The sequence below is a fragment of the Ornithorhynchus anatinus genome, chromosome 1 (genome assembly GCF_004115215.2).
Source record: "Ornithorhynchus anatinus isolate Pmale09 chromosome 1, mOrnAna1.pri.v4, whole genome shotgun sequence".
NCBI lineage: Eukaryota > Metazoa > Chordata > Mammalia > Monotremata > Ornithorhynchidae > Ornithorhynchus > Ornithorhynchus anatinus.
The window spans coordinates 164184219-164254419 of NC_041728.1; the positions used below are offsets into that span (position 1 = coordinate 164184219).

The 70201-nt window shown below is 57.3% G+C and overlaps 2 protein-coding genes across 6 annotated transcripts in view; both read right to left on the reverse strand.

Moving 5' to 3' along the window:
* Positions 1-2576: 2576 nt before the first annotated feature.
* PCYT1A (phosphate cytidylyltransferase 1A, choline) lies at positions 2577-57632 on the reverse strand. 5 transcript variants are annotated; one of them, XM_029061838.2, is made up of 10 exons: positions 57574-57632; positions 56993-57010; positions 31426-31552; positions 22264-22363; positions 11163-11279; positions 8949-9100; positions 7003-7081; positions 6271-6413; positions 3876-4064; positions 2577-2880 (listed from the first exon to the last, which is right to left on the reverse strand). In XM_029061838.2, exons 3-10 carry the CDS (start codon positions 31540-31542, stop codon positions 2674-2676), a joined length of 1104 nt encoding a protein of 367 aa, XP_028917671.1. In that variant the 5' UTR covers positions 31543-31552; positions 56993-57010; positions 57574-57632; the 3' UTR covers positions 2577-2673. The 5 variants fall into 5 exon arrangements, with proteins under 5 accessions (XP_028917671.1, XP_028917670.1, XP_028917672.1 ...); XM_029061837.2 differs by having other exon boundaries at positions 56962-57010; XM_029061839.2 differs by having other exon boundaries at positions 56939-57010.
* A 5664-nt stretch (positions 57633-63296) lies between these two features.
* Positions 63297-70201, reverse strand: part of DYNLT2B (dynein light chain Tctex-type 2B) — a 30807-nt gene continuing 23902 nt past the window's right edge. The window contains exon 5 of the mRNA XM_029055988.2: positions 63297-63456. Coding sequence (XP_028911821.1) covers positions 63409-63456 — 48 coding nt within the window. The 3' untranslated portion in view covers positions 63297-63408. The remainder of the gene's footprint in view (positions 63457-70201) is intronic.

A 70201-nucleotide genomic window follows, 5' to 3' on the forward strand; every position in this document is an offset into this window, starting at 1 on the left:
CCCGAGACCAGCCTCGCAGTCACCCATCCGGCTCCCTCCAACCTCATTCCCCTGGGGGCCAATGGCTACGGTCCCCCAACGCCCCCCAGACACCATCCTTCTCGGGGTGCCCCGTTAGAACGCCCAGCCCTGAAGCACGGACTCCAGGGCAACGCCCAGGATCACGCCCCTCTGTCAGAGGTCCCAACTCCAACCCCACCGGGAAACAGACCAGTGGCGGGAGAGAGGAAAACGTGAGAGGGGTGAGGGAGGAGGTGCTGGGAAGGAAGCCGAGGCCGGCTGGAGGGAGACGCAGATTTGTCCCCCAAGCCCCGGGGGTGTCATCGAGGCTCTCTTCCCCGGGAGATGGCACGCTCCAAGGACCGGACAGATCTTGGGTGGGCCGCCCGGCCGTACGCTGTCCCACGGGGCCGGGACTAGGTGGAGAGGGGGCGGTTGGGTCGGCTCCCACGTCCCCTCCCACCTCTGGAAGCGATGCCTCTAGAGAAACGAAAGTCTGTACTCCTGGGGGAGACCGTCACCCAGGCACAACAGAGGAGGCCCGGGCCTGGGCCGCCCGCTCGGGCTGAAAGGGGAGCGAAGGCCCCGAGCCAACGGAGGAGCCGACACGGGAAAGCGAGGCGGGCCGGGCCAGGCGGAGCGGGCCTACTTAGCTCCAGGCCGCCGTCGGCTCAGCGCGCGGCTCCTCGGCCTCTCCGTCTCCGTCACCCGGGTCGGCCACCTCGGCGCGCTCCCTGGGCAGCCCGGGGACCCGGAACGGCCCTGCCACGTGGGGACGTTTTCCCTCTCGTGACATCGATTGGCAGCCTGGGGGAGGTTTGGGACAGATGTGCTTAGGGAAGAAACCCTACGGCTGGAGGGTGGAGGGCGTGGATCCATCCTCACTGGGGAGATGGAATGCAACTTTGGGGTTTCATAGCTGAAAACACTGCAACTGTTTTTCACCGGCGAGGTATTTTGAGGCAGACGCCGAGTTGGGAAAGGGCCCTTCAACAGGCCCATTCAAGGCTCGACGCTTCACCGGACGGCACCGCTCAGGAGCCACAGAAGCAGAGCTCAAAGTAGACAGGCACCTAGAGCGTAGCTCCAAGCCGGGGCGTTCCCCGCCCCAGAGATTTTTTTAAGACAGGGGGCTGTCCCTCTGGGGACCTGTCAGAGCAGGGTAGAGGGGCACACAGACAAACCCGCAAGAGGAGAGGGACCTGCAAGGATCGTGGTGAGCAAGTGGCACCTGAACCCTGGCTCCTGTGAGGGGAAACGAGCTACAGAGACACTAAAATTCTGGAGAGTCAGAGACCCCCCAAATGAGCATATTCCCGGGAGAGATGAACTCAAGAAAATACTAGGATTCCAGGAAGATGTTTCCTCTTTTTTCCTCAGCGGTCTCAGCCGTGTTGTGATCGTTCCCCGTAAAACCTGGCAACCCGGAGGCCAGAAGGTGTTCAGGAACTTCCGTCCAGGGTGGGAGAAGGGAAGAGGAGGGAAGGGGGAGATAGGGCGAGGAACCTCTTCAGAGGGGAGTGTTCAAATTAAGCCCCGGGGCTAAACTTTGGTTACTAAAGTTACTAATTTTAGCTAAAACTTAGCTAAATTTAGTTAACCGAGCAGCTACACAAGGATGTTCTCTGCAATCGCGAAGCCGTACTCTTAAAGGCCGGGATCCCCTTCTCCCAGACTACTTGTCCTCAAGCCAGCGGGAGCCCTCAAGGAGGAAAAGCAGGAGACAACATCCCCGCCCGCCTTCCGCCTCACCCCAGGGGCCTGGATGGCTAGGCAATGCAGCTGAATTTTCTGAGGGAACGGGCATCATCCAGAGAGACCGCATCTGGAGCTTTGCGGAGCTTTGGACTTCCCAAGGATGGCCTCTACCTTGACTCTCCCCCACTCGCGCAGTGGGACGAGGCGGAAGGTGGAGAAGAGAGAGAGAGAGAGAGAGAAGAGGAAGGAGGGAGGAGGGAGGGAGCGAGCGAGCCAGATATGAACCCAAGGCCCTTTTCCCAGGACTGCCTGTCACCCTTATAGCCCCGGAGCCCCGAATGGCAAAGAACGTACTGCCGGGGAAAGCACCTGGAGAAATCATCATCAGCAGGCTCTGCTCTCCATTTAAAAGAGGGAGAGAAAGAGATAAACTGATAGCAAAGCTCGCTCTCTCCCTCCCCACCCTACTCACCAAGCCTCACCCCTGCCCAACTCCCAAGGAGAGGGAAGACTTGGAGCCTGAAGGGCACAGTGGAACCACTTCCACGGGGCAAGAAGAGGAGCACTCTGAGGAAACTGCTCCGCCCCCTCCCCGCTTCTCCCCTCCTGGGCATGGGAAGAGAATCCTAGGATCGCTGGGTTTAAAATATATATATATATATATATATATATCTTTTTTCAAATGACTAAAAACATTCCCCCCAAAGACCACCTGAACAGAAACGGTGAAACCAAGTCCTTCTGAGGCAGGGGCTGGGGTTAGAAAATTAACTTTTAAGGCAAAGCCCCCTTCTCTCCCCGGGAGGTGGTTCCCGGAGGACACACCCTCTCCTCGGCTGCCCGCTCCCGGATTCCCCCGGGCCCTCCCGGTCCTCCCTTCCATCCCCCCCCCCCCCGTGGGCGGCGGTGTCACGGGTCGGGACCCCCGGCTCGCGGCTCCGAGAGAGCTCCCCGGGGGCGGGCGGGGCCGGCGGCTTAGTCCTCTTCGTCCTCGCTTATGTCGCAGGCGGCGGCCTTGTGCCGGGAGAGGTTGGCCGGGGAGGAGGGCGGGGAGGCCTTGGCGGAGAAGGGCCAGCGGAAGGACGGAGACGGGGAGCGTTCGTGCGTGGGGCTGCTGCTGGGGCTCTGTTTGGGGCTGATGGCTTGCAGCATCCGGCCTTTCCCCTCTTTCAGCATGTGTTTCTGGAGAGGGACGGGAGGAGACCGGAGGGAAGTCAGACCAGACTGGGGCTCAGTCGAAGGGACTGCGGGGAGCGGGGTACGGAGGTGGGGAGCGGAGGGCCTAGATCCGACTAGCCTGTACCCTGGATCGAAGGCAGGCAGATTCCATGCCAACAGATGGCTTTCGGCACCCAGGAGGACTTTTTTTCTTTTTTTATGGAACTTACTATATGCCAGGCACTGAATTAAGCACTGGAGTAGATACAAGGCAGCCTGGTTGGACAGAGTTCATGTAATAATAATAATAAACTGTGGTATTTGTAAAGCGCTCACTATGTGCCAGATACTGTCTTATGCGCTGGGGTGGATACAGGCAAATCGGGTTGGACGCAGTCCCCGTCCCAGGTCGGGCTCACATTCTTTACCCCCGTCTCACAGAGGAGGTAACTCGGGCCCAGAGAAGTGAAGTGACTTGCCCAAGGTCACACAGCAGATAAGTGGAGGAGCCGGGACTGGAACCCAGGTCCTCCTGTCTCCCAGGCCCGTGCTCTCTATCCATTAGGCTACGCCGCTTCTCAAGAGATGCTTCCACCTTCCCCCTGGCTCCAGCTTCCAGAGACTGGAAGGGAAAGACAGTCCCGCCGCCCTCCGGCCGGGACCGTGCCCCACCTTCCCCAGACGGAGCGCTCTCAAGCCCAGTCTCCGGGTTCTCCGATGAGGGACAACCCCCGCTGCCCTCGGACCACCCAGGTGGGCAGGGAAGCACCTCCCGATGCCTCACACAAATCCCTCGTGCTTTCCCTGCGTCCTGAATAACGAGGTTCCCACGACTTGGGCAAGCTCTAGGGAGAAGTAGCCAAAGGAGAATGCGGGGATATTTTAAGAAATGCGTGGCCTTAAGTTGGGTAATTACGGAGGAGATGGTGTCTCTGGGGCGCTCTAGCTCAAGAATCCTACGTTTCTTCCAACCATTTCCCGACAGCCGGAGGAGAATCTCCCGGAGGGAGAGGACTTACCAGCGCGCCCTCTGGGCCAAACATCTCCAGAAAGTTTCCGATGAATTCTCGAGATTTCTCCTCCCACTTCTGGATGAGGTCGATGCTCTTCTCCTCCACCTTCTGCACAAACTCCTTGGACTTCTCCTCTACGTCCTTTACTTTCCTCTTCACCTTGTCGACCCGCTCCTGCAAATGGTATTTCTTCTCCTGGAGAAGAAAAGGACTTGTGAGAAGGGCTAGGAGGGAGAGGAGGCCATCTCCTCCCTCCGGCTCGCCCTCTTTCCGCATCGTTTATTTAGATAAATGTCTGTCTCTCCCCTCCTAACCCGTAAGCTCGCTGTAGACAGGGAATGCGTCTACCAACTATGGTGTACTGTCCCCTCCCAAGCACTCAATACAGTGTTCCGCTCACGGTAAGCGCTCAATAAAAACCACTGATGGACTGATTAAATTTCTGTCTGTCGCCCCGACTGGATTGCCACTTCCTTGAGAGTCTAATCTGGAGGCGCTCAAGAGACGCTTTAAAAAGAATCACTATCAGTAATAATAATAATGATGCTATTATGTGTTTTTTGTTAAGTGCTTACTATGTGCCAGGTACTGTACTAAGCACCGGGGTGGATACAGTCCCTGTCCCGTGTGGGGCTCGCAGTCTCCATCCCCATTTGACAGATGAGGTCACCGAGGCCCAGAGAAGTGAAGCGATTTGCCCAAGGTCACACAGCAGACAAGTGGCAGAACCGGGATTAGAACCCATGACCTCCTGACTCCTAGGGCCGTGCTCAATCCACTACACCGTGCTGCTTCTCGTGTAAGGTATCTGTAGCATTTGTTAAGTAACAATAATAATAATAATGTTGGTATTTGTTGAGCGCTTACTATGTGCAAAGCACTGTTCTAAGCGCTGAGGGGATACAAGGTGATCGGGTTGTCCCTCGTGGAGCTCACAGTTTTAATCCCCATTTTACAGATGAGGTAACTGAGGCGCAGAGAAGTAAAGTGACTTGCCCAAAGTCACACAGCTGGCAAGCGGCGGAGCCGGGATTAGATCCCCCTGGAAAGCAGCGTGGCTCAGTGGAAAGAGCATGGGCTTTGGAGTCAGAGGTCATGGGTTCAAATCCCGGCTCGGCCACTTGTCAGCTGTGTGACTTTGGGCAAGTCACTTCACTTCTCGGTGCCTCAGTTCCCTCATCTGTAAAATGGGGATAAAGACCGTGAGCCCCACGTAGGACGACCTGATTCCCTTGTGTCTACCCCAGCGCTTAGAACAGTGCTCGGCACATAGTAAGCGCTTAACAAATACCAACATTATTATTATTATTGTTAACCCATGACCTCTGACTCCCAAGCCCGGACTCTTTCCACCGAGCCACGCTGCTTCTCGTACTCTCTACGGGTCAAACACCTTTCTAAGCGCTGGGATGAATACAAGTTGATCGGGTCGGATACGGTCCCACGGGGGTTCCCAGACGAAGCAGGAGGGAGAACCGGCACTGATTAATTGATACCAGACTCTCCCAGTCCTCTGATGGTGGATGTGTTCGTATTTTCCGGCCTCCTTCCCCCTCTTTTTCATCTTCAGTGACCGATAAGGAATCCCCTGAAAGGCTCTGTGTGTTTGCTGGCTGCAGAGAGCCGACTGTCTGCAGACATCTGCCTGCAAAGCTCGTTGTGGGCAGGGAATGTGTCCGTTATATTGTTCTATTGTACTCTCCTAAGTGCTTAGTACAGTGCTCTGCCCAGAGGAAGCGCTCAATAAATATGAGCCTACAGTCTTATTGCCAGGTTCTCGTCAAAACAACGGAGAGGGGTTGGACCGGGAACGTTAAAAATTGCTCACCTCATAGGAAACCACACTAAAGGAATGCCCCGGGAGCTGCCATTTATCCGGTGGGGAGGACGGGGGGGAGAGAGAAGCGGCGTGGCCTAGTGGTAAGAGCACGGGCTTGGGAGTCAGAGGACGTGGGTTCCAATCCCAGCTCGACCACTTGCCTGCTGGGTGACCTTGGGCGAGTCACTTAATTTCTCTGGGCCTCAGTTCCCTCATCTGTAAAATGAGGATGAAGACTGTGAGCCCCACATGGGACAATCTGATTATCTTGTATCTACCCCAGCGCTTAGAACGGTGCTTGGCACATAGTAAGCGCTTAACAAGCACCATCGCTCATCCTTATTATTAGAGAGAGTGTTCCTGGTTTTAGATGGAGAGGTGGGAGCCAGTCACCATTCCACTTGCACGGTGTCAGCTCCCCAAGGGGCTTCCTTTCCACATGACGGCTAGGAAAGTCTCAAGGGGGAAGTCCCAGGAAGACACGGTCCCCCAGCCCCGGTCCATACGGGGAGGGGGAGGAAAAAGGGCCAGAGCTGGGCGGGTGCGAGGGGGGAGGAGGCCGGCCGGGCCCGTGGAACTCACGTTGATGAAGCTGACGTTCAGCTCCTTGGCGGTGTAGCCTCGCTGCAAGTTGCGCCGGGCGTACACGTCGTAGTCCCGCACGATGCGCGTGATGATGTCCGACGTGGAGATGCCCTCCGTCCTCTGGGTCGGGGCGAACATGCCTAACCCGCCGAGGGCGGCGGAGGAGAGGGAGACGGGGGCGTCACGAGCCGGGGAGGCCCCAACGGAGGGAGGGGACGGTCCCGTCCGCCCAGGGAGGGGAAAGGGGGAGCGGCCCCGCCCAAGACAGGCCGGCGAGACCCCTGGGCTCCTCTGGGATGCCGAGTGGCAGGGGGAGATCAAGGCCAGAAGGCGCTGCCCCTGGCCCGGAGAAGGGACCGGGGAATCCGCCGCGGGGAAAGGGGAAAACCGGGAGCCACGTGGGGGAAGCAGCTGGGAGTCCAGAGAACTTGGGATGGGTGAAAGACCAGGCTGAGGGATAAAAACATGGAGAGGGGATTCAGTCCTCCAAATGCAATCTGAAAACAGGAGGAAAACGTGGGGAGGAAGAGGGCCGGAACTACCGAGGCAGAAGACCACGCCGCAGGAGTCGGGACGAGGCCTGATTTCCGTCCCAGCTTCCCCCGCTAACTTACTGGGGGGGTCCCGGGGCAACCCGCCAAACCTCCCTGAGCCTTGGGGAAAAAAAGCCATGACATCGACCACTCTCTCGGCCCCTAGAGCCCCTCGGTCAGCAACTCTCCGACTCACCCGCTTCTTTGATGTGTTTGTACACATCATCGCTTCCGGCAGAAGAATACGGGATGTCGTCGTGGGCCACGAAATCAATCTGGAAACGGGGGACGAATAATTACGAATCCCGGAAAACTACCCTCCGGGAAGATCCGCCGCGGAGGCTGACGCGGCCTTGAGAGGGGACGGCGAGCACGGGCCGGGAGCCAAGCTGACTCACTTCGGGTTTTTCTCCCCCCTTATCTCTCTTCGCCGGCCGCGAATCGATGGCCCACGAGCGACGCCCGGGGTGGGGGAGGGGGGCTGGAGGGGAAGGAGGACAACTAGCTGGACTCGCCCTCAGCCAGGTCGGACCGAGACAGACACAGACGCCGGGCCTCAGGCCCGGCGCCTGGGGTCCGAGCGCCCTTCCAAGCCTTATCGAAGGCCCACCTCCTCCAAGAGGCCTTCCCTGACTAAGTCCTCCTTTCCTCTTCTCTCACTCCCTTCTGTTTCACCCTGACCTGCTCCGTCTCGTCATTCCCCCCAGCCCCACGGCACTTCAATACATATTTATAACTTATTTATATTAATATCTGTCTCCCCCTCTGGACTGCCAGCTCGTTGTGGGCAGGTAATGTGTGGGCTATACTGTTGGACTGTACTCTCCCAAGAAGTCAGTAGAGCGCTCTGCACACAGTAAGCGCTCAGTAAATACGACCGACTGACGGTGCGAGCAGACACCCGATGACGAGGATGCCTTGAGGCTGAGCGGCTCTCCATTCAGGGCCACGTTAAAGGTCCGGTGGGCCGGGGTCAGAGACAGTCTTTCAATCAATCGATCGATCGATCGGACTGTAAGCCCATCAACGGGCGGGGATCGTCCCTATCTGTTGCCAAATTGTGCATTCCAAGTGCTTAGTACAGTGTCCTGCACATAGTAAGCGCTCAATAAATACTATTGAACGAATGCATGAATTTTTGACGGCTTCTATATGCAGAGCACTGGACTAAGTGATCGGGAGAGTACAACACAACTGAATTAGGGGATATATTCCCTGCCCATACTGAGCTAACAGTCTAGAGGGGGCTTAGGGTCTTCTGCGTCTCTGCTTTTTCTTTCTGGCCTCTTGAGTTATGGGGTGAGCGCTTCTCTCTGCGTTCACGTCTCTCTGTTGCTCTCTCCGTGGGTCTGTTACTCCGCAGGTCTCTGTTTTTCCCTCTGCTGTCTCCGTCCCTGGGATTCTCATCTGATTTCGGCCAGACGCAGCTCAGCCCCACTCCCTCCTCTAAGCTTCCGAGGTCCCCGCTTCCCTGAGCCTTGTTTTCCCTTCGACACCTTCCAAGGAAACCCCACGACGGGGAAACAGAAGCGGAAAGAAAGATCTCTCACTCCAGGTGGGTAATAACGAAACAGACCACCAAAAGACCTCTATCCTCCTCTCCATTTCCCTACCGGTTCAAAACATACCCAACGGAGGAGAGTTCAAAGGCACTCGGACGCTACCGTAAGGGCACTCGTCGACTCCCTGGTCACGGAGTAGACTGGAAACCCAATGCGGGCAGGGAATGTGTCGATCGGATCTGTGATGCCGTACTCTCCCGAGCACTTAATTCCGTGCTCCGCACTCAGGAGCCGCTCGATAAGTACGACTGATTGACTGACTGGAGTACAGCAGTGCCATCCTCTCCCCTTGCTAAAGGGAGGCTCTCGCCCTTGGCCGTATCTGTTCTACTGACGCTGCAGCTGAATGCTCCGAGAGGAAACTCCCTGCGTTTGGCTCATCAGGCCCCAGGGACTCCGTCTATCCGGTCACCTCCCGGGCCCTCGGGGGCAAGGGGTCCAAATATCGTCCACGGACCGGCCGTGGGAGTCCTCCGCGGAGGCGGGCCCGGCCACCCCGGCCCCCGCCTGGCCTCCTGAGAGCCGGGAGGGAGGACGGGGAGCGAGGCGGGGGGGGGGGGGGGGCGCCGGCGGCTCTCACCCGGTGTTCGGTCAGGAACTCGGGGGTCAGGGTCCACGGAGCGTTCCGTACCACCTCGTCCACGTAACGGCAGTGCTGAACCGCGTCGTAGCGCTCGCTCTCGTTCATCACCGTGAAGCCCTTTAAGTTGTGCGTCAGCTCGTCACTGCAAACTAAGCCCACGGGGCCCGGGTCGGCTGAGGTGTGCGCGGCCCGGCCCCGGCCGCCTCCGGCCCGTCCTCCCCCTCGCTGCTCCGGGGCCTCTGCCGGATCTAGCTCGGCCCGTCTGCCCCCGTCAGAGATTCCGGGCGTCCCCAACCCGAGGACGCGTTCCCCGGCAGCCGAGTCCCGGGGCTGGGTGAGGAGAGGGCGGCCATACCAGGACACCCAGGGGGCACGAGTTAAGGTGGCATTACGGCAGAGAAGCAGCGTGGCTCGGTGGAAAGAGCCCGGGCTTGGGAGTCAGAGGTCATGGGTTCGAATCCCGGCTCTGCCACTTGTCAGCTGTGTGACTGTGGGCAAGGCACTTCACTTCTCCGTGCCTCAGTTCCCTCATCTAGTAAAATGGGGATTCGGTCTGGGAGCCTCACGTGGGACAACCCGATGACCCTGTATCTACCCCAGCGCTTAGAACAGTGCTCCGCACCTCGTAAGCGCTTAACGGATACCAACATTATTATTATTATTAGAGCACAGGCCTGGGAGTCATTAGGACCCGCTGACCAATCCCGGCTCCGCCACTTGACCGCTGCGTGACCTTGGGAAAGTCACTTCACTGGGCCTCTGTTACCCCATCTGTAAAATGGGGATTAAGACTATGAGCCCTACGTGGGACAGGGGCTGTGAACAACCCGATTATCTTGTATCTACCCCAGCGCTTAGTACAGTGCCTGACACAGAGTAAGCGTCTAGCAAATACCACAATTATCATTATTATTATTAAGTACCGTGGATTGATTGGTCGATGACCACTCCGGTCGGCTTATTATAACACCTCCACAGGACGGCATTTGCCTGGTGGTCCCTTCTGGGACTGATGCTAACTCTGCTGTATTGTACGCTTCCAAGCACTCAGTACGGAGCTCTGCGTACAGTGAGCGCTCAGTAAGTACCACTGACGGACGGACCCTTTCCTCGGTCCCGGGGCTCTTCTCTGCGTCTACGAACCCCGGCTCTGGGGTGGGCGGGACGGATCTGCGGCTCCCGACGCGGAAACTCTTGGCTAAAAAACAACCCGAGGAACGCGGGGTGTTCCCTGGCTCCTGGTAACGGGAAAGGGATTTCCCCTTCCTAAATCTGGGGCTCCGCGGCTCTGCAAGTCCGCTAATTAATCGGCGTTAATTAATCTATCAAGCGCTGGGAAAGATACACGGGGCTCACAGTCTAAGCAGCAGGAGAACAAACACTGAAAAAACACTTTCCCGATGAGGGAACCGGGGCCAGAGAAGTCAAATGTCAAATGTCGGGTGACAAGCGGCACGGTGGAGTGGATAGGACACGCACCTGGGAGTCGGAAGGTACTGGGTTCTAATTCCGGCTCCGCCACTTAATAACAACTGTGGTATCTGTTAAGCGCTTACTACGTACCAGGCACCGTACTATGCGCTGGGGTGGATACAAGCAAGGAGGGTTGGGCACATCTGCTGTGTGGCCTTGGGCAAATCCCTTCGCTCCTCTGGGCCTCAGTTACCTCCTCTGTAAAATGGGGACTGAGAATATGACTCCCACGTGGGACGGGGACTGCGTCCAACCCGATTTGCTTGTACCCAACCCAGCGTTTAGAACAGCACCTGGCACCTGGTAAGTGCTCAGGGAATACCACGATAATTATTTTATTATTACTAAGTACGTGGCAGAGCCGGGATTAGAACCCAGGTCCTCTGACTCCCAGGCCTGTGCTCTTTCCACCAGGCTTCAACTGAGTCTCACTAGATTGAAAACCTCTTGAGGGCAGGGAATACATCTCGGGCTTCTTTCGTACAGCCCCCAACCAGGTCTTATTCCAGGTCCCTGCCTGACAAAGAGTAGTAATAACCGTGGTATTTGTTAAGCGCTTCCTATGTGCCAGACACTGTACTGAGCACAGGACATGAGCCAGAATCCCAACGAAGGCGTATTTGGGAGCCTAGAGGTTCACAGCTTACGCGCTGTAAAGATCAGGGAGGGAAAGAGGGTCCCGTCGCACCCCCCCCGGCCCCCGGCTCGGCACGGGTTTCGGCCCGAGATTTTCCTTACCTCCCACGATGAGGTACGTGTTCGGGAAAAGATTCTTCGCTTGCATCAGAGCCCGGGCATGTCCGGAGTGGAACAGGTCAAATATTCCGTCGGCATAGACCCGCACAGGCCGCTCAACTACACAACGGGAGAGAGAAGCGGGCAGGTTCAGTCCGCCGCAGTTAAGCCCTCCCGGGCTCGCCCGCGCCAAAGCGCCGCGCCGGCTCTGAAATTCACCCAAGTCGGCGTCTGTCAGTGCGTGCCGGTGAGGCGCCTCTCCTCGCGCCTTCCACCTTGATTTTAGGTTTCGAGGCTTCTCCGGGAGAGGAGAGGTGCGTCTGCCTGGTGGCCCGGGAGGGGAGCCCCGGGGTTGGCCCCCCGTGTTAACGGAAGCCTGCTCGGGAACGAGGTGGGGAGGAAAAAAAGGGGCTCGGGCCCTCGGCGAGCCGCCCGCGGCCGCGCAGTCAGCGGACCAAGGCTACGAGTGCGGAGATGCCCAGAACCGGATCTGCTGCCAATACTCCGGAATCGGGCACAGACGACAGGCTCGCACGTTCCCTTAAAAGTCCAGAGGGCCGTGGGTCATGCTCACTGCTCACCCGCTCCTCTTGGGCCTCATCCACGGATGGGCGGGCAGTAAAATTCTTCGAAGCCAATCAAACGGGAGGTAAGGACTTTTGCTTTTAATCTATTTACTTAGTTTTATTTTATGGTATTTATTAAGTGTCTACTACGTGCCAGGCACCGTACTGAGCGCCGGGGTGGATACAAGCAAATCAAGTTGCCCCTCGTGGGTCTCACAGTCTCAATCCCCATTTTACAGATGAGGTAAATGAAGCACAGAGAAGTAAAGTGACTTGCCCAAGGCCACACAGCAGACAAGTGGCGGAGCTGGGATCAGAACCCATGTCTTCACGTCTCCCAGCCCGCACCCTAGCCGCTACGTTATGTGGCTTAGGAAGTTTTTTTTTTGAGTTTGCTTGAACTAATGTTCCCGACACACTGTTTTTCAAAAGCCAAAGGCCTTTTCCGCAGAGTTGGACCCAAGTGGGGAATCCACAAAAAAGAAAAGGGGGGAGCGATCCATTGTTGGATGGTTTTCCCATCCCCCGGAGGCTGGGATTCTGGAAGTAGAGTGGAGGGCTAGCCATCCATAAATGGATTTCTGGCTCGAGGCAAGAGCACGAGGAGCTGATCGGACGACCGTTCTTTGCCAAGGCCGGTGAACAGCATTTAATGGCCCATGACGCAACCTCTAGCCTGGGAGTCAGAAGGATCTGGGTTCCAGTCCCTCTTTCCTCTCCTCCCACTCCCTTTTGCGTCGCCCAGGCTTGCTCCCTGTCATTTGTTAATTTGCACTGATTTTCCTCTCCCCGACCCCAGAGTGAAAACCCGTTGCGGGCAGGGCAGATGTTTGTTTATTATTGTACTGGGCTCTCCCAAGCGCTTAGGACAGCGCTCTGAACAGAGTGAGCGCTCAATGAATACGACTGAATGAATGAATGGCTCCGCCAGCTGTCTGCTCTGTGACCCTGGGCACGTCGCCTAACTTCTCCGTGTCTCAGTCACCTCATCCGTAAAATGGGGATTAAAACTGTGAGCCCCGTGAGGGACACGGAGCGTGTCCAACCTGATTAGGTCATATTAGATTAGAGAAGCAGCGTGGCTCAGTGGAAAGAGGCCGGGCTTGGGAGACAGAGGACGTGGGTTCGAATCCCGGGTCCGCCACTTGTCTGCTGTGTGACCCTGGGCAAGCCACTTCACTTCTCTGGGCCTCAGTTCCCTCATCTGTAAAATGGGGATTAAGACTGTGAGCCTCATGTGGGACAACCTGATGACCCTGTAGCCACCCCAGCGCTTAGAACAGTGCTCTGCACATAGTAAGCGCTTAACAAATATCAACATTAATTAATTAATTCTCTGGGCCTCAGTTCCTTCCTCTGTAAAATGGGGATTAAGACTGTGAGCCTCACGTGGGACGAGCCGGTATCTCCCCCAGCGCTTAGAACGGTGCTCGGCACATAGGGGATTAACAATTACCATAATAATAATGATCTATCCCAGCACTTAGAACGGTGCTCGGCACATAGGAAGCGATCAACAAATACCATAATGATGATAACCTATCCCAGCGCTTAGAACGGTGCTCGGAACATAGTAGGCGATTAACAAATACCATAATGATAATGATCTATCCCAGGGCTTAGTACTGTGCCAGGCGCTTAGTGAGCGCTTAAATATCATAAAAAAAAAAAAGAGGGAAAATTCCAAGCACAGATTCTTCTGACCCCATTCCTGGCCCTTCCTCATTTATCGACACAGGCGGCTGCACGTGAGCCACCTGGCCTCCGACGTGGCCGTTACCGAGTCACTTCTCCGAATCTCTTTCAGGAGACGGAGCTGCCGGGGGCTTATTATGGGGCCCCGGGGCGAGGGGAGGGTGAACCCCACCCCTTGGGCCTAAGTGACCAGCCCGGCCCTGGGCCGAACCTCGCGTCGGGGAAGCTGAGCGAGCCCTAGGAACCGGAATCCCGCGATCGCTTGAGCCCGGGACTCAGAACCGTTCTCTCTCGCTAGTCACCTCCTGGCTTGGGCCGAGACCATCCGTCTTCCACACGGGAGGTCTAAAAACCAAAAGTGGAGGTAGAACTGACTCTCTGAAAAGCTCTTTTAAAGGCCTGGTGCGCAGGCATGCTAAAACCCTGCTCGCTGCGGGCGGCTGCCCGGAGCAATTTTCAAACCGGGATCACTGCCGTGTCAGAGTGAAATCATCTGATAACAAATCATACAAATACCTGTGGTGTTCGTTAAGCCCTCACTACGTGCGACACCGTACTAGGCACTGGGCTGGATACAAGCAAGTTGGGACGGACACGGTCCCTGTCCCACGCGGGGCTCACGGTCTCAATCCCCATTTTACAGAGGAGGTAACCGAGGCCCAGAGAAGTGAAGTGACTTCCCCAAGCTCACACAGCAGACGAGTAGCAGAGCTGGGATTAGAAGCCAGGTCCGTGCGACTCCCGGCCCGGGCTCTCTCCATTACGTCACGCCGCTTCTCCGTCCCCTTGTCTCCGGGCCCGGGCTGCGCCCGGACCTCGAACCGCCAGGCTGGCCGCTGGCCGGGGGTCTGGGCGAGAGAGTGCGGATGGCTCGGTGCCGACCCTCGCGCCTAACGGCAAAACGACCCAAGGGCAAGTCCTGCTGACCGTAGGACACCCCCGACCTTGGAAATAGTCACTTGCCTACGACCTTTTCACCTTTCTGCCCAGGGACAGGAAAAGAATACCCCTTGTAATCATTTTCATCTCCCCTCTGAGCGAAGCAGGTTTGTAAAAACACTGTGAACCGGCTGATAAATGGTCACATTCACCTTGTGAAAATTCTGTTTCCCTTTCATTTCCGCACCCCAAAACAGATTGCCCAGATAGGGTAACCACTGACTGTCTGGTTGGACTAGCCTGCCTCCCTTAACGCCTCCCTCAATCTCCAATGGCTCCTTCCCCTCTGCCTTCTAACACGCCCACGTCTCCCCCATCCTAAAAAAACCCGCTCTCGACCCCACTTCCCCCTCCAGTTATCGCCCTGTCTCCCTACTACCCTTCCTTTCCAAAATCCTAGAACGAGTCGTCTACGATCGATGCTTAGAATTCCTTAACTCCCATTCTCTCCCGGACCCCCTCCGATCCGGCTTCCGTCCCCTCCGCTCCGCCGAGACTGCTCTCTCTGAGGTCACCCGTGACCTCCTTCTGGCCAAATCCGATGGCTCCTACTCCATTCTGATCCTCCTCGACCTCTCTGCAGCCTCTGACACCGTCGACCATCCCCTCCTCCGTACCTTATCTCACCTCGGCTTCACGGACTCCGTCCTCTCCCGGTTCTCCTCTCACCTCTCTGGCCGGTCATTCTCGGTCTCCTTCGCAGGCGCCTCCTCCCCCTCCCATCCTCGAACTGTCGGAGTTCCTCAAGGGTCGGTTCTCGACCCTCTCCTGTTCTCCATCTACACTCACTCCCTCGGTGAACTCATTCACTCTCACGGCTTCGACTACCATCTCTACGCAGATGACACGTGGATCTACATCTCCGCCCCGACCTCTCCCCCTCCCTTCGGGCTCGCGTCTCCTCCCGCCTCCGGGACGTCTCCGCCTGGATGTCTGCCCGCCACCTAAAACTCGACATGAGCGAGACCGAGCTCCTCATCTTCCCTCCCAAACCCGGTCCTCTCCCAGACTTCTCTATCACCGTCGACGGCACGACCGTCCTTCCCGTCTCTCGGGCCCGCGATCTCGGTGTCATCCTTGACTCGTCTCTCTCGTTCACCCCGCGCATCCTATCCGTCACCGAGACCCGCCGGTCTCACCTCTACGATATCGCCAAGATCCGCCCTCTCCTCTCCACCCGGACGGCTACCTTACCGTTACGGGCTCTCGTCATATCCCGGCTAGACTACTGTGTCGGCCTTCTCTCTGACCTCCCTTCCTCCTCTCTCGCCCCGCTCCGGTCTATTCTTCGCTCCGCCGCCCGGCTCATCTTCCCGCAGAAACGATCTGGGCCTGTCACTCCCCTTCTTAGACAACTCCAGTGGTCGCCTATCGACCTCCGCTCCAAACAAAAACTCCTCACTCTGGGCTTCGAGGCTCTCCGTCGCCTCGCCCCTTCCTACCTCTCCTCCCTTCTCTCTTTCTACCGTCCAGCCCGCACGCTCCGCTCCTCCGCCGCCCACCTCCTCGCCGTCCCCCGGTCTCGCCCGTCCCGCCGTCGACCCCCGGGCCGCGTCCCCCCGCGGTCCCGGGACGCCCTCCCTCCTCACCTCCGCCAAACTGATTCTCTTTCCCTCTTCAAAACCCTACTTAAAACTCACCTCCTCCAAGAGGCCTTCCCAGACTGAGCTCCTCTCTCCCTCTACTCCCTCTACCGCCCCCCCTTCACCTCTCCGCAGCTAAACCCTCTTTTCCCCCCGTTTCCCTCCGCTCCTCTCCCTCTCCCTTCCCATCCCCTCGGCACTGTACTCGTCCGCTCGACCGTCTATATTTTCGTTACCCTATTTATTTTGTTAATGAATTGTACATCGCCTCGATTCTATCCAGTCGCCATCGGTTTTTACGAGATGTTCTTCCCCTCGACTCTATTTATCGCCATCGTTCTCGTCCGTCCGTCTCCCCCGATCAGACCGTGAGCCCGTCAAACGGCAGGGACCGTCTCTATCTGTTGCCGACTTGTTCATCCCAAGCGCTTAGTACAGTGCTCTGCACATAGTAAGCGCTCAATAAATACTATTGAATGAATGAATGAATGAATGTAACATTCATCTTTCTCCTCCCGGGCTTAAACGGGTCCGGAGGTAACACGAATACCCTGCCCGCGGACAGGTGCAGGAGCTGGACTCCATTACCAGGGAGTCGGATTGGCAGGGTGACCGATCCCCTTATCGTATTTCCCCGTTGGCCCCGGGAACCCGAGCCCGCTTGCGGCAAGGAGCCTGACTCCTCTTCCAGGAGCAAAGGGAAGGGACGCGGTGTGGCCTCGTGGAAAGAGTCCAGGCCTGGGAGTCACAAGACCCGGATGCTAAATCCGACTCTGCCGCGTACCCGCCTGTGTGGCCTCGGGCAAGTCATGGTAAAAGTAACTGTGATACGTGTTAGGCGCTTACCCCGTGACAAGCCCCGCTCTAAGCGCCGGGGCAGATACGAGAGAAGCAGCGTGGCTCGGTGCTAAGAGCACGGGCTTGGGAGTCAGAGGTTGTGGGTTCTAATCCCGGCTCCACCACTTGTCAGCTGTGTGACCTTGGGCAAGTCACTTAACTTCTCTGGGCCTCGGTGACCTCATCTGTAAAATGGGGATGAAGACTGTGAGCCCCATGTGGGACAACCTGATTACCTTGTATCTACCCCAGCGCTTAGCACATAGTAAGCGCTTAACAAATACCAACGTTATTATTATTATTATTATTATTACAAGGTAAAAAGGGTGGACACGGTCCCTGCCCCATACGGGTCTTAAAGTCTTAATCCCCATTTTACAGACGAGGCAACCGAGGCACGGAGAAGTTCCGTGACTTGCTCAAGGTCACGCCAGCAGAAATGTGGCGGAGCTGGGATTAGAACCCAGGTCCTCTGACTCCCAAGCCCGTGCTCTTTCCACCAGGCCACGCTGTCCCCCACTTCTCCGGGCCTCGGTCCCCTCCCCTGTAAAATGGGGATTAAGACCGTGAGCCTTATGTGGGACGGGGACTGTGTTCCAACCCGATTCCTTGTGTCTACGCCGTAGCTCAGTACGGTGCCTGGCGCGTAGGAAGCGCTTAACAGAGCCCATTAGAAACACTTTTTAAAAGAGGGTTTTCAGTGTCGCCTCACCACCCCTCGGCCTCCACGCCGTCTCCCCCGAGGCTGCACAGGTGGGCATCGCTTGTTCCACCTGTCGCGCGCCGGGTGCCCCAGCGGACCGGCCGCGCTCCGATTCGCTCCCTTCTCTCGCTCCCACATCCGTCAACGACTCACCGACTGATAGCAATGTCCGTTTCCTCCTCTACACTGCAAGCTCGCCGCGGGCAGGGAAGGTGTCCGCCAACTCTGTTACGATGTGCTCTCCCAAGCGCTTAGCGCAGTGCTCCGAAGTAAGCCCTGAATGAATACCCTTGATCGATCGCTTAAGGATTGCTTAAGGGGAAACAACGTGGCTCAGTGGAAAGAGCCTGGGCTTCGGAGTCAGAGGTCACGGGTTCGACCCCCGGCTCCGCCGCCTGTCAGCTGGGTGACTGTGGGCGAGTCACTTCACTTCTCTGCGCCTCAGTTCCCTCATCTGGAAAATGGGGATTAACTGTGAGCCTCACGGGGGGACGACCCGATTACGCTGTATCTCCCCCAGCGCTTAGAACAGTGCTCTGCCCATAGTAAGCGCTTAACAAATACCAACATTATTATTGAGGAGGATGGCCGTGTCGAGAGAAACATTCCTCCGCGTTCATTCAGTCGTAGTTATTGAGCGCTTGCTGTGTGCACGGCACTGTTCTAAGCGCTTGGGAGACTATAATGTAACGACAATCAGACACATTCCCTGCCCACGGTGAGGTCACAAGGCATTCAAGGACAAAAAGGAAAAAAAAAAGCAGGTTTTGTGCGGGAGCGTTCCTTTAAGGGCTCAGATCCTGTGTTCTTTAATCCGGTGGCCGCAGGCTCTGTGACCACGGGCCTGGAAAGGACGTTTGCTGAGCTAAAATTAGACTGGGCAGGCGAGCCTCCTCACCCCGCCGGGGACACCTGAACACACCACCGCCCACATCTGCCTCTATTCAGACAGGCTGCTGTCTAAGGAGAATTTGCTTCCACCTCCCAATGAAGGGAATGGTTTTACAGATCTCCAAACCAGGAGTTGTTTGCGCTATAGCCCTCGAACTACTCGCCCCCCGCTCCCTTCAGAGCTTGATCGAAAGCACATCTCCTCCAAGGGGCCTTCCCTGACTAAGCCCTCCTCTCCTCTTCTCTCCCTCCCTTCTGTTCCGCTCTGGCCCTCGGATCCGTTTCCCTTATTCACCGCTCCCTCGGCCTCACGGCACTTGGGTCCATATCTGTAATTTCCTTATTTATATTAAGTCTGCCTCCCCCCTCGAGACTTTAAGCTTGTGCTGGGCAGGGAACGTGTCTACCAACTCTGTTCATTCATTCATAATAATAATAAAAATGTTGGTATTTGTTAAGCGCTTACTATGCGCAGAGCACTGGTTCCAAGCGCTGGGGTAGATAATGGGTGATCAGGTTGTCCCACGTGAGGCTCACAGTCTTAATCCCCATTTTACAGATGAGGGAACGGAGGCACAGAGAAGTTAGGTGACTCTGCCACAGTCACACAGCTGACAGGTGGCAGAGCCGAATTCGAACCCACGACCCCCGACTCCCAAGCCCGGGCTCTTCCCACTGAGCCACGCTGCTTCATTCGTTCAAACGTGTTTACCGAGCGCTTACTGTGTGCAGAGCACTTTTCTAAGTGCTTGGGAGAGTTCAGTGTAACAATAAAGAGACATATTCCTTGCCCACAGTGAGCTGTCGCCCTCTCCGGAGCGCTTAGTTCAGTGCTCTGCACATAGTAAGCACTCAATAAATAGCAGTATCAATCGAGAAGCGGCGTGGCTCAGCGGAAAGAGCCCGGGTTTGGGAGTCAGCGGTCATGGGTTCGAATCCCGCCTCTGCCACTTGTCAGCTGGGTGACTGTGGGAAAGTCCCTTCACTTCTCTGGGCCTCAGTTCCCTCATCTGTAAAATGGGGATGAAGACTGTGAGCCTCACGTGGGACAACCTGGTGGCCCTGTATCTCCCCCCAGCGCTTCGAACGGTGCTCTGCACATAGTAAGCGCTTAACAAATACCAACATTATTTTTATTATTATTACCACCGATCGACCGACTGCTAACGAGCCCAGGTCCGTCCACTCACGGCAAGCGGGGAGGGGAGCCGGCCTCCACCACAAACGGGGATTACACACGTCCCCCGGCCCCAGCGCTCCCCTTCTCCTTGTTAGCGCCGTTCCCCGGCAGCGGGGACGTCACCAAGGCCACCCCGAAAAATGTCGGCAGGGCCGTGGCCGCGGCGGCTTCCGCAGCACATCATGCACCTCTCCACCAGGCATCTCTGCAGGGGCCGGTCGGTCGGTCAATCGTATTTCATGAGAACCTATTACGTGCAGAGCACTGTTCTAAATGCTTGGGAGAGCTGCCGCTGTCGTCTTATGCCGTCGAGTCACGTCCGACGCCACAGACACATCTCTCCCGGAACGTCCCTCTTAATAAGGTCGATATTTGTTAAGCGCTTACTATGTGCGGAGCACCGTTCGAAGCGCTGGGGTAGACACGGGGGAATCAAGTTGTCCCACGTGGGGCTCACAGTCTTCATCCCCATTTTCCAGATGAGGTCACCGAGGCCCAGAGAAGCGAAGCGGCTTGCCCACCGTCACACGGCCGGCAAGCGGCAGAGCTGGGATTCTATCTGCAATCGTTCTGGTAGTGGATCCGGAGAGTTCTCTTCGTAAATATAAGGACGCGATTTACCACCGTCTCCTACCGCGAAGAAAACCCGGGTCTCCGCCCTCGACTCTCTCCCGTGCCGCCGACGCCCAGCACGGGTGCGTTTCTGACTCGCAGCCGATGGCCGGCCACGCGTTGGCCACTGGCCAAGCTAGGAATGGAACGGACGGGCTTCTGCTTGACTCTCCCTCCCCTAGCCGACCCTGATAGAGGACTGGAAAGACTTCGGGTGCAACCCTGAGAGGGGCTTGGGAGAGTACGCTAGAACAGTATAATGGACGCATTCCCTGCCCACGAGGAGCTTACAGTCGAGAGGGGTCTGTGTGCCTACTGATCTAGGAGAGACGTCCCCACCCACGTCTGCCAAAGCCTACGCCCAGTGTGGTTTCGGTTCCTCTGCCCGTCTCCACACAGAGCCGTGGCCGGGACCGACCGAGCCCCTGGGGAGGAGGGCAAACAACAAGCTCGGGCAGAGCCGAGGAGACCCCCTACCCCCTGCCCCCCCCCAAAGGGCAGAGGTCACATCCCAGCGTGGCTCGGTGGAAAGAGCCTGGGCTTCGGGGTCGGGGGTCACGGGTTCGAATCCCGGCTCTGCCACTCGTCAGCCGTGTGACTGCGGGCGAGTCACTTCACTTCTCTGGGCCTCAGTTCCCTCATCGGGAAAATGGGGATTAACTGCGAGCCTCACGTGGGACGACCCGATGACCCCGTATCTCCCCCGGCGCTTAGAACGTAGTAAGCGCTTAACAAACACCAACATTATTATCCCGCCTCCGCCGCTTGTCTGCTGTGTGGGCTTGGGCAAATCACTTCACTTCTCTAGGCCTCAGTTGCCTCATCTGGAAGATGGGGATTTGAGACCGAGAGCCCCATGTGGGACAGGGACTGTGTCCAACCCGATTTGCTTGTCTCCACCTCAGAGCTTAGTAGAGTGCCTGGCACATAGTAGCACTGAACTTAAACCACAGAGGAGCAGCGTGGCTTAGTGGCAAGAGCCCAGCCTTGGGAGTCAGACGTTGTGGGTTCTAATCCCGGCTCCGCCACATCACCTGGGTGACTTTGGGCAAGGCGCTGCACTTCTCCGGGCCTCAGTTACCTCATCTGGAAAATGGGGATGAAGACGTGGGTCAACCTCTTTACCTTGTACCTGCCCCGGCGCTTAGAACGGTGCTTGGTACATAGATAGCGCTTAATAAATACCGTCGTCATTATTATTGATTACTCCTATTCGGGTGTGAAGCGTCACTGTCGGCAGTGACATCTTCAAATTCCGGAGGCAAGGACTCTCCCCTTCCTTGAAGCCTTATTGGAGACACACCTCCTCCAAGAGGCCTTCCCTGACTAAGCCCTCCTTTCCTCTTCTCCCGCCCCCGTCTGTGCCGCCTTGACTCCTTCCCTTTATTCATCGCCCCCTCCCAGCCCCACGACACTCAGGTGCAGATCTGTCATTTATTAATATTAACGTCTGTCTCCCCCTCTAGAGGGTTAGCTCATCGTGGGCAGTGAATATGTCTGTCATATTGTTACAGTGAAGTCTCCCGAGCGTTTAGCACTGTGCTTGGCACGCGGTGAGTGCTTTCCCTCTGCTCCCTCCCCCTTCACCTCCCCTCAGCTAAGCCCCCTTTCCCTCTGCTCCTCCCCACTCCCTTCCCCTCCCCTCAGCGCTGTGCTCATTTGTATAGATTTTTATTACCCTATTTATTTTATTAATGAGGTGTACATGCCCTCGATTCTATTTATTGCTATTAAGTTGTCTTGCTTTTGTCCGTCCGTCTCCCCCGATTAGACTGCGAGCCCGTCAATGGGCAGGGATTGTCTCTACCTGTTGCCGAATTGTACATTCCCAGCGCTCAGTACAGTGCTCTGCACAGAGTAAGCGCTCAATAAATACTATTGAATGAATACAAATGAACGAATTCATTCAACAGTATTTATTGAGCGCTTACTCTGTGCAGAGCACTGTACTGAGCGCTTGGAATGAATGGACGAGGCGGCTCCAAACAGAGGACGGTACCGGGAGCGGACGGGTGCCCGGTGGAAGCCCCCGGCCGACGAAAAGCCCGCCGAGGCGGAAGGAGAGAGAGCCGCCCGCGGCTCCGACGCGAAGACTTACAGGGGGTTCCCCGGCTGGCCTCTTCCATCGTGACTCTGACGTAAGGCTTGCCGTAGTCGACTTCGATCTCATCCGAAAACGGCGCCGGCTCCCTCAAGCCCTTGAGGGAGGGAAGAGGGAGGGTGATTAGATTTCACGACGGGGAGCGGGCAGACCTCGTGGCCAGCCATCAGAGAGGAAAAAGGCCGCGTGGAAAGAGAACCGGCAATTCTGAGCGGAGCCGCTTTCTGAGCCTAAAAAAGTCAAGGACCGTACCGAGTCCACGGAACCCGTCGAGCCCGGGGACAAGTACGGAGTCACCGGGGCCGTTCCGCGTAGAGGGGAACGTGACCGCGGGCAACTCCCCTCGCTTCTCTGTGCCTCAGTCTCCTCGACTGTAAAACGGGGACTCGCTACCCGTCGTCCCTCCGACTTAGAATGTGAGGCCCGGGAGGGGCGGCGACTGCGTCTGATCTGATTAGCTGGTACCCACCCCGGCGCTTAGAACGGGGTTTGACACATAGTAAGCACTCAATGATTACCATTAAACATAAAAACAAAACAAAAAAAAACAACCCCGATTCCGACCCGTTTCAGAGATAGGCCCACCGAGATTCGGAGAGGTGGAGTAGCTCGCCAGGAGTCGCCAGGCAAATCGGGCTGGCAGAGCCGGGGGCCTCGAAGCCGGCAATCGCGATCCCGGCAGGGATCTGCACGGGCCCGCACCTCTCTGGCCCTCAGAGATGCCCCACTCCTCGACTCGGACCAGATACCTTGTATTTATTTTATTTTTTATTTCATTTTTAATTTATTAGCTTTATTTTATTTATAGGCCTTTATTGAGCATTTCCTTCAGTTACTGAGCGCTTACCCCGTATAGAGCACTAAGCAGAGAGTACAATATAACAAACACGTTCCCTACCCACAGTAAGCATATAGTCTAGGGGGGAGACAGATGTGAATATAAATAAATGACAGATATGTACCTAAGTGCTGTGGGTCTGGGGGAGGTGGGGGGATGAATCAAGGGAGCAAGTAAGGGTGAGGCAGAAGGGAGTGGGAGAAGAGGAAAGGACGGGACGGTCCTGAGCGTTTGGGAGAGCATGAAGGAGTAAGGAGACACCTCCCACACTCCCCTCGAGGAGCGTAGCTTTCGGGACAGGTGTCAATGTAATTATAATACTAATAATAATGTTGGTATTTGTTAAGCGCTTACTATGTGCAGAGCACCGTTCTAAGCGCTGGGGTAGGTACAGGATATTCGGGTTGCCCCACATGAGGCTCACAGTCTTCATCCCCATTTTCCAGATGAGGGAACCGCGGCACCGAGAAGCGAAGTGACTTGCCCACAGTCACCCAGCTGACAGGGGGCGGAGCCGGCATTCGAACCCACGGCCTCTGACTCCTAAACCCGGGCTCTTTCCATTGAGCCACGCTGCTGCTCAATGTACCCAGCCGGGCAGAGCGGGTGGAGCCGAGACCCCTGGAGACCACCTCCGGCCTGAAACCAGAGAACGGCCTCTCGGGGCCGGTCGCAAATCTGCCCGCTCAATAATAATAACGCTGGTATTTGTTAAGCGCTTACTATGTGCAGAGCACCGTTCTAAGCCCCGGGGTAGACACAGGGGAATCAGGTTGTCCCACGTGGGGCTCACAGTCTTCATCCCCATTTTACAGATGAGGGAACCGAGGCCCAGAGAAGTGAAGTGACTTGCCCGCAGTCACACAGCTGACCACAGGTGGCAGAGCTGGGATTCGAACTCATGACCTCTGACTCCACAGCCCGTGCTCTTTCCACTGAGCCACGCTGCTTCACGCCGCTCAAGACTTAATTAACGAGGCGATCGAGGCCGGAGGGACGCCCGGGGCCTCAGGAGGCAGAGGGTCCCACGGCCAGGACGAAAAACGACTCAGAACTAGTCGGTCTGGCCGCCCTTTGGTAGGGGAAAACACGCTTTGGGGAGGGGAGCATTGGAAGAATCTTAACTCTTCTCTGGGCCAAATAAGAATTAGAAGCAGAATTGTGGTAATTGTTAAGCGCTTACTATGTGCCAGCACATACTGGGATCTATTGAGCGCTTACTGTGTGCAGAGCACTGCGCTACTACTACTACTAATAATAATTATGGTCTTTGTTAAGCGCTTACTACGTGCCAGGCACTGTACTGTTCCTCCCCCTCTCCCTTCCCATCCCCTCAGCCCCGTACTCGTCCGCTCAACTGTATATATTTTCATCACCCTATTTATTTTGCTAATGAAATGTACATCGCCTTGATTCTCTTTATTTGCTATTGTTTTAATGAGCTGTTCATCCTCTCGATTCTATTTATCGCCATCGTTCTCGTCCGTCCGTCTCCCCCCGATTAGACCGTGAGCCCGTCAAAGGGCAGGGACCGCCTCTATCTGTTACCCATTTGTACATTCCAAGTGCTTAGTACGGCGCTCTGCACGTAGCAAGCGCTCAATAAATACTATTGAATGAATGAATGAATGAATGTACTAAGCGTAAGCGCTGGGGAGGATACAAACAAATGGGGTTGGACACAGTCCCTGTCGCACATGGGGGCTTATAGTCTTTGTCCCCATTTTAAAGATGAGGTAACTGAGGCACAGAGAGGTGAAGCGACTTGCCCAAGGTCACACGGCAGACAAATGGTGGAGCCGGGATTAGAACCCACGGCGCGATGTAAAGCGAGTCCAGCCTGACGACCTCGTATCTACCCCAGCTCTTAGAACAGGGCCCGGCACAAAGCAAGCGCTAAACAGACACCGTTTCTCACAAACCCAGAAACAGAAAGAACCAGTGTACGTACGTGCCGTGAGGCTCACTTGTGGGAGCGACTCCGGGTCACGTACCCTGTCTTTCCGTGCCCCCTCGCCCCCCGCCCCCTTATCTGCCGCCGGGCCTCGGTTTCACAATCGGGCTACTGTGAGGTGGAAGCTCGGTCCTTCGTAAGCTCCACAATGGCGCTTTGCTTTAGCCAGGCAAATGCCCTCTCCACGGGCCCCGCTGCCCCCCCTCCCCTCCCCGGGGAGTCAGGAAGCCCGGGGCCGTCGCCCCATCTCTGCCCGCCGGGGCCGGACCCTCCGCGGGGTAGGGGGCCTGGCTGAAGCCCAACGGGAGGCTTTTCGGCAGAGTGGCGGTGGTCCCCCTGACCGTCGGTGGGCTTTGGGTGCTCGAAGAGAAAAAAAAACATCCAGTCATTCAATTATATTTACCGAGCGCTTACTGTGTGCAAAACACTGTATTCATTCATTCAATAGTGGTTATTGAGCGCTTACTATGTGCAGACCACTGTACCGAGCGCTTGGAATGTACAAATCGGTAACAGATAGACACAGTCCCTGCCCATTGACACCGTCTAATCGGGGGAGACGGGCAGACAAGAACCATAGCAATAAATAGAATCAAGATAGCAATAAACAGAATCAAGAATAAATAAAATCAACTGTAAATAGAACTGTAATAATGTTGGCATTTGTTAAGCGCTTACTACGTGCAGAGCACCGTTCTAAGCGCTGGGGTAGATGCAGGGTGATCGGATTGTCCCACGTGGGGCTCACATTTTTTAATCCCCATTTTTACAGTTGAGGTAACGGAGGCCCAGAGAAGTTAAGCGACTTGCCCAAGGTCTCACGGCAGACAAACGGCGGAGTCGGGATTCGAATCCACGACCTCTGACTCCCAAGCCCGGGCTCTTCCCACTGAAGCCACGCTGCTTACCTGTTAAGTGCTTACGAGGAGCCGAGCACCGTGCTAGGTGATGGGAGAGACACAAGCTAATCAGGCCGGACACGGTCCACGTCCCACAGGGGCTCACGATCTTAATCCCCATTTTCCAGATGAGGGAACTGAGGCCCAGAGAAGTGAAGTGACTTGCCCGAGTTCACACAGCAGACAGGAGCCCGGCCTAGGATTAGAACCCAGCTCCAGGCCCGAGCTCTAGCCCCCAGGTCACGCTTCCACTTAGACACTGCAGAGCAGCAGGGTGCTCTAGTGGATAGCGCAGGGGCCTGAGAGTCACGGGACGGGGGATCTAATCCCGGCTCCGCCATCTGTCTGCTGTGTGACCCTGGGCAAGTCACTTAACTTACCTCATCTATAAAATGGGGACAAAGACTATAAGCCCCCACGAGGGACAGGGACTGCGTCCAACCTCATAAGCTTCTATGAGCCAGCCGCCTCACCACGTCGTGAGTAAATCACAAGTGGGCTCGGCCGTCCGGCCACACGCGAGTGACATACCAGTGTATTCGTCCCGTCGGGGAAGCTTTCACACCATATCTCTCCCAAAAGGGAAGGCCGATTTGTCGCATCTAAATAATTAATTCAATTCGCTCCGCGGAATAAATTCTATACAAAACTCAGGTTTTCCATCCCCGGCCCCTGTCTCTCTCTCTCTCCCTCTCTCTCGCCGCGCCGATTCCGAAAGAACCCGTCCCCGACGACGGGTGACACTACCCCAGCGGTTAGTACACTGCTTGGCACATAGTCAGCGCTTAACAAATAGCTTTAAAAGAAAAAAATTGCCTCTTCTCCACCATTTCCTCCACCTACAATGGATTTATCGTCTGTCTCCCCAACTAGACCGCTCCTTGAGGTCAGGGGTCAAGTCTACCAACTCCACCGTACTGTACTCTCCCAAGTGCTTATTACAGTGCTCTGCACACAGTACTCTATATTTTACAATCATTTATAGACATATACATAATAACAATAATGATGGTATTTATTAAGCACTTACTATGTGTGAAGCACTGTTCTAAGCGCTGGGGGGGATACAAGGTTATCAGGTCGTCCCACTGTGGGGCTCACAGTTTTAATCCTCATTTTAATTTAATGTCGGTATTTGTTAAGCGCTTACTATGTGCAGCGCACTGTTCTAAGCGCTGGGGTAGACACAGGGGAATGAGGTCGTCCCACGCGAGGCTCACAGTCTTCATCCCCATTTTCCAGATGAGGTAACCGAGGAACAGAGAAGTGAAGTGACTTGCCCACAGTCACACGGCTGACAAGTGGCGGAGCCGGAATTAGAACCCACAACCTCTGACTCCCAAGCCTGGGAGCCCTTTCCACTGGGCCACGCTGCTTCTCCATATGATATATATATATATCTTTCTATATATTATTATTATTACATTTGTAAGCATTCACTGTGGGTCAAGTAGACATAAGTTAATCAGGCAGGACACAGTCCCTGCGCCACATGGGGCTCACAGCCTAAGTAGGAAGGAAAACAGGCATCGAATCCCCATTTTACAGATGAGGAAACCGAGGCACAGACGAGTGAACTGACCTGCCCAAGGCCACCCGGCAGACAAGCGGTGGAACCAAGATCAGAACACAGGTCCAGCAAGCTTCAGTGGAAAGAGCCCGGGCTTGGGAGTCAGAGGTCATGGGTTCAAATCCCGGCTCAGCCCCTTGTCAGCTGTGTGACCTTGGGCACATCACTTAACTTCTCTGGGCCTCAGTTACCCCATCTGTAAAATGGGATTAAGACCGCGTGAGCCCCACGTGGGACAGCCTGATCATCTTGTATCCTCCCCGGCGCTTAGGACAGTGCCTGGCACGTAGTAAGCGCTTCATTCATTCATTCATTCAATAGTATTCATTGAGCGCTTACTATGTGCAGAGCACTGTACTAAGCGCTTGGGATGAACAAGTCGGCAACAGATAGAGACAAATGCCATTATTATTATTATGTCCGTCTGATTTCCAGACCCGTGCCCTTTCCAACAGACCATGCTCCTGCTTACTTCGTTCAGCGGTATATTTTTATCTGTGCATCCAACTATTAATTCAGTTATTTCACCCCGATACGTTGGGACCCTCTGCCACGGCACCCGATCGATGATATTTCTTGAGCGCTCGCTGAGGGCCGAGCACCAACAGACGCGCTCCCCGCCCACCGGGGACTCCCAGCGTAGAGGGGCCCGATTCTTCCCCTGGCTCTCGCTGTTGCTCCACGACCCCGTCTGCCCATTCATTCATTTATTCAATCGTATTTACCGAGCGCTTACTGGGTGCAGAGCACTGTACTAAGCGCTTAGGGATGTACAGCTCGGCAACAGATAGAGACCATCCCTGCCCAACAACGGGCTGACGGACTAAACGGGACACCATCGGCCCGTCCGCTCCTCTCTGCGCTTCCGCCTCCGCCGTCGCCTTCCAAACGATCACCGCGACCTTCCCCTCCCGAGCCTTCTCGTCTAACGGCTCCGCTCCTTCAACCCAGAGGTGGAAATCTAGCGGGCGCCTAGACTCCGTGCTGGGCATCGCGAGGATAGAGCCCGGGCCTGGGAGTCGGAAGGACCTGGGTTCTAACCGCAGCTCCGTCCCTTGACCGCTGCGTGACCAGGGGCAAGCAGCGTGGCTCGGTGGAAGCGGCCGGGTTTGGGAGTCAGAGGTCGTGGGTTCTAATCCCGGCTCTGCCACCTCGTCTGCTGTGTGACCCCGGGCAAGCCGCTTCACGTCTCTGTGCCTCGCTTCCCTCATCTGGAAGATGGGAATGAAGACTGTGAGTCCCACGTGGGACAACCTGATCACCTGGTATCTACCGCACCATTTAGAACAGCGCTCGGCACAGAGTAAGTGCTTAGCAAATGCTGTCGTTATTATCGTTATTATTATTTCACTTCTCTGGACCTCAGTTCCCTTATCTGAAAAATGGTATTTGTTAAGAGTTTACTCCGCGCCAGGCACTGTACCGAGGACCGGATGCAAGCCAAGTAGGTTGGACACAGTCCCCGCCCCACGTGGGGCTCAAGTATCAATCCTCATTTTACAGATGAGGTAACTGAGGCACAGCGAAGTGAAGCGACTTGGCCAAGGTCACACAGCTGGCAAGCGGCAGAGCCGGGATTCGAACCCATGACTTTCTGAATCCCTGGCCCGTGCCCTATCCATTACACCATGCTGCTTCCAACGGATAATTAAGACTATGAGCCCTTGGTGGGACAGGGTCCGCATCCAACCCGATTACCTTATATCTACCCCGGAGCCTAGAACGGTGCCCGGCATATAGTAAGTGCTTTACAGATAGCACGCAGAAATAAAAAATGAAAAGAGTGGAATTTTCTTTTTCCTTCAGACTCTGAGCCCTTTCAGAGAGCTAAACAAGGGGAGAAAGCGGGAGTGAGACATTAAGGTCTCCAAGCCCGGCCTCCTGCCCGGCCCTGGGGCCAAGTGGCCGAGAAGAGTTTCCTTCTTTCCCGATCTCCTCCTACGCCCCAGTGCCAACCTACTCACTGGACCTTGATCTTGTCTATCTCACCACTGACCCCTTGCCCACTTCCTGCCTCTGGCCTGGAACGCCCTCCCCATTTATATCCTCTCATTTATAGAATGAGAAGCTGGAGAAGCAGTGTGGCTCAGTGGCGAGGGGCCGGACTTGGGAGTCAGAGGACCTGGCTTCGAATCCCGGCTCTGCCACTTGTCATCTGTGGGACTGTGGGCGAATCACTTCACTTCTCTGGGCCTCAGTTCCCTCCTCTGGAAAATGGGGATTAAAACTGTGAGCCCCACGTGGGACAAACTGATCACCCTGTATCCCCCCAGCGCCTAGAACAGTGCTTTGCACATAGTAAGCGCTTAACAAATACCACCATTGTTATTATTACTTCACTTCTCTGGGCCTCAGTTCCCTCCTCTGGAAAATGGGGATTAACTGTGAGCCTCCCGTGGGACGACCCGATGACCCTGTATCTCCCCCAGCCCTCGGAACGGTGCTCTGCACATAGTAGGCGCTTAACAGATACCAACATCATCATTATTATTATCCTATCCTGCCTTGATTACTCTATCAGCCTGCTGGCCGACCTCCCCGACTCCCGTCTCTCCCCACTCCAGACCATACTTCACCCCGCCGGCTGCCCAGGTCGCTTTTCTGCAGAAACGTTCGGTTCCCGCTTCCCCGCTCCTCCGGAACCTCCAGTGGTCGCCCGTCCCCTTCCGCAGCAAACAGAAAGTCCTCACCGTCGGCTTTAAGGCAGTCGCCTTGCCCCCCGTCCTCAACGGTCACCTACTAGAACCCAGCCTGCGCATTTCGCTCCTCTACCGCCAACCTGCTCGCCGTACCTCCATCTTTTCGATCTCGCCGCCGCCATCTCGCTTCGGCCCTGCAACGCCCTCCCTCTCCGTCTCCAACGGATCATTACTCTCCCCGCCTTCAAAGCCTTACTGAAGGCACGTCTCCTCCAAGAGGTCTTGGCCCTCGTTTCCTCTTTTCCCTTCTGCGTCACCCTGACCGGCTCCCTTGGTTCACCACCCACAGTCCACAGCCCGAGCCCCGCGGCGCTCGAGCGCATATCCGGAACGTATTCGATTATATCGGCGTCTGCCTCCCGCTCTGGACCGTAAGCTTGTTGAGGACGCGAAATGGGTGTTACATTGTTCTCTCCCCAGATCGTACCACTGTGCTCCGCACACAATAAGCGCTCAATAAATAAGACTGATCGATTGATATCCAGAAGACCAACTTCTCTCCACCTTCAAAGCCTTATTAAAAGCACACCTCCTCCAAGAGGCCTTCCCCGACAAAACCCTCATTTCCTCTTCTCTCACTCCCTTCTGCACTGCCCTTGCACATGGATTTCCATCCTACGTTTCACCCCATCCTTAGCCCTACAGCACTCACGTCCCAATCCGTAACTTATTTAATTACATTACCGTCCGTCTCCCTCTCTGGACCGCAAGCTCGCTGCGGGCAGGGAATGCGACTACCAACTCTGTTACGCTGCGCTCTCCCAAGTGTTTAGCGCAGTGCTCTGCACCCGGAAACAGCTCAATAAATACCACTGATGGACTGATTAATGGTGGCATTCGTTAAGCGCTTACTGTGTGCCAGTCACTGTACTAAGCGCTTGGGTAGATCCAAGGTAATTGGTTTGGACACAATCCCTGTCCCACGTGGGGCTCACATCTTAATCCCCATTTTACAGATGAGGTAACCGAGGCACGGAGAAGTGAAGTGACCTGCCCAAGGTCACCCAGCAGACACGCGGCAGAGTCGGGAATTCGAACCCAGGTCCTTCAGACTCCCAGGCCCGTGCTCTCAAAGGGGGATTTCAGAGAGCGTCCGGGACAACCCCGGTCCTACCTCCGCTTCCTCCCGGCGACGGTGCCGGTTCACACCCGCCCTCGGCGGAGGAGCTCCCGGTGAAGAATTCCCTCCGGGTACTTACAACCGAGCGGCGAGACACCTTCAGGCGCAGGCCGTCCTCTTCTGCCGCCCCGTTGGGGCCGGCCGACTCTTTCCTCCTCTTCCTCGGGTTCAGCTTGTTCGAGCACTGGGCGTCCATCTTGCCGCAACTGGCCGGAGAGAGAGAGACAAAAAGAAAGGGTTTCCTTTCTCGGGGAAGCTGAAAGAGCGGAGAGTTCACCCTCCCAGCACAACCACCTTCCAACGCGGCGAGCCGGCTCCCTCCGCCAACCACGATGGGGCCGCTGAAGGCCGAGCCTCGGCGGGCAACCTGAGGGATTCCCGTCGGAGGCCGATTCCCCTCCCGGCCTCCGGCGCCTCCCTGCCGACCCCGCCGGCTTGCGGAATTCGACTGCTGAGGTGCGGGTGTCAGCACGGGACTAATTACGCTATTCTCGGAGCCGTATCACAGGTCGAAGGTCGCGGACCGCCCAGGCAGGGGACGGGAGCGGCGTCCGCCCTACCCGGGTCCGTGTCCGGGGGACATCTGGAGGCGGGAAGGCGGGGGAAGCCGGCGGGGAGGGGAGCGATCAGTCGATCCATCGTGTCGACTGAGCGCTGGCTGCGTGCAGGGGACCGGACCGAGAGCTTAGGAATGATTAGACTGTAGGCCTGCCCGTTCCCGCTTTGTACATTCCAAGCGCTCAGTACAGTGCTCTGCACAGAGTAAGCGCTCAATAAATACTGTCGAATGAATGAACGTACGACACAACGGAGCCGGTAGACACGTTCCCCGCCCACAACGAGCTTACAGTTCTAGAAGGGGCTAGGTTACATCCTAGAGTAAGGGGGCCGGGGTCTCTCGGCGCCTTCTCCGCCCCAGCCCGTACTCTTCGCTCCTCTGGTGTCATCCTTCCCGCAGGGTCTCCATCTCGCCTGTCTCCTCGCCGACCCCTGGCCCGCATCCTGCCTCTGGCCTGGAACGCCCTCCCTCCCCAAATTCATTCAGTTGATTGAGCGCTTACTGTGTGCACAGCACTGTACTAAGCGCTTGGAGAGTACAACGGGGCAACAGATTGTGACAATCCCTACCCGAGGGGCTCACGGTGTCGAAAGGGGGAGAGAAAGATAACGAAACTAGTCAAATCTGACAGAGATTACTCTCGCCGCTTCTCAAAGCCCTATGGAAGGCACATCTCCTCCAAGAAGACTTCCCACACTAAACCCCATTTCTCCTCATCTCCCACTCCCTTCTGCGTCGCCTTGACTTGCTCCTTTTGCTCTCCCCCGCCCGCCCGGCCCCACTGCGCTTATTTTTTTTTTATTTGCATCGATGTCTGTCTCCCCCCATCTAGACTGCGAGCTCGGTGTCGGCAGGAACCGTCACTCTTCACTGTTGTACTGTCCTTTCCCAAGCGCTTTACGGAGCTCTGCACAGGGTACGCGCTTAATAAATACAACCGAACGAACCGATGATAGGAGAGGATGACGTGCTGAACGGGAAAAGGGGAGACCAAAGGTGTGAAGTTGGCCTTGCGCCGTTCAAAGCAGAGCAGGCTCTCCCAGATCTGCCTTGCCCTGAGCCTGGAAGTCCCAGTCTTCGTGACACCGAGAGGGGGGGACGACCCCGCCCGCTAGCACCCCCATCCCGGCCCCGGAGGACGCCCCCCCCCAACCATTCCTCCCAACCTGTGGAAGGCAGACCGGTCCGGGGAGAGGTGAGGCAGCAGAGTTGGGGGTCCCTAACCCCTTTAAAGCACTCAGTCCCCTTGCCCGCTCGCCGTCGTCTACTCCAACCCGGCCCTCTTGGCTCCTCTAATACCAACCCACTCCCTGTACTCCGATCTCGTCTATCTCGCCGCCGCCCTCGCGCCCACGTCCCGTCTCTGGCCTGGAACGCCCTCCCTCTTCATATCCGACGATCGACTCTCCCCATCTTCACCTTCACCATCTCCTCCGGGAGGCCTTCCCTGACTAAGCCCTCCTTTCCTACCCCACGGGCTCACGGTCTAGAGGGGGGAGAGAGGTGACAAGACAAAACAAGTCGAAGCCTCATCGAAGGCACATCTCCTCCAACAGGCCTTCCCACACTAAGCCCCATTTTTCCTCATCTCCCACTCCCTTCTGCGTCGCCCTGATTTGCTCCCTTCACTCACCCCGGCCCCGACCGGCCTCACGGCACTTACGTCCATATCCCTAATTTATTTATTTCCATTGACGACCGTCTCCCCGTCTAGACACGTGGGCAAGGGACGTGTCTCCCACCTCTGTTCTCTTGTACTCTCCCCAGCGCTCCGCGCCGAGTAAGCGCTCAACCAACACGACAGACCCATCGACTGATTCCAAGGAGTCTGGCTTCGGTTCAGCTACGGAGAAGGGGTGATGAGACCGGCTGAGAACCACTAGCTCGGCAGTAGGCACTTGGGCCTTACGAGACTGTCAGCCCGTCAGTGGGCAGGGATCGTCTCTATCTGTTGCCGAATTGTACAGTCCAAGCGCTCAGTACAGTGCTCTGCACAGAGTGAGCGCTCACAAACCAGTACTGAATGAATGAAAACAGAAGCGGCGCCTGGAGCGCACCCTCTAATGGAGCCGAAGCCCGGCCAGATCGAAGCTGGGTCGGTCCGTCAGTGGTATTTAGTAATAATGTTGGTATTTGTTAAGCGCTTACTAGGTGCAGAGCACTGTTCTATTTATTGAGCGCTTCCGGTGTGCGGAGCCGTGAACCGAGCGCCCGGGAGAGGATGATATAACAGACACATCCCCTGCCCACGACGAGCTGTAGCCCCGGGCCACCTCCCCGACCCGAGCATCCCCACTCTCCCTGACCGAGCTCTGGCCCACGTGGCCCTCGCTCCGGGGAAAGCCCGAGTTCCAGGTCTAACCCTCGCTGAGTCGAGGAGGGTCCGTCGGCGCCGCGGACCCAAGCGGCCCAGACTAGAAAAGCCCAACTGCTTGGCCGGACGTGGGGCCGGCGGGTCGAAGGAGCACACGGAGGATAGGCGAAGGTTCGCGGGAGCAAAATGCTCCGGATTCTCGATATCGTCGTAGCAGAATTCGGGTTACCCAAACCTCAAAAAAAAAATAAATAAAAAATGGCACTTCATTCATTCATTCAATAGGATTTATTGAGCGCTTACTATGCGCAGAGCACTGTACTGAGTGCTTGGAACGTACAAATGGGTAACAGATACAGTCCCTGCCCTTTGAGCACATACTAGGGAAGCAGCGTGGCTCAGTGGAAAGAGCCTGGGCTCCGGAGTCAGAGGTCGTGGGTTCGACACCCGGCTCTGCCACTCGTCAGCTGTGTGACTGTGGGCGAGTCGCTTCACTTCTCTGTGCCTCAGTTACCTCATCTGTAAAATGGGGATTAACTGGGAGCCTCACGTGGGTCAACCTGATTCCCCTGTATCTACCCCAGCGCTTAGAACGGTGCTCGGCACATAGTAAGCGCTTAACAAATACCAACATTAATATTATACTATGTGCCGGTCACTGTCCTAGACGCTGGGGTAGACGCCGGCTAATCAGCTCGGACACTGTCCGTGTCCCACGTGGGGCGTCTAGTCGTAATCCCCATTCCCCACAAGAGATGGCTAGGGCACAGAGAAGCCGAGTGACCTGCCCAGGGTCACCCAGCAGACGCGTGGCGGAGCCGGGATTAGAACCCAGGTCCTGTGACTCCGAGGCCCGTGCTCTTTCGCCCGGGGCCACGCCGCTCCAACTTCGAAATTATCCCCACCGAGGATCACCAAGGCCGAAGAAAAGAGTATGTGACCTTCGCCCCATCGGAGGTTGCTCTGACACACACGACTCACGCTCCGAGTTTTCAGAAGACGGAGGACCTTCCGCGCTGCCTCCTCGGCTACTGATCCAACAGCCCGGCTTTGTGGCAGAAGCCCGGGCTTGGGAGTCAGAGGTCTTGGGTTCTAATCCCGGCTCCGCCCCTCGACTGCTGTGTGTCCTTGGGCAAGTCACTTAATTTCTCTGTGCCTCCGTTAGCTCATCTGTAACATGGGGATGAAGACTGTGAGCCCCACGAGGGACAACCCGATGACCTTGTATCTCCCCCAGCGCTTCGAACCGTGCTTGGCACATAGTGCTTAACAAATACTATTATTATTATTGAGAAGCAGCGTGAGTTAGTGGAAAGAGCCCGGGCTTGGGAGTCAGAGGTCAAGGGTTCTAATCCCGGCTCCGCCACTTGTCAGCTGTATGACTTTGGGCAAGCCACTTCTCTGGGCCTCGGTTATCTCATCTGTAAAAGGGGGGTTAAAACTGTGAGCCCCACGTGGGACAACCTGACGATGCCGTATCTACCCCAACGCTTAGAACAGCGCCTGGCACGTAGTAAGCGCTTAACCAACGCCGACATTATCATCATCATCATCGGGCTACGAGCAACACGCAAGTCCCATAGGCTGTAAGCTCCTCGCGGGCAGCGATCGCGGTTACCGACTCTCCCGGATGGGACTTTCCCGGAAGCTTAGCGGTCAGCGCCGGGTAAGTGCCGTCCATTCACTCCTTCTTATTTCCATTTCTCACCACCTCCGTCCCGTTCCCCCGAAGGAGGGCCAAGGAACCGGGCCGGCGGGCCGGCCCAGGGCACGGATGGTGTTCGGGGATCGGGCCCCCTCGGGGAAGCTGACCAACCTCGATCCAACGCGGGTCCCCTCGGGTCAACCGGTCAACACCTCGGAGAACCAGGGAGAGGTTGTCGGGAGGAAGCCGCAGCTCCCTCGGCGGAGGAGGAGCGCAGAGGTAACTAGGGCACGGAGGAGCGGAGTGACTCGCCCAGGGTCACCCGGCAGACACGTGGCGGAGCCGGGATCGGAACCCAGGTCCTCCGACTCCCAAGCCCGTGCTCTTTCGACTAGGCCACGTTGCTCCGACTTCGAAATCGTCCCCACGGGCCTTCTTCCCTCCCCCAACTATACAAATATTTCCCGACCCTTGAATGTTGGCCTCGTTCCGGTTCACGGCAAAGCCCGCACCTGATCACGTCAGGGCGGGGGAGGGAAAGGACACGCCTTCCCGGCCCGGCTGCTCCGCCGCACCTCGGCTCCGCGGACCCGTCCCGACTCTGCCAGTCCCGAGTTCCTACCTCTGTAGCTCTGTCTCCTCTACAGGGTGAGCTCGTTGTGGGCAGGGACCGCGGCTACTGACTATAGTACTCCCCCAGGCCCTCGGTCCAACGCTCTGCACGCAGTGAACGTTCAATAAATACGACTAATTGGTTGATTCCTGGCCCGGGCCTCCTTGCCCGGTCCCCTGCCCCCTCCAAACTGTGACGAGACAGGCTTTGCAGGAATCACGGCTTAATCCTCCTCGGGAGGGAGAGAGAGGGAAGACGAGGAAGAGAGGGGAGACAGAGAGAGAAGGGGGTCGGGCCGGGGGGAGGACACGCGTCCGGTGAGTCGGGCCGGGGGGGCGGCGAGGCTTTCACCGAGAGAAGCTGGAATCCCCAGGCGAAAGGGGAACGACGCCACCCAGAAACGTCACCCCGCTCCAATGCCAACTCTAGAAAAAGAATGCCGGGGGCACCGGGCTGGGCCATTCCACACCGCTTGACTACTCAGCGCCAACTCCCGGCAGCCACTTTCGGTTCCCACACTCCTAGCCTTTGTTTTGGTTTGCTTTTATGGCATTTGTTAAGCACTCTAAGTGCTCTCCGGACCCCTAGGTTCACTGTACGCAGGGAGAGGGTCTCTCTATTGTTCTACTGTACTCTCCCCAGTGCTTACCACAGTGCTTTGCACCCAGTCCGCGCTCAATAAATACCAAGGAATGAATGAATGAATGAATGCCAGGCATTGCACCGACTCCTCGGGTAACACAGAAGATAATCAGGTTGGACACGGACCGCCTCCCACCCGAGGCTCCCAGTCTTGATCCCCATTTTGCAGATGAGGGAAAAGAGAAATGAAGTGACCTGCCCAAAGTCACAGAGCTGACAGGTGGCAGAGCTGGAATTAGAACCCAGGTCCTTCTGGCTCCCGGACCCACGCCCTATCCACGAGGTCACGCTGTTTCCCCATCTCCTCTCGGTCGCAGAAAGGTAAAACGGCGCATCGATCAGAGAAGCAGCAGGGCCTAGTGGAAAGGCAACAGGCCTGGGAGTCAAGAGAACCTGGGTTCACAGTCCCGGCTCCATCGCTCGTCTGCTGTGTGACCTTGGGCAGCTCACTTTCCTTCTCTGTGCCTCGGTTTCCTCATCTGTAAAATGGGGATTAAGACGTGAGCCCCATGTGGGACAGGGGCTGTGTCCAACCTGATTAAGCTTGGACCCTCCCTAGGGCTTACTACACTGCCGGACACGTAGCGAGCACCTAACCAACACCACACGTACACGCAGAATCGGGACAAACCTGTAAACGTCACCTCTGGACAAAGCCCGCTTTTTCTACGAAGCATCCCGGCCATTTTGACGCCACATGGAGCCAGACGCTCGTCTGTCTCCCCCCTAGACCGTAAGCTCGTCGTTGGCGGGGGATGTGTCTGTTGACTGCTCTACTCTACTCTCCCAAGTGCCCAGCACAGTCCCCTCCACACGGTGAGCGCTCAATAAATACCACCGAATGAGGGAATCGGGAAGGCACGTGGATACTTCACTCCCCTCTCCCGGAACGTGAATTTTAGGGTTTCTTTGCATCTGGGGAGGTCTCTCCCAATCCCTGTAAAATGGTGATTAAACCCTAGTCCCTCTCACTTAGACCGTGAGCCCCATGTGGGACAGGGATTGGGTCCCACCTGACCAGGTGGTATCTACTCCAGTGCTCGGTACAGTGCTCGGCATCTAGAAAGCACTTTCCAAGTACTACAGTCAAAATCAGGAGCATTCCTCCCTGGCAGTGGGTAGCACTAAGCCACGGAAGGTCTATTAAGCACGTGTGTGTCTTGTACCACGAGGAGCGATCAACCGATTCGATCGTATTTACTGAGCGCTTACTGTGTGAAATCAGCCCGGAGGCTGACCTGAATTTGCACTTTTTATTCACCCCACCCTCAGCCCCCCCCCCCCGAAGAGAAGCAGCCGTGGCTCAGTGGAAAGAGCCCGGCTTGGGAGTCCGAGGTCATGGGTTCGAATCCCGGCCCTGCCACTTGTCAGCTGTGGGACTGTGGGCGAGTCACTTCACTTCTCTGGGCCTCAGTTCCCTCATCTGGAAAATGGGGCTGAAGACCGGGAGCCTCACGTGGGACAACCTGATTCCCCTGTCTCTCCCCCAGCGCTTAGAACAGTGCCTTGCACATAGCGAGCGCTTAACGAATACCAACATTTATTATCATCTCCTGTACAGATACGTCATTCATTTATTTATATTAATGTCCGTCTCCCTCTCTAGACCGTAGGCAGGGAACGCGTCTACCACCTCTGTTGTACTGTGCTCCCCCAAGCGCTTATCACAGTGTTCTGCCCACCGGTGAGCGCTCAATAAATCCGACCGATTGACACCCGCAGGGCCAAGGCCCGGATAGGACACGAGCCCGCCCCACGGCCCTCTGAACGGAGAAGGGACGGATTGATTCCCCGGCTCCGTAAGATAGGAGGGAGACGTGCTCTAAGAGACTTTGACCTGTGAATCAGAGAAATGCCAACCTGACCCTCTTATATCGCAGGTTCCGCTTTCCGGTGTCACTCGCCGCCTCGTCCGGCAAAAGGCAAAGTCTTTGCCTCCACGGGATCCCGGAGGCTTCACTCTCCGGGTGATATCATCACCGGTCCGACTGCCGCCAGAGGAAGGCGATAATAATCACCGAAATAATTGGGGTGTTTCTTAAGCGCTTGTTACGTGCCAGGCGCCGGACCGAACGCCGGGGTGGATGCGAGCAGGTCGGATTAGACACGGTCCCTGTCCCCGTTTTACAGATGACAGGACTGAGGCCCAGGGAAGTCGGGTGGCTTGCCCAAGGACACACGGCAGACAAGTGGCAGAGCCGGGATGAGTCCCAGGCCGGTGCTCTATCCACTACGCCACGCTGCTTCTCCAAAGAAAAATAACGATAATAATGGCACTTGTTAAGCACTTACTACGCGCCAAGCACGCTAATAGTAATGACGATGACGGCATTTGTTAAGTGCTTACTACGTGCCAAGCACTGTTCTAAATGCTGGGGCAGATACAAGGTCATCAGGTTGTCCCACGAGGGGCTCACCGTCTTAATCCCCATTTTACAGGTGAGGGAACTGAGGCACAGAGAAGTGGAGTGACAGCCAAGGTCACTACACTAAGCGCCGGGGTAGATACGAGATAATAATAATGATGGTAGGAGTTGAGCACACACTGTGCGCCCAGCACCGTTCTAAACACTGGGGGAGATACGAGGTAATGCGGTTGTCCCACCGTGGGGCTCACAGTCTTAATCCCCGTTTTACAGATGAGGTAACCGAGGCGCAGAGAAGTCAAGTGACTTGGCCGAAGTCACACGGCTAATAAGCGGAGGAGCGGGGATTAGAACCCACGACCTCTGACTCTCGAGCTCGGGCTCCTTCCACTAAGCCAGGCGTCGTCAGGTCTCACGTGGGGCTCGGAGTCTAAGTATAGGAGGGAGAACTGGTATCGAATCCATCCATCCTGTCAGCTTGTTGTGGGCAGGGAACGGGTCTACAACTCAAGTTTTTTGTTTCGTTTTGTTTTCCGCCATCTGTTCAGTGCTTAGTATGTGCCAGGCACCGCACTGAACACTGGGGTAGACGCTAGCTAATCAGACCGGAAACAGTCCCTGTCCTACATGGGGCTCACAGCTTTATTCCCCATTTTATAGATGGGGAACTGAGGCACAGGGACTGGCCCAACGTCACACAGCAGACCAGTGGCAGAGCAGGATTAGAACCCAGGTCTCCTGAATCCCAAGGCCCAAAGTCACGCCGCTTGGACAAATCTCCTCCAGAGCACTTCGCTTCCAGTCACAGGACGATCTGTTCCCACACAAACAGATCCGCGCCACCCGGAATATTAAACCCCGGACCAACACACGAGAAAACCTCGCTTCCTCGGGTCTCCCTCGAGACCCCGGCTGCGTATTCCAGGTTACTCTCCTGCAAAAGCGAAGACCGCCTCATTCAATCTGGGATCCATGAATTTAGGCTAAGATTCTAAAATTCAGAGCTACGCCGGTGAAGGACCATCGCATGGAGGAATCCAGAAGCACTTTTCTTTTCAACGTCCACGTCTCGTACTAGGGTTTTAGCTCGTGGGGTGCGGGGAGCCCATCTACCAGCGTGGTTATACTGTACTCTCCCCTCGTGCTTAATGCAGTGCTCTGCACACAGTCACCGTTCAATAAGTTCACTTTGGCAGCCTTTGAGCATGGGCTTGGGACCCAGAGGTCATGGGTTCGAATCCCGGCTCTGCCACCTGTCAGCTGGGTGACTGTGGGCCAGTCACTTCACTTCTCTGGGCCTCAGTTCCCTCATCTGTAAAATGGGGATGAAGACCGCGAGCCTCATGTGGGACAACCTGATGTCTCCCCCAGCGTTTAGAACAGTGCTCTGCACATAGTAAGCGCTTAACAAATACCAACATTATAAGACAGAAATAACCCCACAGAGGTGGCCCGCGCAAACTGGAAGGTTCGAGGCCTTTTGAAAAAGCGCCTCTCCCTGGGCGTGGAAGTGACCCCTGAAAGACCTAAAGAACGAGAAGTGAGAAAACACCAAGCAACGTGCCCACCCTCTAATAATAGTAACGATGGTATTTGTTAAACGTTTACTACGTGCCAAGCGCTGTTCTAAGCACTGGGGTAGATACGAGGTCATCAGGTTATCCCACGTGGGACTCACAGGCTTCATCCCCATTTTACCGTTGAGGTAAATGAGGCCCAGAGAAGCGAAGCGGCTCGCCCCAAGTCACGCAGCTGATGAGCGGCGGAGCCGGGATTAGAACCCACGACCTCTGACTCCCAAGCCCGGGCTCTTGCCACTGAGCCACACTTCTACTCTAATAAATATCACGGATTGATTGAGAGGTGGGCACTTGAAGAACTACCAACAGGAAGCGCATCTCTCTCTCTCTCTCTCTCTCTCTCTCTCTCTCTCTCTCTCTATAGATCAATATATGTAAAGTATATATCAATATTCATTCATTCAATAGTATTTTTTGAGCGCTTACTATGTGCAGAGCACTGTACTAAGCGCTTGGAATGTACAAATCGGTAACAGACAGAGACGGTCCCTGCCCTTTGACGGGCTTAAAGTCTAATCAATATATACGGTCTCTCTCTTGATCTCTATACATAGACATATATGTGGACATATATATAGACATACATCGATATACTGTCTCTATACATACAGAGAGAGATCTAGAGACGGTGTATTGATATATGTTTATATGTATAGATCTAGAGAGAGAGTACATGTTGATATATACTTTATATATAGACTTATATATATATATACAGATCTAGAGAGACGGTATACATCGATATATAAATCCATATAGAGAGATCTAGAGCGAGGTAGTATATGTTGATATATACTTTATATATATTGAAAGTACGCTGTGGGACTATGGGCAAGTCACTTCACTTCTCTGTGCCTCATCTGTAAAATGGGGATGAAGACCGTGAGCCTCACGCGGGACAACCTGACGCCCCTGTATCTGCCCCAGCGCTTAGAACGGTGCTCTGCACATAGTAAGCGCTTAACAAATGCCAACATTATTATTAAGGGTTACCGAAGAGTACTTAAGCCCTCTCCTCTCCTTCAAAGCCTTATGAAAAGCGCGTCTCTTCCCCAACTAATAATACTGGTATTTGTTAAGCGCTTCCTACGTGCAGAGCCCTGTTCTAAGCGCTGGGGGAGATACAGGGTCATCGGGTCGTCCCACGTGAGGCTCGCAGTTAATCCCCATTTTACAGATGAGGGAACTGAGGCCCAGAGAAGTGAAGCGCCTCGCCCACGGTCACACAGCTGACAAGCGGCAGAGCCGGGAGTCGAACCCATGACCTCTGACTCCGAACGCCCGGGCTCTTTCCACTGAGCCACGCTGCTTCCCTAGCCCTCGTTCCCCCTGTTCCTCTCCCCCGGGCATCCCTCTTGCATCTCCTTCTGTACCCCGCTCACCCCACCCTCAACCCCCCGGCGCTTCAGAACTAATTCGACCGCCCGCCTCCCCCTCTAGACCCTGAGTTCTCTGTGGCCGGGGAACGTGTCCGCCATCTCCGCTGTACTGCCCTCTCCCCAGCGCTTAGCACGGTGCTCTGCCCACAGCGAGCACTCGGTAAATACCATCGACGGCTCGCTGCCTCATTCTACGGCATTCGTCAGGCGCCGACTATATGCCCACGCACTGTACTGAGCGATGGGGCACACACAAGGTCGGCCCGGTCCACGTCCCAGAGGGGGCTCGCGGCCTTAATTCCCGTTTTACGGAGGAGGTAACCGAGGCCCAGAGAAGCGAAGCGACGTGCCCGAGGTCACCCGGCAGACGAGGGGCGGAGCCGGGATCAGAACCCAGGTCCTTCCGCCTCCCGGGCCGGCGCTCCACGCGCCGGGCCGCGGCTGGTGGCCCTGACGAGCCGTCGCCCCCGCGGCGGGTTTCGCCGCTTCCGAACTCAACCTCCCTGAGGCAGGTCAGGACGCGGGCCGGAACTGGCGGAAAGCTGGGCCAGTAGGTCGGAGTGGGAGGCAGGACCCGGTGGAGATTCTGGGAGTCAGCGGGGTGGGGCCCGGACGGGGGCAGAGGGACGAGTCCCAGGTTCGAAACAACCCCCCCGCCGCTCTCTTCCCTCCCCCTGCCCCGTCTGGTTCCGAGGAAGGGCCTCCGCCACTTGACTGCTGTGGGACCTTTTTTTTTTTTAATTGGCATTTGTTAAGCGCTTACTAGGTGCAGAGCACTTTTCTAAGCGCTGGGGTGGACACAGGGTAATCAGGTTGTCCCACACGAGGCTCACGGTCTTAATCCCACGTCCATGTCCCACGTCCAAAACCGAGCTCCTCATCTTCCCTCCCGAGCCCGGTCCTCTCCCTGACTTCCCCGTCACCGTGGACGGGACGTCCGTCCTTCCCTTCTCTCGGGCCCGCGACCCGGGCGTCACCTTTGACTCGTCTCTCTCGTTCGCCCCGCGCATCCGATCCGTCACCGAGACCCGCCGGTCTCACCTCTACGATATCGCCAAGATCCGCCCTCTCCTCTCCACCCGGACGGCTACCTTACCGCTACGGGCTCTCGTCGTATCCCGGCTAGACCACCGTGTCGGCCTGCTCTCCGATCTCCCTTCCTCCCGTCTCTCCCCGCTCCGGTCTGTTCTTCGCTCCGCCGCCCGGCTCATCTTCCCGCAGAAACGCTCCGGGCCTGTCACTCCCCTTCTCAAAAACCTCCGGTGGTTGCCTATCGACCTCCGCTCCAAACAGAAACTCCTCACTCTGGGCTTCGAGGCTCTCCGTCCCCTCGCCCCTTCCTACCTCTCCTCCCTTCTCTCTTTCCACCGCCCACCCCGCACGCTCCGCTCCTCCACCGCCCGCCTCCTCGCCGTCCCCCGGTCTCGCCCGTCCCGCCGTCGACCCCCGGGCCGCGTCCCCCCGCGGTCCCGGAACGCCCTCCCTCTTCACCTCCGCCAAACTGATTCTCTTCCCCTCTTCGAAACCCTACTGAGAGTTCACCTCCTCCGAGAGGCCTTCCCAGACTGAGCTCCCCTTCTCCCTCTACCGCCCCCCCTTCACCTCTCCGCAGCTTAACCCTCTTTTCCCCCCCGCTTTCCCTCTGCTCCTCCCCCTCTCCCTTCCCACCCCCTCGGCACTGTACCCGTCCGCTCGACCGTATATATCTTCATCACCCTATTTATTTTGTTAATGAGCTGCGCATCACCTTGATTCTACTTATCTGCTATTGTTTCAATGAGATGTCCCTCCCCCCGATTCCACTTATCGCTATCGTTGTCGTCCGTCCGTCTCCCCCGATTAGACCGTGAGCCCGTCATTGGGCAGGGACCGTCTCTACCTGTTCCCGATCTGTCCATTCCGAGCGCTTAGTCCAGTGCTCTGCGCGTAGTAAGCGCTCAATAAATACTATTGAATGAATGAATGAATCCCCATTTTACAGACGAGGTAACCGAGACACAGAGAAGTGAAGTGACTTGCCCACGGTCACACAGCTGACAGGTGGCAGAGCCGGGACTGGAACCCATGACCTCTGACTCCCAAGCCCGGGCTCTTTCCGCTGAGCCACGCTGCTTCTCTACTTCAATCCTCTGTGCCTCAATTTCCTTATCTGTAAAATGGGGGTGAAGACTGTGAGCCCCAGGAGGGACAGGGACTGTCCAACCTGATTAGCTTGCAATAATAGTAATAATAACGAGGGTATCTGTTAAGCGCTTACTATGTGCAAAGCACCGTTCTAAGCGCCGGGGGGGGGGATACAAAGGGATCAGATTGTCCCACGTGGGGCTCACAGTCTTCATCCCCATTGTACGGATGAGGTAACTGAGGCAGAGAGACAGCGGTCGGGGACAGCGGCAGCCCGACCTCTCCCACTGATTCTCCGCCCGTGAGCCGGGCTGGGCGGCGGGGCTCAGCGGAAAGAGCCCGGGCTTGGGAGTCAGCGGTCATGGATTCGAATCCCGGCTCCGCCACCGGTCAGCTGGGTGGCTTTGGGCAAGTCGCTTCACCTCTCGGGGCCTCAGTTCCCTCATCTGTAAAATGGGGATGAAAACCGCGAGCCCCACGCGGGACAACCCGATCGCCCCGCATCTCCCCCGGCGCTTAGAACGGCGCTCGGCACGTGGCGAGCGCTTTAACAGATACCAACGTCACCATTATCATTATTCACGTCTGCCTCTCCCCGCTCTAGACCGTGAGCTCGTCGGATGCAGGGAACGCGTCCGTTTATTGCTCCGCCGTCCTCTCCCAGGGGGTGGGGACGGGGCTCCGTACCCGGTAGGCGCTCAACAGATCCGGTCGACTGACCGACGGACTCTTTCCCGGTGCCGAGCACGGGGCTCGGCCCTCCAGGAGGAGCTTGACGTCTGCCGGGCAGACGTCCGCCGGGGGAGGTGGGCCCGACCCCGCGGGCCGGGCAGGCGCTCCCTCCCGCCGTGCCCTCCCCGCCCTCGGTCTGGGGAAGCGGACCGGACCGCCTACGCCTTCCCGCCCCCTCGCCCCGTGTCCGCAGAGGGCTCCGGGAGGGAGGATGAGTCGACCTCATCTTGATGAGCTTCGTGGGCCCCGGAGGCTGTATCTGTGTGGGGGCTTTTTTTCCAGCTCCTGAACACCGGCCCCTCTTCTCCCCCGTGACCGCCCGCCGGGCGCACGCCGGCCTCTCCTCCCCACCGCTGACCGCCCACCGGGCACACGCCGACCCCTCCATCCTTCCCACAGACCGCCCGCCGGGCGCACGCCTGCCCCTCCTCCCCACCGCTGACTGCCCACCGGGCACCCGCCGGCCCCTCTTCTCCCCGCTGATCGCCCACCGGGCACACGCCGGCCCCTCGCCCCATCGACTGCCCGCCGGGCGCACGCCGGCTCCTCCTCCCCGCCGCTGACTGCCCACCGGGCACACGCCGGCCCCTCTTCTCCCCGCTGATCGCCCACCGGGCACACGCCGGCCCCTCCTCCCCCCGCTGACTGCCCACCGGGCACACGGTGCTCTCCTTGTTTCCCCTCCCTCCCGTTCCCGGCCCCGGCAGCCGCCCGCTCAGGACGTCGGCTCCGCCCGCCGCCTTCCAAGAGGAGGCTGGAAGAATCGTGGGGGGAGAAACCAGACGATCCTTAAGGCCTCCTGGAGATCACGGGGCAGGGTGGCATTCGGGCTTTGACTTTTTTAAAGCATCTGTTAAATGTCTTACTCCGTGCCAGGCACTGTCCACGCTAAGCGCTGGGATAGATACGAGGTAAGCAGGTTGGACACATCCCTGTCCCACACTGGACGCCCAGTCTTCATCCCCATTTTACAGACGACGGCACGGAGGCCCAGGGAAGTGGAGCCATCTCCCAGGGGTCACACGGCGGACGAGCGGCGGAGCCGGGAGACCGTAAGCCCGTCGAAGGGCCGGGACCGTCTCTGTCTGTTACCCATTTGTCCATTCCAAGCGCTTAGTACAGTGCCCTGCACATAGTAAGCGCGCAGTAAATACTATCGAATGAATGAATGAACCCAGGTCCAGCCGACTCCCAGGCCGGGGCTCTCTCCACTAGGTCACGCGGCTTCTCGGCGCCTCGGTCGAGGCTCAGAGGCTCCCGTTGCACTTTCAAAGCACTTGGTTTTTCGCTCCTTAAACCTCAGCGCTAGATTGTAAAGTCCTTTTGGGCGGAGAAACCTACTAACTCTGCTTTTTTGTACTCCCCCAAGCACTTAATACAGTGCTGTCTACAGCAAGCGCTCATCAGATAGCACCGACTGACCGACGGAACCACTACCGGCGATCGGATGATCGGCTGATCCCCCGGGGCAAAGCCCGGACCCGAACGCTCACCACCCCAACCGCTCCACTCCCTCAACGCTAGCGGCGTGGCCTAGTGGAAAGCGCCCGGGCCGGGGAGTCGGAGGGCCCGGGTTTTATTCCCGGCTCTTTCATTCATTCGATGGTATTTACCGAGCGCTTACTATGTGCACAGCACTGTACTGAGCGCTTGGAATGGACAAATGGGTGACAGACAGAGACGGTCCCGGGCCCTTCGAGGCTGGGTGACCTCGGGCGAGTCGCTTCACAGCTCTGTGCCTCGGTTCCCTCGTCTGCCAAATGGCAACTGTACCGTTCTCTCTCCTTCTTAGGTCTGCGATTCCCCCGTGTGCGTCAGGGACTTGGTCCGACCGATCGTTTATCTACCCCGGCGCTCACTTCAGTGCTTGGCAAGACAAACTCATTCATTCACTAGCATTTACGGAGCGCTTACTACGTGCAGAGCACTGTCCTAAGCGCTTGGAATGGACAAATCGGTAACACAAGCCACCCAGATGGGCAGCGCAAGCCATATCGACTCTAAGCTCGTCTACCGACTCCGTTACGCTAACAAATGCCGTAATTAATTATTACATTGGACCCTCCTAAGCGCTCAGATTCTCTGCACACCGGAGGCAAACACCACATAGTAAGCGTTCAACAAACATGACTGACTCATTATACGCTGTCCTGAGTTCAAAGATCCAACACAGATGCATAAAGTCACTTGATTTCCGCAGGAATCGGTCAGTAATAATAATAATGTTGGCATCTGGTAAGCGCTTATTATGTGCAGAGCACCGTTCTAAGCGCCGGGGTAGATCCAGGGTCATCGGGTCGTCCCACGTGAGGCTCACGGTTAATCCCCATTTTACAGATGAGGCAACTGAGGCACAGAGAAGTGAAGTGAACAAAGGGCCTCGCTAACTCCACCTGAAATAATAAAGGTCAGATCAATAATAATAATAATAAGAATGTTGGTTATTTGTTAAGCAGCGTGGCTCAGTGGAAAGAGCACGGGCTTTGGAGTCAGAGGTCACGGGTTCAAATCCCGGCTCGGCCATTCGTCAGCTGTGTGACTGTGGCCAAGTCACTTCACTTCTCGGTGCCTCAGTTCCCTCATCTGTGAAATGGGGATGAAGACCGTGAGCCCCACGTGGGACAACCGGATTCCCCTGTGTCTACCGCAGCGCTTAGAACGGTGCTCGGCACATAGTGAGCGCTTAACAAATACCAACATCGTTATCATCATTACACTGTTATTAAGCGCTCACTATGTGCCGAGCACCGTTCTAAGCGCTGGGGTAGACACGGGGTAATCGGGTCGTCTCCCGTGAGGCTCACGGTTAATCCCCATTTTGTAGATGAGGTGACTGAGGCACAGAAGTGACTCGCCCACGGTCACCCAGCTGACAGGCGGCAGAGCCGGGATTCGAACCCATGACCTCAATAGCCGGGGAGAACGGGGAGACCCTAATTCACCAACCTCTCAGGGGGCGGTTTTGGAGTCCCCGAGGACGAGAAGCCAACCGGAACCCACACCGTCCCCGCCTCATCCATCAATTACATTTATTGAGCACTTACTGCGGGCAGGACACTCTACTAAGCGCTCGGGAGAGTACGGTTCAATACAGTCGGTTAGACCTGCACCCTGCCCAAAGCGATCTTCCAGTCTAGAGGGGGAGACGGGCGTGAATACAAAGAAATTACGGTTAATTACTTGCGTGGAAGGAGGCGACGGTAAACCACTTCCAGATTTTTTACCAAGAAAACTCTCTGGATCCGTTACCAGAACGACTGCAGTTAATAACAATAATGTCGGTATCTGTTAAGCGCTCACTATGTGCACAGCACCGTTCTACGCGCTGGGGGGGGGGGGGGGGGGGACGGGGACGACACAAGGTGATCGGGTCGTCCCGCGTGGGGCTCACAGTCTTCATCCCCATTTTACAGATGAGGTCGCTGAGGCACAGGGAAGTGACTTCCTCACAGTCACGCAGCTGACAAGTGGCGGAGTCGGCATTCGAACCCACGACCTCTGGCTCCCAAGCCCGGGCTCTCGCCACCGAGCCGCGCTGCTTCGACAGGCAGGTGAGTACGTACGCGGCGAAGCAGCGGAAAGAGCCCGGGCTTGGGAGTCAGAGGGCCTGGGCTTTGATCCCAGCTCTGCCACCCGTCAGGTCTGTAACCTTGGGCAAGTCGCTTCACTCTTCTGCGCCCCGGCTACCTCGGCCGAAAAACAGGGATGACTATTAGGACCCCGATTTTGGACGGGGACCGCGCCCAGCCCCGTTCCCCTGAAGCTCCCTCGGCACACCGTGGGCAAGTCACTTCGCTTCTCTGGGCCTCAGCGGCCTCATCTGGAAAATGGGGACGGAGACCGTGAGCCCCACGTGGGACGACCCGATGACCCCGGATCTCCCCCGGCGCTTAGAACGGCGCTCGGCGCAGAGTGAGCGCTTAACCGACCCCAACGTTTTTCCCTCGGTCGAGCTCGGTCCCGCCGGGGCGGGATCCGGGGCCGGCCGTTGGGTGACCCACTTTACCTCGGGATAGCCCGGGCCCGCGTTGAGGGTCCGTCCGGAAGGGCCCCGGGGGTATCAAATCCAAGTGCGTAGACGACCCGGACGGGAGAGGGAGCGGGGGGGGGGGGGGGGGGGGGAAGAGGGCTGCGGCAGGGAAGGCCTCCCGGAGGAGGCGTGACCTCGGTAACGCTTAGGAGGTGGAGCGAGAGGCGGCCCGCCGTACGCGGCGGAGGGGGACGGAGCCCCGGGGGAGGGGGCCAGGGATTTAGAGAAGCGGCCCGGGGCCGTGGTAGATTCAGAGCTCGGGCCTGGGAGCCAGAAGGTCACGGGTTCTAATCCCCACTCCGCCGCTCGCCTGCCGGGTGACCCCGGCCAAGTCACCCGGACTCCCCTGGGCCTCGGGCACCTCATCCGGAAAACGGGGACGGAGACCGTGAGCCCCACGTGGGACGGGGACCGCGTCCGACCCCATTTGCCTGCCTCCACCCCGGCGCTTAGTACGGTGCCCGGCACGAAGTAAGCGCCCAAGAGATACCACAATGGTCACTGTTACTTCGGGATTACCTGCGGGTCGATGGAGGGGCCGTCCGGGCCCATCGGTCGCCTAATGACAGTAATAGAGATGGCCTTCGTTAAGCACTTACTAGGCGCCGAGCACTGCTTTAAGCGCTGGGGGAGGGAATGCAAGGTAATCAGGTTGTCCCGCGTGGGGCTCGCAGTCCTCATCCCCATTTTACAGGCGAGGTCACTGAGGCACGGGGTCGAGGAGAAGAGTGCTCCGGCGCTTAGCGAGCGCTTAAATACCATCACTATTATTATCATTAAGTTCCAGTGGCCTGGTCGGGACTGGGATCGGGGTCCGCCGACTCCCACGAGCGGGGCTTTCTCCCCGACCCCTCGCCGTTCGGCTGAAAGGGAAGACGGACCCTGGCCTTGCCTGCGGTGGAGGCCGGTCGCCTCCCGAGCCAAGGGGACGCCCCCTCTCCCCGCAACCGGCCCCCCAAAACACACAAAACACCCGAGCTGGGATAAACCCCCCGTCTGCACTCGCCTGAGGGAAAAATGAAGGCGCTGTGCACAGCGCTTACGTCCGCATCTGGAATTTATTTCTTTATATTAACGTCCGTCTCCTCCCCTAGACCGTAAGCTCTTTGCGGGCCGGGAAGGTGTCTGCAAACTCTATCGAGTGGCCCTCGCCCAAGCGCTTAATACAGCGGAGGCCCTCCCGGGCTAGGCTCCCCTCGTCCTCATCTCCATAATGATAACAATGATGGTACCCGTGAAGCGCTTACTACCAAGCGCTGGGGTAGATCCAGGGTCAGCGGGTCGTCCCACGTGGGGCTCCCGGTCTTCACCCCCTTTTTCCAGATGAGGAAACCGAGGCCCAGAGAATAATAATAATAATGTTGGTATCTGTTAAGCGCTTACTCCGTGCAGAGCACCGTTCTAAGCGCTGGGGGAGACACGGGGGAAATCGGGTCGTCCCACGTGGGGCTCACGGTCTTCATCCCCATTTTACAGATGAGGTAACCGAGGCCCAGAGAAGCGAAGCCACTCGCCCACGGTCACAGAGCCGACGGGCGGCGGGGCCGGGATTCGAACCCCCGATCTCGGACTCCCAAGCCCAGGCTCTTTCCACTGAGCCCCGCCGCCTCTCTGTAGAGGGACCCTGAGTTGGAAGAGCTCTTCGGCCGCTTGATTATGGTATTTGTAAAGCGCCTACTACGTGCCGAGCACCGTTCTAAACGCCGGGGGAGACCCAGGGCAATCAGATTGGCCCAGGTGGGGCTCACATTTTTTAATCCCCATTTTTACGGACGAGGGAACCGAGGTCCAGAGAAGTGCCCGAGGTCACCGAGCAGACAGGCGCGGCGCAGCCGGGATCAGAACCCACGCCCGCCGACTCCCAAGCCCGGGCTCTTCCCACCGAGCCGCGCCGCTTCTCTAAACTGAGAAGGGCCGATTTAGCACGCAGAACCCCGGCCCGGGGAGAAGCTTCCCTTCCGCAACTTGCTTTATAACCCGTCGTTTCGCCACCGACGGGCCGGCCGACGGCGCAGCCGAGTCGCTTCCCTTTTTCCGGCCGCGGTCTCCCCTCCGGTGCGACACAGACGACGACGCCTGGAGGAGCGGCGCGGCTCGGTGGGAAGAGCCCGGGCTTGGGAGTCGGAGGGCGTGGGTTCTAATCCCGCCCCCGCCACTTCCCAGCCGGGTGACCTCGGGCAAGCGGCGTGACTTCTCCGTGCCTCAGTTCCCTCGTCTGAAAAATGGGGATGAAGGCCCCGGGCCCCACGCGGGGCGACCCGGCGACCTCGTATCGACCCCGGCGCTTAGAACGGCGCTTGGCACCGAGTAAGCGCTTCACGGACACCGTCGTCGTCGTCATCACTTGCCGTTCCACACGGGGATCGATCAGTCGTTCGCTGAGCAGCTATACTGAACGTCTGGGAGAGTACGACGTAACCGATTTACCGGACGAGGGTCCCCGGCCCGCGACGACCTCGGAATCTCCGGCTGGGGGTCGGGAGGGACGGACTTGATGAACAATCTATCATTTCAAGCCACGCGCGTGAACGCTGTGGGGTTGAGGGTGGGGCGAATGTGTTTACTGAGCGCTTACTAGGTGCAGAGCACCGTACTAAGCGCTTGGAATGGCCAATTCGGCAACCGATAGAGACCGTCCCCGCCCGGTGACCCAGGGGTCCCGTGTCCAAGCGCCAGGGATGAGGCGACAGCCGACCGACAAAAAAGCAGCAGCCGAAGAGCTCTGCCAACTTTACGGTCCCTCTAGAGAGAGGCAGCGGGGCTCAGTGGAAGGAGCCCGGGCTTGGGAGTCGGAGGTCACGGGTTCGAATCCCGGCTCTGCCACTCGTCGGCTGGGTGACTGCGGGCGAGTCGCTTCACTGGGCCTCAGTTCCCTCATCTGTAAAATGGGGCTGAAGACCGTGAGCGCCACTTGGGGCAACCCGCTGACCCTGTATCTCCCCCAGCGCTTAGAACAGTGCTCTGCACAGAGTAAGCGCTTAACAAATACCAACGTTATTATTACCCTGTATCTCCCCCCAGCACTTAGAACAGTGCTCTGCACAGAGTAAGCGCTTAGCCAACACCAACATTATTACTGGGAAATAGCTAGACGTACAGCGTCCTCCGAAATCTGGCCGCAAGACGGAGCCGAGCACGGTCCCGCTGGAAAGTGAACGCTGCTCTGAGCAACCTGAGGAACTGTACCGGACGCTCTTGCGGCGCAGTTGCTTTTATAAACCTGATAAACACATTCTGCCCGCAGGGTCCCCGGCAGTTTTCATCCTTACTCCGCGGCGGGAGAGGAGGAGGGGCCAGAGAGCGGCCGAAAGCACCCCTCACCCCCAAGACACAGGGTGAATCAGAGGTGACCCCAAGATTTAACAATAATAATAATGTTGGCATTTGTTAAGCGCTTACCACATGCAGAGCACCGTGCTAAGCGCTGGGGTCGATACAGGCTAATCAGGTTGTCCCAACGTGAGGCTCCCAGTCTTCATCCCCATTTTCCAGATGAGGTCGCCGAGGCCCAGAGAGGTGACTCGCCCGCAGTCACACAGCTGACGAGCGGCGGAGCCGGGATTCGAACCCATGACCTCGGCCTCCCGAGCCCGGGGTTCTTTCCGCTGAGCCCCGCCGCTCTGAAAGCCGGGCCTGCCGCCTTCCGGGCCCTGACTTGGTTTTGCCTCGGGGCATCTCCGAGCCAGGGGAGAAATGAATAAAGGAAGCCTCGAGACAGACAGACCGATGACTTCCTCCCTTCTTCGCCTTCCGGAATGCGTGACCTTAGGCAAGTCTCTTCCCATCCTCTGCGCCTCAGTTTGCTTAAAAGGGGGATTAAGAGCTGGGAGCCCCGTGCGAGACACGAACTCTGTCCCAACCTGGTTTGGCCCCGGCGCTTACTACAGTGCCTGGCGCACGGTAAGCACGTCTTAAATTTTAAAAATCCAATAAAACTGGGGTCCCGAGAGAGGGAAGCCCGAAGAGAAACACCTCCCCATCGATCACGGCTTCAAAGCGGGCGCGGGGTGAGTCGGGGGGGCTTCCAAAGGTAGAGCGCTACGTAAGTAGGAGACCGATGATAAGAATATATTTGAGTAGCGTTTATTACCATGTGGCGGGCGCTGTGATGATAACGAATGGTATTTGTTAAGCGCTTACTACGTGTCACACACCGTCAGTAACAATAAGAACGTTGGTATTCGTTAAGCGCTTACTATGGGCCGCGCCGGGGTGGACGCAAGGGAATCGGGTCGTCCCACGCGGGGCTCCCAGTCTTCATCCCCATTTCACAGATGAGGTCGCCGAGGCACCGAGAAGTGACTCGCCCAAAGCCACACCGCTGACGAGCGGCCGAGCCGGGATTCGAACCCATGACCTCTGACTCCAGAGGCCGTGCTCTTTCCACTGAGCCACGCTGCTTCTCTAAGCGCCGGGGTGGGGACAAGCTAGTCGGGCCGGACACGGTCCCCGTCCCACGTGCGGCTCAGAGTTTAAACAGGAGGGAGAACGGGGACTGAATCCCCATCTCCCAGATGAGGGAACTGAGGCACAGAGAAACCTGCCCACCTCGCCCAAGGACACGCAGCGGACGAGCGGCGGCGCCGGAATTAGAACCCGGGTCCTCTGACTCCCAGGCCCTTGATCTCTCCCCTGGCCACGTGGCGCTTCACGCATTCGGTCAATGGTATTTATTGAGCGCTAACTATGCGCAGAGCGCTGTACTAAGCGCTTGGAATGTACAGTCCGGCAACGGATAGAGACGATCCCCGCCCGACGGGCTCACGGTCTGAACGACTTCTCGTTTCTCTCATGGCTTCTCTAATCCTAACTGCGGCAATAATAGTAACGATGGTAGCGGTTAAGCGCTTACTATGTGCCAAGCACTGTTCTAAGCGCCGGGGTGGATACAAGGTGATCAGGTTGTCCCACGGGGGGGGGCTCACGCTTTTAATCCCCATTTTCCAGATGAGGGAACTGAGGCCCAGGGAAGTGAGTGACTCGCCCACAGCCACACAGCTGACAGGCGGCGGAGCCGGGAGTCGAACCCACGCCCTGGGACTCCCAGGCCCGGGCTCTTGCCACCGAGCCACGGGTGCTAATCACTGTTCTCAGCACTAAGAGAGTCCCCGTTCCACGCGGGACTCGGCCTAAGGGTGAGGGAAAGCGGGCGTTTAACGTCCATCTTACAGATGAGGAAACTGAGGAGGAGACATGAAGTGACTTGCCTAAGGTCTCACAGCGGGAGGGGACCACGTCTACCAACTGTCCTTTCCCAAGCTCGCAGTAGCGCAGCGTGCGGTCCATCGACAGTATTTACTGAGCGCCTACTCCGTGCCGACCACCGTACTTACCGCCCTGGAGAGGAGACAAGGTCCCTCCCCACAAGGAGCTTACGGGCGGGGTATCAAGCGCTTAAATAATAATAATAATAATCATGGTATCTGTTAAGCGCTTACTATGTGCCAAGCACTGTTCTAAGCGCTGGGGGAGGGGATACAAGGTGATCGGGTCAATAATAATAATAACGTCGGCATCTGTTAAGCGCTTCCCATGTGCCGAGCACCGTTCCAAGCGCCGGGGGAGATCCAGGGTCGTCGGGTCGTCCCGCGTGGGGCTCGCGGTCTTCATCCCCATTTTCCGGATGAGGGAACTGAGGCCCAGAGAAGTGAAGCGACTTGCCCACAGTCCCACAGCTGCCAAGTGGCAGGGCGGGGATTCGAACCCACGACCTCTGACTCCCAAGGCCGGCTCTTTCCACTGAGCCACGCTGCTTCCCAATAATAATAATAATAATAATAATAATAATAATGTCGGTATCTGTCAAGCGCTCACTACGTGCCGAGCACCGTTCTAAGCGCTGGGGTAGACACGGGGGAATCGGGTCGTCCCACGTGGGGCTCCCGGTCTTCATCCCCATTCTACAGGTGAGGTGACTGAGGCCCAGAGAAGTGAAGCGACTTGCCCGCGGTCACACAGCCGCCAGGTGGCAGATCGGGGTTTCGAACCCGCGACCTCCGACTCCCAAGCCCGGGCTCTTTCCGTCGAGCCACGCTGCTTCGGGATGTGGGTTCTAGTCCCGGCTCTGCCGGGTGACCTCGGGTGAGCCCGCTCCGTGGCTCAGCGGAAAGAGCCCGGGCTTGGGAGTCGGAGGTCGGGGGTTCGAATCCCCGCTCCGCCAGCTGTCAGCTGTGGGGGACCTTGGGCGAGTCGCTTCACTTCTCTGGGCCTCAGTTCCCTCCTCCGGAAAATGGGGATGATGACCGCGAGCCCCACGTGGGGACGGCCCCGTCTCTCCCCCGGCGCTTAGCACGGCGCTGGGCACATAGTAAGCGCTTATCAGATACCAACGTTATCATTCTCCGGGCCTCAGATACCTCCCCTGTTAAATGGGGATGAAGCCCGTGAGCCCCGCGGGGGACAACCTCATCACCTAGGATCCACCCCAGCGCTTAGAACAGCGACACCACCACCGTGGCTCGGCGGAAAGAGCCCGGGCTTGGGAGTCGGAGGTCGCGGGTTCGAATCCCGGCTCCGCCACTCGTCGGCTGACTGTGGGCGAGTCACTTCACTTCTCCGGGCCGCGGTTCCCTCATCCGTAAAACGGGGATTTACCGTGAGCCCCACGCGGGACCATCTGATTCCCCTGTATCTCCCCCAGCGCTCAGAACAGGGCTCGGCACGTAGTAAGCGCTTAGCAGATGCCACCGTTATTATTATTCATTCGGTCGTATCGACTGAGCGCTTACCGTGCGCAGGGCACTGTACTGAGCGCTCGGAAAGTACAATCGGGCAGCGGAGAGAGCCAAGCCGGCAAGAGAGGCGGTAGCCGGGCCCCCTGCCCGCCGTTGGGCAGAGAGCGAGCGACGTTACGACAAACTACGGGGCCCACGGTAACATCCGAGGGGTCGGGGCGGACACCGGAGCGCCCGATCACCGACCGCTAAATAACGGCGGCGTGCGTTAAGCGCCTGCTAGGCGCCGTACTGAGCGCCGGAGCGGACACGAGCGAACGGGGCGGGGCGCGGGCCCGCAGTCTCCGTTTCACAGACCGGGAAACCGAGGCCCGGGGGAGCGAAGTGACCGGCCCGGGGTCACGCGGCGGAGCTCGGCGGAGAGAGCCCGGTGGCGGGTTCGAATCCCGCCCCCGCCACCCGGCAGCCGGGTGACCGCGGGCAAGCCCCTCCGCCTCCGCGCCTCGGTGACCTCGTCCGGAAAACGGGGACGGAGCCGGCGAGCCTCACGCGGGACGGCCCGACGCCCCCGGATCTCCCCCGGCGCCCCGAACGGCGCTCGGCACCCGGCGGGCGCTCCACCGATACCGGCGACCTGATCGTCGTCGCGCGCGGGCGGCCGACCGAAAGAAGGGCGGGAGAGGGAGGGCCGGTCCGGCCGAGGACCGAAAGGCGCCGGCCGGAGAGCGGCCGTGCCGTCGGCTCGTCCGACCGGCGCTCCTCGGGGCGTGCTCTCCCGGGCGCTCGGCACGGCGGCCCGCGCGCCGTCGACGGGTGCGATCGCCGCTCGGCCCGGCGGCGGGAGGAAGGGGAAGACGGGCCGGAGGGCCCGGCCCGCCGGCGCGGGCCCGGCCTCCTCGGTCCATCCGTCCGTCGGTCGGTCGACGGCCTTTACCGGACGCCCTCGGATCTCCGTACCCGGCGCTCGGGAGGGGACGACGTCTCCTGCCTGCACAGAGCTGACGGTCTGGGAGGGAAAGAGAGACGGAGGGAAGAAAATCGGTTAATTCCAATCTGGCATCTACAGTTCCGCGCTGTAGGGCGGAGAGCGAGCGGTCGAAGGTCCCCCCGGGTCCGGCTTGGACCCCTCGGAAGGCCGGTCCCTCGGGACCCGGGGGGGGGGGGGGTCCTGGCCGAGGCCCGGCCCGGGGCCCCGGAGCGGCGAGGACCTGGGTTCTAATCCCGGCCCCGCCGCCCGTCCGCCGTGTGACCTTGGACGAGTCACTTGACTTCTGTCTCGCCTCGGTTTCCCCCGTCGGTACAACGGGGAGGGCGACGGTGGGGGGGGGGGGGGCCAACCCGAGCTGCCTCTGTGCGGGGTCCGGTGGGGGCTCCGGCCCAGGTGAAGCATTCGATACCCTAATTATTGTCATTATCATGCTTATTATTCTCCAGGGCAGGGCAGGGCCCCCCCACCCCCTCTCCCCCGGCCCTTCTAAGCTCCCTCCCGACCCCGCCGGCTCCCCCCGCCCCTCCCCCGGCTGCAGCCCGCAACCCCCCGCCCCCCCCCACCCCCAGCTCCCCGCCGACCTGCGGCGCTCCGTCCGTCCTCGTCCCGCCCGTCCTCGTCCCGCCCGTCCGTGGCCCCGGGGGCTGCGCGGGAGGGGAGGGGAGGGGAGGGGGCGGGGCCTGCGCCGGGGGCGGGGCCGGGCTCGGGCGCGCGCGCGCGCGGAGGGCGGGCGCGCGCGCGCGGGGGTCCGCCCCTCCCTCCCCCTCTCTCTCTCCCTCTCCCTCCTTTCCTCCCCCTCCCTGGCGGCGCGTCGGTCGTTGGGTTCCGGGCGGGAACCCGGAGCCCTGGGAAAAGGTTCCGGCGCCAGCGGGGCGCCGGGGGCCCCTCCCCCCCTTCCCCCTCCCTCCCGTCCCCCCTCCCCGTGGGCCGGCCCGGAGCATCACGGGAAATGGCGGGCCACGCTTCCTTCAGCCCCCTCAACCGCCATCCTCATCATCCCCCTCCATCCTCCTCATCCTCCTCATCTCCCTCAGCCCCTTCATCCCCCTCATCTCCCTCAGCCCCCCCATCATCTCCCTCAGCCCCTTCATCCCCCATCATCCTCCTCATCCTCATCTCCCTCGGCCCCCTCAACCCCCATCACCCTCCTCATCCTCCTCAGCCCCCTCATCCCCCTCATCCCCCTCATCCCCCTCATCCCCCTCATCCCCCATCCTCCTCCTCAGCCTCCCGTCAGGACCCACAGGGTTCGGGGCCTGAAGCCTCCGGCTGCCCCCACACGACACGCACACACACACACACACACCCCATCCCTCCATCACCCATCCATCCGTCCGTCCATCCGTCTGTCCATCCATCAATCCGCCCATCTGTCGATCCGTCCGTCGGTCGATCGATCCATCCGTCGATCGATCCATCCATCAATCGACCCATCCATCTCTCCATCCGTCAGTCCATCCATCGATCAATCCGTCCATCCACCACTCAATCCGTCCGTCTATCAATCCGTCCGTCCGTCCCTCTATCGATCCATCCGTCTGTCCATCAATCGATCCGTCCATCCATCACTCAATCCGTCCATCTATCAATCCGTCCGTCCCTCTATCGATCCATCCGTCTGTCCATCCATCAATCTGTCAATCAACCCATCCGTCCGTCCATCCATCGATCCGTCCATCCATCGATCCGTCCATCTATCGATCCGTCCATCTATCGATCCATCCATCTGTCCATCCTTCACTCCATCGATCAACTCATCCGTCTGTCCATCCATCAATCCATCCGTCTGTCCATCCATCAATCCATCCGTCCGTCCATCACTCGATCCATCCGTCCGTCCATCACTCGATCCATCCGTCTGTCCGTCCATCTGTCAATCCATCCGTCTGTCTATCCGTCAATCCATCCATCAATCAACCCATCCACCCATCCATCTGTCCATCCATCCATTCCTACATTTACTGAGCACCCCCAGGGTACAGAACAGTAGGAAGCGACACGGTGTCATGAGGCCTGGGCGTCGGAAGAGTAATAATAAGGTTGGTATTTCTCAAGCGCTTACTACGTGCCAAGCGCTGTTGTGAGCACTGGGGGAGATCCAGGGTAATCAGGTTGTCCCACATGGGGCTCTCGAGCTTCATCCCCATTTTCCAGATGAGGGAACTGAGGCCCAGAGAAGTGAAGCGACTTGCCCAAGGTCGCACAGCAGACAAGCGGCGGAGCTGGGATTAGAACTCACGACCTCTGATTCCTAAGCCCGGGCTCTTGCCACTGAGCCACGCCGCTTCTGAGAAGCAGCACGAAGCAGTGTGGCTTAGTGGAAAGAGCCCGGGCTTGGGAGTCAGAGGTCCTGGGTTCTAATCCCATGCTGCTCTTTGTCAGCTGTGTGACTTTGGGAGTCAGAGGTCGTGAGTCCTTGTTTGGCTTTGCCGTCTGTCTCCTCCTTTTAGACTGTGAGCCCGTCAAAGGGCAGGGACTGTCTCTGTTACCGATTTGTCCATTCCAAGCGCTTAGTACAGTGCTGCGCACACAGGAAACGCTCAATAAAGATGATTGAATGACTGAATGAATGAATTCTCCTCCAGGTTCCGCCACTCATCAGCTGTGTGACTTTGGGCAAGTCACTTCACTTCTCTGGGCCTCAGTTCCCTCATCTGGAAAATGGAGATTGAGACTGTGAGCCCCACGTGGGACAACCTCATTTCTTCGTATCTACCCCAGCGCTTAGAACAGAGCTCGGCTCATACGCGACTGGATTATCGTGTCGGCCTTCTCTCCGATCTCCCTTCCTCCCGTCTCTCCCCGCTCCGCCGCCCGGCTCATCTTCCCGCAGAAACGCTCCGGGCCTGTCACTCCCCTTCTCGAACACCTCCGGTGGTCGCCCATCGACCTCCGCTCCAAACGGAAACTCCTCACTCTGGGCTTCGAGGCTCTCCGTCCCCTCGCCCCTTCCTACCTCTCCTCCCTTCTCTCTTTCCACCGCCCACCCCGCACGCTCCGCTCCTCCGCCGCCCGCCTCCTCGCCGTCCCCCGTTCTCGCCCGTCCCGCCGTCGACCCCCGGGCCGCGTCCTCCCGCGGTCCCGGAACGCCCTCCCTCCTCACCTCCGCCGAACTGGCTCTCTTCCCCCCTTCAGAGCCCTACCGAGAGCTCCCCTCCTCCAGGAGGCCTTCCCGGACTGAGGCCCCCCTCTCCCTCCGCTCCTCCTCCCCTCCCCATCCCCCCGAATCCCTCCCTCTGCTCTTCCCCTCTCCCCGTCCACAGCACTCGTGTATATAAGTACAAACTTACTATTCCATTTATTTTATTAATGATGTGTATGTATCTATAATTCCATTTATTTAGATTGATGCTATTGATGCCTACTTGTTTTGTTTGTTGTCTGCCTCCCCCCTTCTAGACCGTGAGCCCGCTGTTGGGTAGGGATTGTCCCTGTTGCCGAATTGTACTTTCCGAGCGCCTAGTACGGTGCTCTGCACACAGTGAGCGCTCAATAAATACGACTGACTGAATGAACCTAGAACGCGTGGAACAAATACCACGACTATTAATTATTATTAGGGAGAAAATTCGCAGTGATTCGGGCAGCCCAGTGGGGTATGAACTGGAGAGGCAGCAGCAGCGTGGCTCAGTGGAACAAGCCCGGGCTTTGGAGTCAGAGATCATGGGTTCGAATCCCGGTTGTCAGCTGTGTGACTGTGGGCGAGTCACTTCGCTTCCCTGGGCCTCAGCTCCCTCGTCTGGAAAATGGGGGTGAAGACCGTGAGCCCCACGTGGGACATCCTGATTCCCCTGTGTCTACCCCAGCGCTTGGAACAGTGCTCGGCACATAGTAAGCGCTTAACAAATGCCAACATTATTATTATCATTATTATTATTAGAAGGGAAGGACCAGGGGCAGGGAGGTCTGCGAAGAGGCTGCCGCGGTAGTCTAGACTGTGAGCCCGTTGTGGGCCGGGATGGTCTCTAGCCGTTGCCGAATTGTACTTTCCAAGCGCTCAGTCCAGCGCTCTGCACACCGTAAGCGCTCAATAAAGACGACTGAGTCAATCTGACTGTGCGCCCGTCCAACGGCAGGGACCGTCTCTATCTGTTGCCGACTTGTTCATCCCAAGCGCTCAGTACAGTGCTCTGCACATAGTAAGCGCTCAATAAATACTATTGAATGAATGAATGAATCTGACGAGTGCTTGGACCAGGGTTACAGAAGTAACGGTAGCGATGCTATTCGTTAGGTGCCTACTGTAAGTACATAAAGCAGTAGACTAAGCGCTGGGAGAGAATACACAGGTGGAAATTAGTGATCCCTCGGGGGGGGGGGGGGGGGGGGATCGAGAAGCAGCGCGGCTCAGTGGAAAGAGCCCGGGCTTGGGAGTCAGGGGTCATGGGTTCGAATCCCGGCTCCGCCGCCTGTCAGCCGTGTGACTGTGGGCAAGTCACTTCACTTGCGTGGCTCAGTGGAAAGAGCCCGGGCTTCGGAGTCCGAGGTCATGGGTTCGACTCCCGGCTCCGCCGCTTGTCAGCCGGGTGACCGTGGGCGAGTCACTTCACTTCTCTGGGCCTCAGTGACCTCATCTGGAAAATGGGGATTAACTGCGAGCCTCACGTGGGACGACCTGATGACCCTGTATCTCCCCCAGCGCTTAGAACGGTGCTCTGCACATAGTAAGCGCTTAACAAATACCAACATTATTATTATTCTCTGGGCCTCAGTTCCCTCATCTGGAAAATGGGGACGCAGACTGGGAGCCCCATGAGGGACAACCTGATCACCTTGTATCCCCCCCAGCGCTTAGAACGGTGCTCTGCACACCGTAAGCGCTTGACAAATACCAACATTATTTTCAGTATTACTAACGTCACCATTCCCTCTCTTCTTCCTCTTAGTTGTCATTTATTTTTGTGACTCCCCGCTATGCTGTGAACCCATCAGGCGCTCAATAAATCATACCGAACGGAAGCGTTCTGGCCTGTCGGATTTGAAGGGAGAGGGCCTCTCAGGCAGGGGAGGAGGGCGTGAGCAACACGCCAGTAATAATAATAATAATAATAATGTTGGCATTTGTTAAGCGCTTACTATGTGCCAAGCACTGTTCTAAGCGCTGGGGGAGATACAAGGTAATCGGGTTGTCCCGCCCGTAGCAGTGTAGACCAGAAGCAACCAAGCAATCGTTGGTATTTATTGATCGCTCACGATGTAAAAAGAACTGTACTAAGCTCTTGGGAGCAGAATGAGGTCCAGTGAGCGGGTTAGCTGGAGAGGACTGAATAATAATAATAATAATAATAATTGTGGCATTTGTCAAGCACTTACTGTGTACCGGACACTGTGCTAAGCAGTGGGGTGGAGACAAGCAGCAGCACGGCTTAGTGGAAAGAGCCCGGGCTTGGGAGTCAGAAGTCCTGGGTTCTAATCCCAGTGCTGCTAGTTGGCAGCCGTGTGACTTCGGGCAAGTCCCTTCACTTCTCTGGGCCTCATTTCCCTCATCTGTAAAATGGGGATGAAGACCGTGAGCCCCACGTGGGACAACCTGATGACCCTGTATCTATCCCAGGGCTTAGAACGGTGGTCGGCACATAGGAAGCGCTTTACAAATACCATTTACTACAAGCAAATCAGGTTGGACACAGTCCCTGTCCCCCATGGGGCTCACCGCCTCAATCCCCATTTTCCAGATGAGGAAACTGAGGCCCAGAGAAGTGAGGTGACTTGCCCGAGTGTGAGCTGAGGTGTGGCGGGAGAAGAGAGTGGATAAGCGGGAGGGAGACAGCAGATCCTTTGAGCCCATGATGGGAAGTTTCTGCTTAAAAGTGGAGCGGCGTGGGGAACCAATGAGGTTACTGAGGGGTGGGGTACCGTGAACCGAACGAAGGTTTAGAAAAAGGATTCCGGCAACGGATTGAAGAATGCGCTGTAGAATGATACTGATTAATAATAGCGGTATTTGTTAAGCGTGCCGAGCACTGTTCTAAGCGCTAGGTTACAAGGTAATCAGGTGGCCCCACGTGGAGCTCACCGTCTTAATCCCCATTTTCCAGAGGAGGAAACCGAGGCCCAGAGAGGTGAAGTGACTTGCCCGAGGTCACCCAGCAGACAAGGGGCGGAGCCCGGGATTAGAACCCACGACTCCGACTCCCAAGCCCGGGCTCTTGCCACTAGGCCAGGCTGTAGACACTAGAGTAAATAAATCCAGGGAGGAGGCTCATACCGGTAGGGTCAAGCTGGGCTAGGACACAAGTCCGGGCCCGGGTTCCCCCCTCCGGACCCTTTTAAAATCTAACGACGTAATTTTAGGTGACGGGGAGACAAGCCGCAAACTCCTTTTTATCCTGGCAAAATCCAAGTTCAATCCGGAGGTACGGCAAAAGAAAACAGTTCACGTCTCTGAGCTTTCCTTTGGCGCGCTCTTCAAAGCATCAATAATAGAAACAGCCGAATGCAGCCGCGACACAGAACAAACTGTCCTGAGGAAACGAGAGAGAAGGATTTTAGTGCCAAAGACGATTAGCCGGAATAGGTTCATGCAGTACCCAGGGTCAGCGGGAACCAACCTTCCAAACCCGCAGAGTTCTCCCCTGAGAGATTACGGGAAGAGAAAGGGATCAAGTGGAGAAGGAAGGGAAAGGATGACATTTTTCGGTGAGAAACAGTGCAGAAGTAAGCACTGTGGTGCGTGTTAGGCGCTTACTCTGGGTCAAGTACTGTACTAAGCGCTGGCCTAGATAGGAGGTGATTCATTCATTCATTCGTATTTATTGAGCGCTTACTGTGTGCAGAGCACTGGACTAAATGCTTGGAATGGACAATTCGGCAACAAACGGAGACAATCCCTACCCAACAACGGGCTCACAGTCTAGAAGGGGCGAGACAGACAACGAAACAAAACACGAGTAGACAGGCATCGACGGCATCCGTATAAATTAATAGAATTAGAGATATAACACATCATAAATAAAATAAATAGAATAATAAATAACACATCATAAATAGAATAATAAATACATACAAATATACACAAGTGCTGGGGAGAGGGGGTAGAGCAGAAGGAGGGAGTTGGAGCGATGGGGAGGAGGAGCAGAGGGAAGGGGGGGGGCTCAGTCCGGGAAGGCCTCCTGGAGGAGGGGAGCTCTCGGTAGGGCTTCGAAGAGGGGAAGAGAGTCAGTTCGGCGGAGGTGAGGAGGGAGGGCGTCCCGGGACCGCGGGAGGACGCGGGCCCGGGGGGTCGACGGCGGGACGGGCGAGAACGGGGGACGGCGAGGAGGCGGGCGGCGGAGGAGCGGAGCGTGCGGGGTGGGCGGGGGAAAGAGAGGAGGGAGGAGAGGTAGGAGGGGGCGAGGGGACGGACGGCCTCGAAGCCCAGAGTGAGAAGTTTTTGTTTCGTGCGGAGGTCGATAGGCAGCCACTGGAGGTTTTTGTGGGGGGAGGGTGACGGGCCCAGAATGTTTCTGTAAAAAGATAATCCGGGCAGCAGAGTGATGTGTGGACTGAAGTGGGGAGAGACAGGAGGTTGGGAGGTCAAAAAGGATGATCAGATGGAGCTCAAAATCTAGCGATTAGACTGTGAGCCCATCATTGGGCAGGGATCGTCTCTATCCGTTGCCGAATTGTACATTCCAAGCGCTTAGTACAGTGCTGTGCAAATCCGAATGAATCAACTCATATCTACGCCAGCGCTTAGTACAGGACTTGACACATAGTAAGCGCTTAACACGCACCCCGATTATTACTTTTCCACTGTTTCTCACTGAAAAATGTCATCCTTCAATAAATACTACTGAATGAATGAAGGTAGGAGGGAGGAAAGGAATCGGATCGGCTTTCTGCGGATGAGGGAGCTGAGGCCCGGGGAAGTTGTGACTTGCCCAAGGGCACGCAGCAGGTAAAGTGGCAGAGCCGGGATCAGAAGGCAGGTCCTCCGACTCCAAAGCTCTTTACGCTAGGCCACGCTAGGCCAGGCTGCTTCTGGTGGCCTAGTGGAATGCAACCCAGTGACTTTCATGCAGCTTGGAATGCTCCTGACTGTTTATTGTTCTATTATACTCTCTCCAGAACTCAGTACAGTGCTCGGCGCACGGTAAGCGCCCAATAAATGCGACTGAATGAACTCCGGAGGGCACGTCATTCCTCCTTGGGAACGGTAGAGAGGAGGAATCCTTTCCCTTCTTCGCCCTCTCATTTATCCTCTGCCGGAGGAAGGGAGGCTTATTCCTTCCGCCAGCGGAGAAGGCAGTGCCCGAGGCCCGTGCGGGCACCGTACCCGCCGGCTCCGCCGCGGACGAGCGACGGAGCCGGAATCAGAACCCAGGTCCTCCGGTTCCCGGCCCCGGGTTTTATCCGCCAGGCTACCGGGCTGGCTGAGAAACGCGGGGCCCAACGTCAACCCGGGCCTATGATTCCCACCCTCTGCCTGATTCTCCACTTCATCCGTCGATTAATTCTGTTTACTGAGCACTTCCTACGTGCGGAGCACCGTGCTCAGGGCTTGGGAGAGCACAGTACAACAGAATGAGCAGACCTATCCGTAACGAGCTTACGGTCTGGGCGGGCGGAGACAGACGTTAATGCGAAGAGATGAGTAATTTATCGTAGGCAATTTAAAAGATACAAGGCAGAAGGTCTGCGGGGTTCGGGATGGGGTGATTGATGTCATCGAATGTCATGAGTCACTTTGAGAGTGTGAGCACGCCCACGGGTTCTGCCCGCAGGTTCCCGTTTGCCAGCCGACGGCCCTGATCCGGAGGGGGCTGACGCGGGGGGGGGGGGGCCGGTTCTGCCGCCGGAGCAGCCGGCCCGCGAGGCCGGATTAATGCTAGCTCCGCCTCCGTCCGCCCGTCGGCATTTATTGAGCACCTGACCGCGTGCCGAGCCCCGTCCTACGATCCCACAGGGTCGGAAGGCACGGTCTCTGCCCACGAGGAGTTTATGGAGCAGGGCCACGCGCGGGCGGCCACTAGACGTGGTGGCCGGCGGCCTCCCGGCCCTTCTTCCCGTCTGGCAGACCACCACGCTCCCCGGGCCCGCCGGGAGCCCGGCGCCTCTCGAACCTGCCCATCCTACACTCCCCGACAGCCGTTTTGGCGTTTATATACCCCCCGAGTAACGTGGCTTAGCGGATAGCGCCCGGGCCTGCGAGTCATAACAATCCCAACTGCGGTATTGGTTAAGTGCTTACTACGTGCCGGGCACTGTACTAAGCACTGGGGCGGATACGAGCCAATGGGGTCGGACACAGTCCCTGTCCCACGTGGGGTTCGCAGTCTTCACCCCCATTTTTACCGACGAGGTAACGGTGGCCCAGAGAAGTACGGTGTCTTGCCCGAGGTCACACAGCAGACAAGTGGGGTGGCCGGGATTAGAACCCGTGACCTCCTGACGCCCAGGCCCGGGGCTCCATCCGCCGCGCCACGCTGCTTCTCCCACCTGGGTTCTCATCCCGGGTTCTGCCACCTGTCTGCTGCGTGACCTCGGGGGAGTCACTTCACTGCTCTGGGCCTCAGTTGCCTCATCTGTGAAAGGGGGATTAAGGCTGTGAATCCCCATGGGAAGGGACTGGGTCCAACGCGAGACGGTACCTCGGGAGAGCCCACGTTGGCCACCTCGTCCCTGCCTCCGTTTAGCCCTGCACTCGAAAGTGTGAAGCACAAACGCTGCGGCTTACTCTTTCCCTCCCGGAGAAGACTCCCAGAGAAAAGGCTTCCCAAACCAACATTCGGGACATATTTTTGTGCGTCAGCTCTGACGGACTCATTTCCCCACCCCATTTTTTTTCTCCAATGGCATCTGATAAGCGTCGACTTCGTGCCGCGCACTAGACTCATAATAACAATTATAATAATAATAATTCCGGCATTTATTTAAGCGCTTACTCGGTGCCGGGCACCATACCAAACACCGGCGTGGATGCGAGCAGATCGGGTCGGACGCAGCCCCCGTCCCACGTGGGGCTCGCGGTCTCAATCCCCATTTTACAGATGAGGTCACTGAGGCACGGAGAAGTGAAGCGACTGGCTCACGGTCATCCAGCAGACAGGTGGAGGAGCCGGGATTAGAACCCATGACTTCCTAACTCCCAGGCCCGGGCTCTACCCACCGGGTCGTGCTATACTAAGCGCTGGTAGGTACAAGCTTGTCGGGGGGGACGCGGTCCGTGGAAAGAGCCCGGGCTTGGGTGTCAGAGGTCAGGGGTTCGGCTCCCAGGTCTGCCACTTGTCAGCTGCGTGACCGTGGGCGAGTCGCTTCGCTTCTCTGGGCCTCAGTTCCCTCATCTGTAAAATGGGGATGAAGACTGGGAGCCTCACGTGGGACACCCTGATTCCCTTGTACCTCCCCCGGCGCTTAGAACGGTGCTCGGCACACAGTAAGCGCTTAACGAATACCAACATTATTATTATTATTATTATTATTACGTCCCGCATGGGGTGCCCAGTCTTAATTCCCATTTTACAGATGAGGGAACTGAGGTCCGGAGGAGTCAAGTGGCTGGTCCAAAGTCACCCAGCAGACAAGTGGCGGAGCCGGGATTAGAACCCAGGTCCTTCTGACTCCCAGGCCCGAGCTCTAGCCGCTAGGCCCCGCCGCTTCGCTATTTGAGGCCCCGTCTACACCTTTTCGAGCCTTCTGATCATCAGCCAGCCCCCGGCCCCACCACACGTCCATCCATCTCCTTCTGCTCGGCCCTTTCCCCGACCTGTCCCTGACTTTAACGTCTGTGTCCCTCACTAGACCGTCGGCTCCTTGAAGACGGGGATCGTGCCTAGCGACTATCAGATCACGCTCTCCCCCGCGCTTAGCACAGCGGTCTGCAGAGCGTAAGCGCTCCGTAAACGCGCCCGACTGACGACGTCCGATCCGAGGCCGGCTCTGGGACGGGGGAGCCCCTCGACGACACTTTCCGTCCCGGGAGCGGAGCAGGGAAGGCTGCCGGGAGGGAACCGAGGGGGGCAGCCCAAATGGGCTCCGTGTTTCCGACGGGGCCGGCCCCGATCGGTCTCATTCATTCAGTAGTATTTATTGAGCGCTTATTAGGTGCAGAGCACCGTCTCCCGCGGGACTGTTTTCGCACTTCAGTCGCCGGCTCCTGGGCCCACGTGTTTTCGGAGGGGCAGGGTCCGCTCCCAACAGCGGTTTATCCCGGGGTGCGGGGTGGGTGGTTAGTACAGCGGCTTCCTCGGGCTTTATACGGCGCCTCCCTGGAAATCTCCCTCTCTCTGTTTCAAGGCCGTCCTGATTATTATTACGGTACTCCTTGAACTATGTACCGGGCACCGTTCTGAGCGCTGAGGAAGCAGCGTGGCTCAGCGGAAAGAGCACGGGCCCGGGAGTCAGAGGTCGTAGGTTCGAATCCCGGCTCCGCCACCGGTCGGCTGTGTGACCGTGGGCAAGTCACTTCGCTTCTCTGTGCCTCAGTTACCTCATCTGTAAAATGGGGATTAAAACTGTGAGCCCCACGTGGGACGGCCTCATCACCCCGTATCCACCCCAGCGCTTAGAACAGTGCTCTGCACATAGTAGGCGCTTAACAAATACCAGCATCATCATTATTATTACAAGATAATCGGGTTGGACGCAATCCCCGTCCCACACGGGGTTCACGGTCTCCGTCCCCGTTGTACAGATGAGGGAACTGAGGCCCAGAAAGGTGCAGTGACTTGCCCGAGGTCACGCAGCAAACAGGTGGCGGAGGCGCAATTAGAACCCGTCACCTCCTCCCTCCCAGGCCCGAGCTCTATCCACTAGGCCGCGCCGCGTCTGCTTCCAATTTATTCTTTCCGGGGCAGGCAGCAAAGGATGATTCGACATCCTCTCTAACGGCGAATCGATCAATCCGTCACTGGCATTTTTTGAGCGCTTACTGCGCGCGCGGCGTTGGATCAAGCGCTTGGGGAAGCAGAGTGAGACAGAGTCGGTTGACACGTTCCCCGCCCGGGACGCGTTTACAGCCTGGAGGTGGGGGGGGGGACGACAGATATTGATATCAAGAAATTAGGGATAGTAGGGAAGTGCTGAGGGGCTGAGGGAGGGGTGAATATCAAGTACCCGAAGGGAAGAGATCAAAGCGCGTGGGCGATGAGGAAGGGAGACGGGATGGGGAGCTGAGGATACAGTCGGGGAAGGCCTCTTGGAGGAGATGCGCTTTTAATAAGGCTTTGAAGGTGGGGAGGGTGGAGAGGGAGTTCAGTCCAAACACCTGAATATTAATAAAAAACGTCCCCGCGGGACTCTTTTTTAACGGTATTTCTTTAAGCGCTTACTACGCGCCGGGCACCGTATTAAGCCCCGGGGGTAGAAGCAAGGTAATCAGGTTGGACACAGTCCCCGTCCCACACTGGGCTCACGGTCTTAATCCCCATTTTACAGATGTGGTGACTGAGCGCCCCCCCCCCCCCCCGAGAAGTAAAGTGACTCAGCCAAGGTCACACAGCAGACAAGTGGCGGAGCTGGGATTAGAACCCAGGTCCTCCCGTCTCCCGGCTCCGTGCTCTATCCATTACGCCACACTGACTTTTAAGTAGTGGACGCTCTGAGCAACCGAGAATTGGGATAGACTCCCGGATTAGGCCATGCCGCAAATCATTCATTCATTCATTCAATAGTATTTATTGAGCGCTTACTACGCGCAGAGCACTGGGCTAAGCGCTCGGAATGGACAGACCGGGAACAGATAGAGACGGTCCCTGCCCAATGACGGGCTCACGGTCCAATCGGGGGAGACGGACGGACGAGAACGATAGCGATAAGTAGAATCGAGGGGAGGGACATCTCATTGAAACAACAACAGATAAACAGAATGATGGTGATGCACATCTCATTAACAAAATAAATAGGTTGATGAAGATATATACGGTCGAGCGGACGGGTGCAGTGCCGAGGGGAGGGGAAGGGAGAGGGGGAGGAGCGGAGGGAAAGGGGGGGAAAAGAGGGTTAAGCTACCGAGAGGTGAAGGGGGGGCGGCAGAGGGAGCAGAGGGAGAAGGGGAGCTCGGTCTGGGAAGGCCTCTCGGAGGAGGTGAGTTTTAAGGAGGGTTTCGAAGAGGGGAAGAGAATCAGTTTGGCGGAGGTGAGGAGGGAGGGCGTTCCGGGACCGCGGGAGGAGCCAATTTCCCACTTTTTCTATTTGTTCCCAATGGATCCGAAGGGGCTGGAAGCTCCCTCTCCAGGGTACGGTAAGATCCGAAGCTGGAGCATCCCCCAACCAAATTCCACGGCAACT

Excerpts from the sequence above, each read along its gene's own strand:
- PCYT1A (XM_029061838.2), bottom strand. The coding sequence starts at position 31,542 with ATGGACGCCCAGTGCTCGAACAAGCTGAACCCGAGGAAGAGGAGGAAA. Across the intron at positions 7,082-8,948 it reads AGTTCCTGACCGAACACCGG|ATTGATTTCGTGGCCCACGA; the intron begins GTGAGAGCCGCC and ends CCCCGTTTCCAG. Across the intron at positions 2,881-3,875 it reads TTGGCCCAGAGGGCGCGCTG|AAACACATGCTGAAAGAGGG; the intron begins GTAAGTCCTCTC and ends GTCCCTCTCCAG.